The sequence below is a fragment of the Acomys russatus genome, chromosome 25, assembly GCF_903995435.1.
Source record: "Acomys russatus chromosome 25, mAcoRus1.1, whole genome shotgun sequence".
NCBI classification, from domain to species: domain Eukaryota; kingdom Metazoa; phylum Chordata; class Mammalia; order Rodentia; family Muridae; genus Acomys; species Acomys russatus.
Window position 1 is genome coordinate 9,115,819 of NC_067161.1, and position 69,960 is coordinate 9,185,778.

At 48.9% G+C, this 69,960-nt stretch overlaps 4 protein-coding genes across 5 annotated transcripts in view; 3 read left to right on the plus strand and 1 right to left on the minus strand.

The window, feature by feature from the left end:
* The first annotated feature begins 20,692 nt into the window (after positions 1–20,692).
* Positions 20,693–29,892, plus strand: Eef2kmt (eukaryotic elongation factor 2 lysine methyltransferase). 2 transcript variants are annotated; one of them, XM_051167895.1, is made up of 8 exons: positions 20,693–20,841; positions 22,884–22,946; positions 24,906–24,986; positions 26,236–26,337; positions 26,651–26,784; positions 26,867–27,132; positions 28,168–28,314; positions 29,693–29,892. In XM_051167895.1, exons 1-8 carry the CDS (start codon positions 20,746–20,748, stop codon positions 29,827–29,829), a joined length of 1,026 nt encoding a protein of 341 aa, XP_051023852.1. In that variant the 5' UTR covers positions 20,693–20,745; the 3' UTR covers positions 29,830–29,892. The 2 variants fall into 2 exon arrangements, with proteins under 2 accessions (XP_051023852.1, XP_051023853.1); XM_051167896.1 differs by lacking the exon at positions 24,906–24,986.
* Positions 29,893–31,211: 1,319 nt separating this feature from the next.
* On the minus strand, positions 31,212–41,935 carry Alg1 (ALG1 chitobiosyldiphosphodolichol beta-mannosyltransferase). The gene is made up of 12 exons (XM_051168102.1): positions 41,712–41,935; positions 40,367–40,444; positions 40,127–40,230; positions 38,925–39,073; positions 36,917–37,006; positions 36,496–36,606; positions 35,690–35,811; positions 35,512–35,550; positions 35,222–35,281; positions 34,318–34,428; positions 32,338–32,452; positions 31,212–31,350 (listed from the first exon to the last, which is right to left on the minus strand). Exons 1-12 carry the CDS (start codon positions 41,917–41,919, stop codon positions 31,212–31,214), a joined length of 1,326 nt encoding a protein of 441 aa, XP_051024059.1. The 5' UTR covers positions 41,920–41,935.
* A 5,447-nt stretch (positions 41,936–47,382) lies between these two features.
* Positions 47,383–57,554, plus strand: C25H16orf89 (chromosome 25 C16orf89 homolog). The gene is made up of 8 exons (XM_051168103.1): positions 47,383–47,578; positions 49,465–49,614; positions 51,876–52,026; positions 52,961–53,078; positions 53,737–53,872; positions 54,938–55,042; positions 56,917–56,997; positions 57,397–57,554. The coding sequence occupies exons 1-8, from the start codon at positions 47,383–47,385 to the stop codon at positions 57,552–57,554; spliced, it is 1,095 nt and encodes a 364-aa protein (XP_051024060.1).
* An 11,673-nt stretch (positions 57,555–69,227) lies between these two features.
* Positions 69,228–69,960, plus strand: part of Nagpa (N-acetylglucosamine-1-phosphodiester alpha-N-acetylglucosaminidase) — an 8,530-nt gene continuing 7,797 nt past the window's right edge. Inside the window, exons 1-2 of the mRNA XM_051167860.1 lie at positions 69,228–69,338; positions 69,436–69,894. Of these exons, the coding sequence (XP_051023817.1) occupies positions 69,253–69,338; positions 69,436–69,894 (545 nt within the window). The 5' untranslated portion in view covers positions 69,228–69,252. The remainder of the gene's footprint in view (positions 69,339–69,435; positions 69,895–69,960) is intronic.

Here is a 69,960-nt window from a genome sequence, read left to right on the forward strand (position 1 = left end):
ACCTAAAAAAAGGCCCATGCCTCTGCTTCTCAGGGTCTGCAACTTAAGATCTGGACAGACCCCATCATGATGGCTCAATAAATTCCTATGCATTTGCATCAACAACGGACTCTGTCTCTTAGTGGGGACTCTGGGAATAGACTAGGGATCTCTCTAGAGGTCTCAGTCTTACAAACCATCATACACTTTTAAGTAACACACTGATTGGTGGCTTCCCTAGGCAAATTCATAATAAGAGCCCTGCTGGAAAGGCCTTCGTGGAAAGGTGTGGTGCTAGAGTGAAGCTCACTGGCAGAGTATTTGCCTAGCATGGGCGGAGCTACATTCAGTTTCTAGCACCACATTAAGTAAACAAACAAACACACAATAAACAAGATGATGTCGTCTGGGTCTGTAACTCAGGCAACCCAAGAGTGAGTGTCTAGCGTTCAGGGATGTTTGGCTTTGGTCCTCAAGCTCTGCACAAAGCAGGAATGGTGGTACATGCCTATAATCTCAGCACTTCTGAAACAGGAGGATCAAAGATTCAAGGCCAGAGACAGGTGGATCTCCGTGAGTTTGAGGCCAGCCTGGTCTACAAAGGGAGTCCAGGACAGCCAAGGTTACACAGAGAAACCCTGTCTCGGGTTAAAAAAAAAAAAAAAAAAAGAGTTCAAAGCCACCTTCAAGCACATAGCAAACAAGGGTATCCTGGGTTGCCTGAGATGCTGTCTCTAAAGAAAACACCCAGAGAATGGGATCTGGGGAGATTGCTGCACAGGTGAGATCACTTGCTACCAACATGAGGATCTGTGTGGGGAGCTGAGGAAGCCCTGAGTGAAGGTGACATGGGTACACATGGGTACACATGGGTGTCAAAGACCTCAGACCGTGGAAATGGCAAAGCCTTACCCAGGGCAAGGCTCAGATGAACATCAAAGCCTTCCTGGTCCAAGTAACAGTGAGTATAAAAGCAGCAGCTCAGCTTCCTCCTCCGGATGTCTGCAACCCGAGACTGCTCACCTATGGAGACTGCCCACGGAGACAAGCTAACTTCCTACTCCTCTCCCCAGACCCAGTCCATGCTGTACAAAATAAACCATCTGCAGTTCTGAGTAGTTCTTGTAGATGCTGCTCCAGATAGATTATGGCCCACCTGATGCCAGCTTTTCTGTGTGTGAGTGTGTGTGTCTGTGTGTGTGTCTCTGTGTGTGTGTCTGTCTATGTGTCTGTGTCTGTGTGTCTGTGTCTGTGTGTCTGTGTCTGTGTGTTTCTCTGTGTGTGTGTCTGCGTCTGTGTGTGTCCCTGTATATCTATGTGTGTGTCTCTGCATGTCTATGTGTGTATGTCTGTGTCTGTGTGTGTATGTGTCTGTGTATCTATGTGTGGGTCTGTGTGTGTCCCTGGATGTCTGTGTGTGTATGTCTGTGTCTGTATGTGTCTGTGTATCTGTGTGTGTGTCTGTTTGTCTCTGTGTATGTGTCTGTGTGTGTGTGTGTTCTGAGTGTGTGTGTGTATGTTCTGTGTGTCTGTGTATGTGTCTGTTTGTGTTTCTGTGTATCTGTGTGTCTGTGTGTGTGTCTGTGTGTCTGTTTGTGTATGTGTAGCTGTGTGTGTGTGTCTGTGTGTCTGTGTCTGTGTGTCTGTGTATGTGTAGCTGTGTGTGTGTGTCTGTGTGTCTGTTTGTGTATGTGTAGCTGTGTGTGTGTGTCTGTGTGTCTGTTTGTGTATGTGTAGCTGTGTGTGTGTCTTTGTGTATGTTTCTGTGTGTGTGTATTCTGAGTGTTTGTGTGTGTGTCTGCGTGTGCCTGTGTATCTGTATGTCTGTGTGTGTATGTCTGTGTCTGTGTGTCTGTATGTGTCTGTGTATCTGTGTGTGTGTCTGTGTGTCTCTGTGTGTGTGTCTGTGTGTGAGTGTTCTGAGTGTCTGTGTGTATGTCTGTGTGTGTGTGTTCTGTGTGTCTCTATATGTGTCTGTTTGTATCTCTGTGTGTCTATGTGTGTGCCTGTGTGTCTATGTGTGTCTGAGTGTGCCTGTGTATCTGTGTGTCTGTGTGTGTATCTGTGTTTCTGTCTGTGTGTGTGTATGTCTGTGTATTTGTCTGTGTGTGTCTGTGTGTGTGTATCTGTGTGTGTCTATGTTTGCCTGTCTGTGTCTGTCTGTGTATATGTGTGTGTGTGTCTGTGTGTCTGTCTGTCTGTCTGTGTCTGTTTGTCTGTCTGTCTGTCTATGTCTGTGTCTGTCCTTTCTTAAATCCTTCATCACCTCAGTTAGATTTCCAGGACCAAGCCCTACAAGCTAAAGTGGATCTGAGTTTGAATCTAGTGGCCACATAAAAAAATTTAAAAAGTAAAAAATATTTTAAAAACAGCCAGGCATGGCCAAGAGTGCCTGTAACCCCAGGCCTAGTGACAGGTAGAGACATGTATATTCTGGGAAATCACTGGTCAGCCAGCCTAGCAAAATTGCTCGTTCTAGGCTCAATGAAGACTACATCCCAAGGGAATAAATCAGAGTGTGACATAGTCACCTGCTATTCTCTGGCCTCTGTGCATGTGTGTATGCACACAAGCATACAACACAACACACACACACACACACACACACACACACACACACACACACACTTTAAAAAAATAAAAGTAGATCTTTTTTTAAATGACAGGAGGAGCCTCATCCCAAACCAATTACTTTGCTGATTCTTTGTTAATGGAACTGAATAGGCAAATCTGTTTGTGGAGCCAGGGTTTCACAGGCCACCAACAATAAAGGTTCTCATAAGTGGATTATTTTTATGATTCTGCCTCTAGGTCTCTGATGAGGAACTTGGCTCCTTTAATTACGCGGAAGGCCAATTACCACAGTATAGCCACACTGCTCTCTAGATTAACTCTCACTGTGTCATCTCCACAGCTCCATTCTGGAGAGCACACAGGCCCCTGGAAGACACTTGAGGCACATAATGCAGGAAATAAAGATGTTTTAGCGAATTCAATTTAAGCTACGACATGAAAGTTATTTTGTTGAATAAAACATAATGCAATAATGAGCTTGTGTGTGTCAACCCTCCGGTGGAAGCAATAATAGCTGGAGAGAGCACCCTCCCCCCTCCCCATCTCTTGGACTCATTAGAGTAATAGATAATGCCTAGAGAGAGTCACTCTAGTTAAGGGCCTTCCCTGCCCCTGCGCAGCCTGGGAGAGTGGAAGAGAAGGAAAGGAGCTGGTTTGAGCCAGAGGCCAAAGTGCTGCTGCGGGATGGTTGAGCCTCTGAGAACTCTTGCTCCCAGAAAGGGCTTTTCTGAGAATCTGGGATTAATCATTCTCTTAAAAACGTCACAATGGAAGGCTTGAAGACAGTTACTGTAGTACTTGCTCCATCCTGCCCACACAGATTTAATTAATGCCCCTCTCCATGAGGCAATTGGTTTGTTTTTGTTGTTGTTTGGGACTTGGTTGGGGCTTTTTGTTTGTTTTGTTTTGTTTTGTTTTGTTTTGAGATAAGGTTTCAATATGTAACCTAGCTGGCTTAGAATTTGCTACTATGTAGACCAGGCTGACCTGGAATGCACAGAGATCCGTAAACCTGTTGCTGCCCCCCACTCTCCAGCACTGGGATTAGAGGTGTACACCAGTGACTCGGTTGCTCTTATCCATGAGGAGGAGGAGAGCTAAAAAGAAAGCTCACATGGTAACATGCTTGCCTCACAAGCTCAGACCTAAATTCACTCCCAACAACTGGTGTTTTAAAAAAAAAAAATTAAAAATAGTTATGATGGTACAAGCCTATAATGCCAGTGCCAGGGAAGCAGAGACAGGTAGATCTCTTGGCTTGCAGGCTGGATACCAATATATCTGGCCACTGAGGAACTACACCTAAGATTTACCACTGGCCTCCAAATAACCATTCACATAAATGCAAACACATTCACATGTGCACACACTGACAAAAGAAAAGGAGGAAGAGAAGCTGGGTTTGTCCGCACCTCTGCAATCCCATCCTGTAAGAGGCTGAGACAGGGCTGTCATGAGTTCAAGGCCAGGCTAGGCTAGTGTTAGACCCTGTCTCAGGGGTAGGAAGATGGCTGGGTCAAGATGTGCCTGACAAGCACACATGGGGTCCTGAGTTTAGATCCCAAACACGCATGTAAAAACCAGGCACGGCAGCACATGTCTGTAGTCTAAGTGTGGGGGAGGCAGACAGATGGACCCCTGGAGCTCATTGGTCAAATATTCTAGCCTAGTTGATGAACTCTAGGTTCAGTGAGGAATTCTGCCTCAAAAAATACCATGGAGAACAATCTAAGTAGACTTTAACATATCTGGCTCCACAGAAACATGCACACCATCATGAACATGTACATATACCACTCATGTGCACATTTTTTTTTAATTTAAAAAGAACAAGAAATGTTTGCCTGCTCTCAGTGCATCTGTGGCAATGCTGTCTACCACCCCATTCAGCTGCCTGGACATGCAGGACAAATATAATTCCCAGACTCCTTTGTGGCTAGGATGCAGCAATGACTACATTTCCACCAACAAGGAGGTTAAGACATCACTTCTCAGCAGTCAGGGAAAGATGCCCATAGACCTGCCCTCCAAGCACGGCATGGGCAGGCAGTGGACACACAGGGTGCCGCCTATCACCACCAAATGTGGTACAGGAAGGGGAAGATGTCCACAGAACCACCCACTGCCACCCCACCCGGGTGGGCTATAAACACCTAGAGGCCTGCTGGCCACACGCCACACATCGTGGACAGACGAGGTCACCCACAGGCCCATTGGCCACGTACCCCCATGCAGTGGGAGCCACTGCAATGTGCAAGTATGTGGTGGACAGATGAGAGAGAAAGAGAAGTGAAACACCTTGAGCATTATGAAGAGAGATGGAACTGGAGACGTAAGGATGGAAAGGGATATATAGAGAGAGAATGGTTGCATCACCTGGAATCCTAGCTCTGGGGAGATCCAGCCAGGTAGATCCTTGGAGGCTCACAGCCAGACATCTAGATAAAGCAGAGAGCTCCAGGTTCAGTGACAGACCACACTTTTAAAAAAAAAAAAAAAAAGGTGGAGGGGGCTGGAGAGATGGCTCAGTGGTTAAGAGCACTTGCTACTCTTCCAGAGGTCCTGAGTTCAATTCCTGGCACCCACATGGCAGCTCACAACTGTCTGTAACTGCAACTCTAGTTCCAGAGGATGCAACACCATATCACAGACATACGTGCAGGCAAAACAATGCAAATAAATAAATAATTTTTTTTAAAGTGAAGGGAACTGAGGCAGACACCTCAAATCAACCTACACACACACACACACACACACACACACACACACACACAGACACACACAGCTAGTTCACGCAACCCTGCCATGCCAGACATCTTTTCTCTCCCTAGCAGATCACCCAGAAATATGCACCATGCGCCGCACTGCAGATGTGTGCAAATGTTGTTCTTGAAGGTTGGGTGGTTCGTGAGCTGACTCAGCTGCTCTGAAGCATAATCCCCAAAGCAATAATACAAAGGACATGGGGACCTGCTGTAACTATGAGTTATCAGTATGCTAGCACCGGCTCAAACTCAGTAAGCCAGCACCGGCTCAGCAATCTGCCAGAACTTTGATATCTTGTCTTATCAAATTTTCACACCACTTTGTTGAGAGTAATAAGAAAGAAGCCTGAAGAAGGCTGTCCCAGCTGTCTCGGGGAGAGGGTTTCTCCCTTCTTGATGAAGGAGTCACTCTCTGCACATGGACTTTGAGGCACGGCATCTATGACAATAGGAACGTCACACTCCTAAGACAGATCACCACAGGTGTTGAGGTTAGCTCTTCCTGCTCCTGTTTTGTCAGCCTGTTTAGCTGCAGAATGTGACAGACCATCCCAGATGATCAGGGCGTGCACTTTTGACTATGGGTCCAGCTTCAAGGTGGGGCTAGGGAGATAGGAAAATCTGAATTTGGATCCACCCAGCACCTATGTAAAAATGTGTGGCGTGGGGGTGTGCCTTTTATAACCTGAGTTCTGGGGAGGTAGAAACAAAAGGATTTTGTTTGTTTGTTTGTTTGTTAGCTTTCTGGCAACTAGTCTAGCCTAATTGCTGAGCTCCAGGTTCAGTGACAAACCCCGTCTCAAAAAATAGAGTGTAGAGTGATAAGGGAATGTGCACACACAGAGAGAGGGGAGGGAGAGAGAGGGGGAGAGGATGAGGAGGAGGGAGAGAGAGAGAGAGAGAGAGAGAGAGAGAGAGAGAGAGAGAGATCCATGCAAACACACACAGAGAGATGGGAAGGAAGCAGAAACACCAAAGTGTACAAAGGCATAGAAACAAATCACTCCTAAGTTCAACAGCCCAGGTATCCATCCTGCTGTGGGTCTCTAGTGATTCCCAAGGATTCTCCCACAATGCCTCCAGCATCCAACTATTCACTCAGCCTTTGCTTCCATGATGCACCCAGCACTGAACTACAGTGACCATCACAAACAGGAAATTGATGTTCTGGTGACAAACAGTAGTCACACAGGCAAGTTCCTGTAGGTTGAAACTCAGGAAAGCAAATGGCATCAGTGAAGGAAAGAATCTGGGGCGGGGAGGAAGGAAGGCCCTGGTTAGAAAGGCGCAAAGGCTTCTATACTCCCAGGTATGGTGGTATCTTAAGTAGGGTTTTTATTGCTATGAAAAGACCCCATGACCACAGAAATTCTTTTAAAAGGAAACACTTAATTGGGTCTGGCTTACAGTTTCAGAGGTTTAGAGCATTATCGTCATGCCAGGAAACATGGCAGCATGCAGACAGACATGGTGCTGCTGGAGACAGAGCTGAGAGGTCCCCAGCAATGAGGCCCTGCTGTCAGTTAGAAGAGAGCAGCCTTCTGTCCTAGCATCATTCCTGGGTTGTTCTGAGATTCCAGTAGACCCATCTCAACAATTCAACTGATATAACCCACTCCTGCCACTAGGAGTCTTGTCTGGCTACAAGAGATGGCCAGTTCAGACTCCGTATCTCCATCACCAGGAGTCCTCACTAAGCTCACCCTCATAGATTCCAGGAAGTTTCTGCAGGACTAGGTTTCCACACCACCCTCCAAAGACCCTCAATTCCAACCATCTCTCCACACTTTCTCCCTCCATTCTATTCCCCCATACATACCTGATCCCTCCTGTTCCTGTCCCCACCAGCCATCCCCGGGTCCACCCACAAAATCTATTCTATTTCCCCCTTCCCCAGGAGATCCACGTGTCTCTCCTAGAGCCCTCTCTTTGCCTAGCCTGGTTATCATTTATTTAACAGCTAATGTCCACTCATAAGTAAATAGGTACCATATTTGTCTTTCTGGATCTGTGTTACCTCACTCAGATTGGTTTTTTTTTACTAGTTCCATCCACTAGCCTGAATTTTTCATGATTTCGTTGTTTTTAACACCTGAGTAATACTCCATTGTGTAAATGTACCACATTTTCTTAATCCATTCTTCAGTTGAGGAACATCTAGGTTGCTTCCTGCTTCCGGCATTATAAATAAAGCCTCAGTGAACATAGTTGAGCAAGTGTCTTTGTGGTGTCATAGAGCATCCTTTGGGTATATGTTCAACAGTAGTATAACTGGGTCTTGAGGTAGATTGCCAATTTTCTGAGGAACTGATTTTGCATATTGATTTGCATAGTGGCTGTACAAATTTGCACTCCCACCAGCAATGGAGGGGTGTTTCCCTTGCTCCACATCCTCCCAGGCATGGGCATTCGCTTGTGTTATTGATCTTAGCCATTCTGACAAGTATAAGATAGAATATAAAAGTAGTTTTGATTTGCATTTCCTTGACGAATAAGGATGTTGAACATTTCTTTAATTTTTCTCAGCCATTTGAGATTCCTCTATTGAGAATTCTCTATTTAAATCAGTACCCCATTTTTAAATTGAATTGTTTTGGGATGTTTTTATACCTAGTTTCTTGAGATTTTTATAATTTTTGGATATTAATCCTCTATCAGATATGAAGTTGTTAAAAAAATCTTTTCCCATTCTGTAAGCTGCTACTCTGTCCTACTGAAGTGTTCTTTGCTTTACAGAAGTTTTAAAATCAATTGTTGATCTTAATGCCTGTGCTGTCAATGAAGTTGTCTCCTGTGCTATTTAAGGCGATTTCCCACATTCTCTTCTATCGGGCTCAGTGTATATGGCTTTGTGCTGAGGTCTTTGCTTCATTTGAAGTTGGTTTTGTGCAGAGTGACAAGTATGAATCTATTTGCATCTTTCTACATGCAGACATTCAATTTTAACAGCACCATTTCTTGAAGATGCTTCCTTTTTTTTTCATTGCGTAATTTTGGCTTCTTTCCTGAAAATCAAGTAGGTGTCCATAGGTGTGTGGATTTAAATCTGAGTCTACAATTCAATTCCATTGATCAACATATCTGTTCTATGCCCATATCATTCAGTGTTTATAAGTATAGTTCTCTAGTACAATTGAAATCAGGGATGGAGATATCTACAGAAGTTCTTTTATTGTTCAAGATTATTTTAGCTATCCTGAGGGTTTTTTGCTTTTTTGGTTTGGGTTTTTATGTTTTGGTTTTTTTGTTGTCGTTTGTATTTTTGTTGTTGTTTTGTTTTGCTTTGCTTTCCATATGAAGTCCAGCACTGTTTTGTCAAGATCTATAAAGAATTGTGTTAAAATTTTGTGGGAATTACATCAAATCTGTAGATTGCTTTTGGTAAGATGGCCATTTTTTCTATGTTGATCCTACTGATCCACAAGCATGAGAGATCTTTCCATCTTCTGATATCTTCGTCAATTTCTTTCTCCAAAGACTTGAGGTTTTTGTCACACAAGTCTTTCACTTGCTTGGTTAAATTTACCCCAAGATATTTATATTATTTGAGGCTATTATGAAGGGTGTTGTTTCCATGTTTTCTTTCTCAGTCCATTGTCATTTGTATATAGGAAGGCTACTGATTTTTTAAGTCAATCTTGTATCTAGCACTTCAGCAAAAGTGTTTATCATCTGTAGGAGTTCTCTGGTGTAATTTTTAGGGTCATTTTTATACTGTCATATCATCTGCAAATAATGATGCTCTAACTTATTTCTTTCCAATTTGTATTCCCTTGATCTCTTTCTTGTTGCTCTAGCTAGAACTTTAAGTGCTGTATTGAATAGATATGGAAAGAGTGGTCAACCTTGTCTTGTTCCTGCTTTTAGTGGAATTGCTTTGAGTTTCTCTTCATTTAATTTGATGTGGGCTATAGGCTTTCTATACATTGCCTTTATTATGGTTAGATGTGTCCTTGTATCCCTAATCTCTCTAGGACTTTCATCATGAAAGGGTACTGGATTTTGTCAAAGGCCTTTTCTGCATTTAATGAAATGACCATTTTTTTCTTTATGTTGGTTTATATGGTAGATTAAATTTATTGATTCTCATATATTGAACCCTCTATAATGAGATCTGGTGCCCTCTTCTGGCGGGCAGGCAGACATGTATACATAATAAATAAGTACTTTTTAAAGATTTATTATTTATTATTATGTATACAGAGTATTTATTTATTATTATGTAACATATTGCTATGTATTATATATGTATATCTGCAGGCCAGAGGAGGGCATCAGATCACATTATAGATGGTTGTGAACCACCATGTGGTTGCTGGGAATTGAACTCATGATCTCTGGAAGAACAGTCAGTGCTCTTAACCGCTGAGCCATCTCTCCAGCAATAAGTACTTAAAAAAAAAAAAAAAACTAACAAAAGAAAGAAAGAAACTAAAAATACAACTACCACCTGATCCAGACATACCCCTCCTGGATACTCAAATAAATCTTAGTCAGCACACCAAAGAGATACTTACCCACCCCGACTGCCACACATGCACACACCTGTCAGCCATACCAAAAACTAGGGCTTAGAAAGTCCTCTGTTTGCTCAACAAAACCTATAACTCTGCTCTAATGGACTCAAGAAATCACCAAAGAATACTAAATAAGCTTTGACATCACCACAGGCCCCTCCCCTCAGTCTCCTGAGAATGAACAGAGGTTAATGAGGCTGGTGGTATCTGCTGAGTAAGTGCTGGCCATGCAAGTTCAGTGCCTTGAGGTGGATTCCACAGATGGACCCAATTTGTCCTGGAATGCTAAGAAATGAGTTTACAGAAGAGAAGCCAAAGCTGCAGGCCTGTGTGAGTGGAAAGGCATTCAGGTTTCCAGGGGCCTCTTATCTTTCCAAAGTATCACACCACAGTTTTAAGATCTCTCTTTCTCTCTCTCTCTCTCTATCTATCTATCTCTATCTGTGTGTGTGTGTGTCTGTCTGTCTGTCTCTGTCTCTGTCTCTCTGTATCTATGTGTGTGTCTCTGTCTGAGTATCTATCTATCTATCTCTGTGTGTGTGTCTGTCTGTCTGTGTCTGTTTGTGTCTCTGTGTGTGTGTGTGTCTGTCTGTCTGTCTGTATCTGTCTGTCTATCTATGTGTGTGTGTGTCTCTGTCTATCTATCTATCTATCTCTGTGTGTGTCTGTGTCTCTCTGTCTCTCTGTGTCTCTGTCTCTCTCTGTATCTCTCTGTCTCTGTCTCTGTGTGTGTATGTGTGTCTGTCTGTCTCTGTCTCTCTGTCTCCCTATCTATGTGTGTATGTGTCTCTGTCTGTCTATCTCTCTGTGTGTGTCTGTCTCTCTGTCTCTCTGTCTCTCTGTCTCTCTCTCTCTCTCTCTCTCTCTCTCTCTCTCTCTCTCTCTCTCTCTCTCTCTGTGTGTGTGTGTGTGTGTGTGTGTGTGTGTGTGTGTGTAGGTGCCCATGGAGGCCAGAAGAGGATGTCAGATCCCCAGAGATAGAGTTATAGACAGGTGTGAGCTGACCAGCATAGGTGCTGAGACCCAAACTCAGGTCCTCTGTAAGAGCAAGAGGTGCTCTTAATCACTGAGCCATCTCTCCAGCCCTTATTTCCCATATTTTGAAATAGCCCTTTTTAATTTTTTATTTACATTTTTCCCATACATTTATTTTTATTATGTTTTCCCTCCCCCAACTCCTCCAAGATCTTCTCCACCTTCCTGCCCACCCAATTTCATGTACTCTTTCTCTCTCCGTCTCTGCTTCTGTCACTCCCTCTGTTTTCCTTTGTCTCTCTCTGTCTCTCTGTCTCTCTGTCTCTGTCTCTGTCTCCCTCTCTCTCTCTCTCTCTGTGTGTGTGTGTGTGTGTGTGTGTGTGTCTGTCTGTCTGTCTGTCTGTCTGTCTGTCTTTGCCCCTCTTGGCTTTTTAAACCCCATAAAACATAAACTCCAAGAATAAAATGTCTATGTTTGTACCCCATTTTATTTGCACACCCAGTTATGTATGGATATATCTACCATATGCATTCATATGTTATGAAGTGAATGAGAAAAAGAAAAGGTGCACTGAAGAGAGGGGAATAAATGACCACAAAGTCCACAGTGCTCCTCGCCTTTGGAAATCACATTAATCCCAAACCTCCATTATGCAATGTAGTGCAGTATCTAACTCCATCAGGCTACCAAGTAACACATGGTCCTTCATACATCAAACAAGCAGCCAACATCCCTTTACAGGATGACATTAACATATGCTGAGACAACATCACCCCACAAAGTTGAGCTTCACTCTGGAGAACATGGCCTCCTTGGTTGGATACCTCCTTCCTCTGATGTCCCCTCAGGACACCTATGAGCACCTTAAAGGAACATCAGGGTGACCTTGGGCAGGCATAGTCGATGCTCACAGTTTTACTGAAAGGAACTCCAAAGACCTCAAGGTCATGTCTTCTTGTCACTGCCTGACCTTGACATCACCTACCCTGTTAGCAAGTGGGGCCTGCAGCCCTGTAAACAAGAATAAACCATTTGCCATCCCAGGGATTAGTAGCCAACTTTGGGCACATCACTCTCTCTTCCATGGGCCACTGTAACTATCTGGGGGTTGTTGTTACTACATATACCAAGTGATGGCAACCAGAGTTTCTTATCAAGCACAAAGGTCCTCTTCAAGATCATGCCAATGTAGGTACCCATCGGCCAAAACTTAAAAGAAACAAAACAGGGTTGTGGGTTTAACTCAGTGGTAGAGCACTTGCCTAGCAAGCACAAGGCCCTGGCTTCAGTCCTCAGCTCTGAAAAAAAAAAAAAAAAAAAGAAAGGAAGGAAGGAAGAAAGAAAGAAAGAAGAAGCATCCACAGTAATAAAGAAAGAGGATTGGGGGATGGCTCCTTGGGTGAAGCACCAGAGGTGCAAACATGTGGATCTGAATTTACATCCCTGACATTCATTTCAAGAAGTCAGGCATGGTGCTCTGCTCCTGTAACCCCAGCCCTCAGGCGGTGAGGTATCCGCAGATCTTTAGGCTTCACTGGTCAGCTAGCCAGCCAAGCCAAAATAGCCAGCCCTGTGTTCAACGAGAGTCACTGTGTGATCCATGAAGACACCCAAGGTCCACCTCTGGCCTCCGCATATACTCATGGGATAGAAGAGAATTTACTTCTGTACATTGTAATAATATACACATATGCACACTAGGGACATTTTAAAAAATAATTTGAAGGGGCTGAACATATAGCTCAGGAGTTAAGAATATATACTGCTCTGGCCAGCAACAGTGTCACATGCCTTTAATCACAGCACTTGGGAGTCAGGAGCAGGTGGATCTCTGAGTTTGAGGCCAGCCTGGTCTACAAAGTGAGCTCTAAGACAGCCAGGGCTACATAGAAAAACCCTGTCTCAGTGGATTGTTGTTGTTGTTTGTTTACTTGTTGGTAGCCTGTCTTCCTGATTGGGTGTAAAGGTGTCAAGGAAACACAACTCCTGAGGGCTGTGAAGGTGTGCCAACTCTGTCCCAAGGGTATCCTGAGACATGGGAACCCAGGATCCTCACAGCACTGGGGTGGGACAGCATCCAAAGTATATCCTGAGGCACAGGAGCCCAGGGACCACACAGCTCTGAGAGGCCTCTTCAACAGAGATGATGCAGCCACCAGGAGAGGGTTACCCTAACCCCTGAGGAGCCGAGCAGCTATGGAGCCTGAGCCCTGCTCCTTCTTTGCTTCTCCTTTCTTCTCTTCTTCTTCATTGCTTCTCCTGATGAAGGAGTCACACCAGGCAGTAAATCTCTTTAAAGAGATTTATTGGAGGGACAAATCCAGGAGTGGCTGCCCTCTGGAGAAGGCAGCAGGGAACTGGGCAAACACAGCCTTTTATAGGATTTCTTAGGAGGCAGAGCTTTCTAGGGCAGGGATTTCCAGAGTGTGGATTGGTGAGATTTCACGTCCTGAGGTTGAGGAGCTTGGGGATTGGTGGGTTTTCCTGTGGATTGGGGGTTTCATCCAGACTTTCCACCTCAAATTAGCATAATCTGGCATGAGTCCCACTGAGGGGCTGGAGATGACACTTATAGAGGTCTGGGGGTTGTGGGGAGCTGGGCTGCTGGAGGTTTCTCAGGCAGAGGTCTGGCCACGTTTTTGTTTTGAGGGGTTATACACAGAGTCCACTGTGAAGGCATAGGCTGAAGCAGGAAAGATTGTCGTCACTATGGACAGCTCCCGTGGTAGTAGTGGCAGGCATTCTGAGGCAGGGAAGGTGTGGGTTCCCATAGCAGATTGGCTGAGGCAGAAATAGTCACCATGGACAGCTCCCACGGAGGCGCACCCATTTCGGCTCCTGTCTCCACGGTCCCAGGACTTGGTAGGGACTGGCTGCCCTAAGGCAGAAAGACAAGCCACCAGGGCTAATGGTGGCAGTATATCACTGCAGCTTGGGGGAAGCAGTGGGCCACCACAGGTTGGGAGCAAGCTGCTTTGATTGCTGACACTGGCCACTGCAGCAATGAAAGTCCTACACAAGGCCTAGGCCACAGCGAGGGGCTGCTGCATCGAGGCCAGGGACCCAGCAACCGACCACCCCTACCCCACCACCACAAACACACACCCCCACACCCACACCCACCAGGAGGCTGTGAGTGCTGGGAGAGAGAGGGTGGAGCCACGTGGCACCCTACAGGACCTTACCTAGTTTGGTTCCCAGCATCCACACTGGGCAGCTCACAACTGCCTATTAATTCCTCTCCAAGGGATCTGATTTCCTCTTTGGGATTCCAGCATATACTGAAGAGCAGCTGAGACATCCAGCCTTGTAGACTGAGCAACTGCTAGATTCTTAGACCTTCTATTCACAGCCAGCCATTGTTGGATTACCTAAACTGCAGCCTGTAAATCATCCCAATAAATCTACATATGTATACTTTTATATTATATATAATTTTAATACCATAATTGTATAATACTTATATTTATAGTCATTCTCTAAGTTGTTACTTTAGAGAACTCTAACACATTCACATGTACATATAATTTAAAATAAAAAATAAATGTCTTAGCCAGGTGTGTATGCCTTTAATCCCAGCACTCGGGAGACAGAGGCATGTGGATCACTGTGAGTTCAAGGCCAACCTGGTCTACAAAGTGAGTCTAGGACAGTCAAGTCTACACAGAGAAACCCTGTCTTGAAAAGCAAAAAAAAAAAAAAAAAAAAAAAAAAAGTCTTAAATTACTTCTTGTAAGTATTTGTTGAAAATAGCACTTTGGGGCTGGAGAAATAACTCAGAGTTTAAGAGCACTGGTTGTTCTTCCAAAGGTCTTGAGTTCAATGCTCAGCAAGCACATGGTGGCCCACAACCATCTATAATGAGATCTGGTGCCCTCTTCTGGCGAGTAGGCAGGCATGCAGGCATAATACTGTATAGTTTTTTTTTAAAAGAAGAGGAGGAGGAGGAGGAAGAAGAAGAAGAAAGAGAAGAGAAGAGAAGAGAAGAGAAGAGAAGAGAAGAGAAGAGAAAAAGGAGCACTTAGAGTATTTTGGCCCCTGAAGAGAATAATTATTTTCACTGTGTGTGCAGATCCGCCCAGGAGCTTGGCCTACAGAGCCATACAGTTCCCAAGTCCCCATGAGACAAAATAAGGAAAAGGACAGTTGAGCCAGCAAGAAACAGTAACAGAGTGGTTTGCATTTTTATGGTACCAACTGATCATTGTTCAGCAACAACAAAGTCTAGACTATGTCAAAAAGTAACCATGTGGCATCTGTATGTCACTGCAGCCCCCAGTATGATGTGACGGACACGCGCTGTCAACAGGAGCCATATACAGTCACCACTTGAACAAGCTACTTCCTCTGGGCTTGTCACCATGCCAGAATTTAACAAGGGTTAGAAAACTCAAAGGGTAGTGTTCAATGTCAGCAGAGAGGTACCCAGTAAAATGCAGCTGTTTATCCTCTAAGGCACTTTTCTTGTTTTGAGGCAGGATTTGGCTTTGTAGCCCAGGCTAGCTTTGAACTTTCAGTCCTCCATAGACCCCTGGGTACTAGGATTACAGGCATGGGCCACCCCATTGAATGACTGTAGGAATATGACTCAATCTTTGACAAGCAGAACATCCCTCAAGCTGGTTTTTTTTTTTTTTTTTCCAGAAAATTGGCTTTTAGCAAATGAGTCCTTATGCAGAATGGTCATTAGGCAAATTCGCCATTTAGCCGAGGTCATTTAGTGAATCAGCTTTCAATGACTTGCCCTCTGAAAGTTCGCTACAGTGAGCATCTTCTTGGACTAAATGTCCATTTGATTTCCATAATTAATATTCACTGGAGCATGTGTGGGAAACTTCCCAGGGGTTCAGGAGCAACCAGGACAGACTCCTAATATAGTCAGACTATTAAAAATGCTCTCAATAAAATAAAAGTGTACCAAAGGTACAGGGGTCACTGGGCTTCCTGAAATACAGCTATCTGCTTAGTGTTGCGATGAGAGCCCCCCTGGTTCTGTTTGCTGTATGACACATTCGGCTTTTCACTGGAAAAAGAAATGAGTGGTCTTCAGGTTTGGGATGGTCTGACATCGTGTTGCTATAAGCCACTGCAACCATACCCTACACACCACTGGGGGTCCAGCAACCTGACCTCAAACCCCAAGGTGCCCATGACAATGCCCACTTTGTTTTATCCTGAGACTGGCCTTGAACTTTAGATCCTTGTGCCTCAGCTTCCTGAGTTCCAGAATTATAGCTGTGTACCACCATGGCCAGCACCATTTTGAAATTCTTGATTCTTTATCAAATCCCCATATGTCCTTGCTTTGCAAAGAAGTCCCCAAAGTAATGTGGCCAGTAGCCAAGAGCCACACCGGGTGACTTAAAGCAAGAGGTGCCTAGTGTCTTACAAACCTGGAGGGTAGAAATCCAAAACGAAGGTGTTGGCAGCACCACCCGCTCCGCCATCTTTGCTTCTTCTGGCAGTCCTCAGTGGTGTTGGCTTGTGGCTGCATCACTCTGAGCTCTAAAGCAATGTGGCCATTTTCTTCTGTGCCTTTGATTTGTGTGTGTGTGTGTGTGCCTTTGATTTTTATGTGGTATCTTCTTCCTCTCCTATGAGGAGTGTCAATGGTATTTTTCTCTTAAGTTGATTACATCTACAGCCACTCCACTTCCCCCCCCCCCAAAAAAAATAGTCACACTCCTGGGAACCAGGGGTTAGAAGATGCCATTCAACCCTTAACACTGGTGACATCACAAACCTGGAGCTAACAGCGTGGCTCAGTAGGTAGAGAGCTTCCCTACCATGCCTGAAGCCTCGGGTTCAGCCTCCAACACTGCTTCAAAAGGGTATGGTGACCCATGATGGTAATCCTAGCACTTGAAAGGCAGACACACGTCATCCTCAGCGACATAGGAAGGTAGAAGGCAGCCTGAGCTGCATGAGGTCTTGCCTCAAAAGCAAACGAAAGACAACAAAACCATCATGCGATCCTGGTGTTTCCCTTTGTGTGTCCCAGTAGTGTTAGGTCATTACACCGAGCTTCCTATATGGATTACACCTGACCCTGCCGAGACTTTAACGTAGCACCTGTCTCCAACACTGCGGGGCTTCTTGGATGCTGGAAACAGCCTGAGGAAGGTTGAAACTTTATTTAACCTTAAATTCCATTACAGAGTCTGCATTTGGTGCAATTTATATTTGAACTATAAAATTTTTCTATAAGTTGAAACATGACCTATAAAAGGTCACTGCACCCTGAAGCAACATTCTAGAAAGAAATCAATTGGTCTTTTTTTTTTTCCTTATGAAAACCATTAGCCAGAGGAGAGATAGAGGGAAAACCTCCTCATGCTGATTGAACTCCCAAACCCAAAGCATAATTTCTAAAAGGCAATGGCTTCATACAGCTAAAACGCATTAGGCTATTATTAGATTATAGGAAGTATTAATACAGCTCACGCACCTAGTACCTCTCACAATGAAGGTGCAGGACACTCAGATGTGTGCCCAAGCCTTGCTCCAGACATCAGCATCTGGAATCACCACTCAACATGACAAGAGGGGTCTCAGCCTCCCCTGACACCTGAACACATTACCCCTGTGAGCTTCCTGGGTCCTCAAAAGTCCTTCAGCAAGTTAGGGTAATAGTTCAGTTGGTAAAGGGCTTGCCTTACAAGCATGAGGATTGGAATTTACTCTCCTAGATGCACCCACACTTGTAACACCACTGTTAGGTTAGGGGGAGTGGGTACATCCCTGGAGCTCACTAGCCAGCCAGACTAGCAGTGGGATCCAGGACAATGAGAGGCCATCTCAGGAAAAAAAAACAAAACAAAACAAACAAACAAAAAAACAAGATGAACAGGAACAACAGTGGAAACACACTGCACAGGCGAGGGGGGCGGATGCAGTGGGGGGAACAGACAGATAGAAACACACACACACACCATCTACACAGACATACACACACCCCATCCACACAGACACACACACACACACGCCATCCATACAGACACACACACACACACACGCCATCCACACAGACACACACACACACACACACACACACGCCATCCACACACACACACACACACACACACACACCATCCACACACACACACACACACGCCATCCACACAGACACACACACACACACACACACACGCCATCCACACAGACACACACACACACACACACACACGCCATCCACACACACACACACACACACACGCCATCCACACAGACACACACACACACACACACACGCCATCCACACAGACACACACACACACACATGCCATCCACACAGACACACACACACGCCATCCACACAGACACACACACACACACAGACACACACACGCCATCCACACAGACACACACACACACACACACACACACACACACGCCATCCACACAGACACACACACACACACACACACACACACGCCGTCCACACAGACACACACACACACACACACACACACACGCCATCCACACAGACACACACACACACACACGCCATCCACACAGACACACACAGACACACCATCCTTCTGCAACTGGTTTCTCCTACCTTCAGATCTAATTGAGATGCATAGGCTTTGTCACACTCCAAGATACGATGGCTTGTGTAGGCCATGTAGAGTCTTTTCTCAGTCTGTTCCTGTCTGTGGAATCAGGAAAGGCTAGACCAGCCTCACTTTACTAACACCTTGGGAATACATTATGTAGTATTACCATGATGCCACCTGTTGCTTGTCTGTTCTATAGCAACAGTGATGAACAGGAAATGCAGGTGATGTGCAAGTATAGCTCTTTTTTTTTTTTTTTTTTTTCATCACCAATTGCAGGCAGAGAACTAATCAAAATGGCACAGAAAGCCAGTGCCTCTGAGGCCACCTCTGAAGTCAGCCTCCCTCAGTCACTGAGACCAATCTACTTGTGAGGCCTCAGAATCTGTCTCTGTCTCTGTCTCTGTCTCTGTCTCTCTCTGTCTCTCTTTCTCTCTCGCTCTCTCTCTCTCTCACTCTCTCTCTGTCTCTCTTTCTCTCTCTCTCTCTCTCTCTCTGTCTCTCTCTCTCTCTGTCTCTCTTTCTCTCTCGCTCTCTCTCTCTCTCTCTCTCACACACACACATGCAAGCAAACAACGTAAAACAATTAAAAGACGAAACAATCACAGCTCACTTTATTTAAATCAACTCAGTTCTGGAAACAAAAGGCCATGATGCCCTTCTTGGTCGCCCCCATCCAGGTCCCTGGCCCCGTCCTGTCCCCACCCCCACCCTGTCCTCCCTGCTGCCGGCTGGCCTGGTTTCTTGGAGGGTCACAGGCCTAACTGCAATTAATTCCCCTTTGCTGCCTTCCTAAACAGGCCTCAGGGGTTCTCATCTGAAGGTGATGGGATGTAATCTGTCCTCGTCTTTATGTTCTGCAAGCATACTTAACAAGCTAGCTCAAAAAGCTTCCAAATGGAGTTTTTTGAGACATTTGCCAAAGTGAACTGTTATGCCTTGAACGACAGTGCAGACTCGGGGCAGCAGGGGTGGCTTGCCAGCACTGTGTCTTTCAACTCTAGAGAGGCACGCTAACTTTGAACAGAAAACTGCCACCCGCTGCAGCCAACTCCCACTCTTGGTTCAAATTCTTTTCCTTGCAAGATCAAACGAAACTCTCACTGGAAGCCACTGCAATTCTGTGCATTCATCTTCAGCACAGACATTGTTACTGTTATGTAATATATGTAATTATATATGCATACACACACACACATACACACACCATCCACACAGACACACACAAACACACACACACATCACTCTTCGTGACTGGTTTCTCCTACATTCAGATCTAATTGAGATGCATAGGTTTTGTCACACTCCAAGATACGATGGCTTTGTAGGCCATGTAGAGTCCGTGTGTGAGTGTGTATGTGTGTGTGTGTGTGTGTGTGTGTGTGTGTGTGTGTGTGTGTACGCGCGCGTGCGCGCGATTATTTCAATGCCCCATTTGAGGCCCCAGGCCCTGAAAGGCAGAGACTAAACCGGCTTTATCCCATTGCTGCAGCCCCTGGTCTTGTCAGTGCCAATCACACAGGAGGTGCTTATTAAGAATTAGGTGATGTTGGGTTGCAGCCCCAAAGGCTGGAGTAGACTGAGAACGCCCTTCCTGGAGGGCCCTAGAGTGTGGTGCTGATGGAGAGGGTGTTGATAAGGCCGTCCACCCGGACTGCACAGCCGCTGGCCTAGGTGGACACGAACCCCACTCCGCCTGGAGGACCAAAACTCCCGGCGTGAGACCCGCTCTGGGTGCAGCCTGCAATGCCCCGCCTTGGCCCACCCGACCCCGCCTCGCACTAGGCCACAACCTTGCCATCAGCTGTGGTGAAGGGTCCCAGGACTGAGCATCTCGTCCTAACACCTGGTTCAGGTTAGGACCCTCCTATCTCAGCCACGAGGCAGGTAGGAAGACCCACCTTAGCCCCGCCTCCGGCAGAGCTGAGCCCGCCCCCAGATCAGCCAAAGGACCTCCCTCTAAGCTCCACCCCATCTCAGCCTCAGCCCCGCCCACGCGCACCTCGAGCCCGCCTTCCAGCCTCTAAACTCCACCCCCAGTTCCGGTCCAGGACCGCCTTCTGGGCCCCGCCCCCAGACCAGTCTAGGTCCCGCCTCCAGACTGCCAGCTCCAGCTCCACCAACCTTAGAACGCGTCCCCGGAGCCCGACACCGGCTCTTCCTAAGCCTCGTCTCTCAGGACGCTTTACCGGGCAGTTTACACTCCGCCTTTGCCCCTGCCCACCGTTCTCTCGGCCCCCGGGGCGCCTCCTTGCCCCGCCTCCTGGGCCGGAACATTGACTAGCCCCGCCCACAGCTTGCCGCCTATTTGCTCCGCCTCCTCAGTCTCAGGCAGCGCTTCCGCCCGTTTCCATGAATTCTGGCCCCGCCCCGCGATGGCGCCTGAGGACCACGAGGGGGCCACGTCTCTGCTGCAGAGTTTCGAGCGCCGCTTCCTGGCGGCTCGCGCGCTGCCCTCCTTTCCCTGGCAGGTGGGCGGCGGGCGCGTGGCGGGTTTCGGGGTCTAGCACCGCGGGCGGCGGGGCCGGGCGGCTCAGGCCGCCTTTGCTCACCGCTCGACCCGGGGAGGCAGGCGGGACCCTTCTCTGGCAGGAGTTGGCGGGGTCGCTAACAGGGCTGGATTATTTTAGCGACTTTTAAACCAGCGATCGGTCATTTTGGCGACTGCAAAACAGCTTTGAAAACTAAACGTCTTCAGACGGCAGAAGCCGCGCTCTCCTGAAAGCGAGGCCAAGTCCGCATCCGAAGGGCAGGCAGCCTTCAGAACGGTCTTGGAGGGAGTTCAGACCGAAAAGGGGATATAGGTACCCACTCAGTGTCAAGTGTAATAGTTCACTTGCCGTGCCAAGTACTTTCCCAGGGTTGCCCACCGTGCAGGGCTCTGGGCTCTGCTGTCACGCCATTTGACCAGGAGTTTAAGAAGGAAAGGATCAACTCTGGCCAGGTAGACGAGCTTCCTGTTTAGAATCCTAGTTCAAACCCGTATGTGCTGCGGGAACTTACGCGGGTGGCTACATTTCCGTGTTATCATTTCTAATTAGTACAGCGAAGGATACAAAGATACCGGTCTCTTGCTACCCAACAGCTGGGCTGCTTTTCCTTTGCCCAGCTAGAGTACATAGGTACACGAGAAGTTCCGGTAGCGCTGATCTCTGGTACAAAGTGTTTCAAATAGCCCTGGCTGAAGCGGCACCTTCAGGAGCCATGACAATCAGCTGTGGTTGTCTAAAGGTGTTTATGGAGTGTTCAGACAGCCAGGGTTGACATAAGCTGTCTGATGGACTAAAGGCTAAAGGCAGCCAGGACAGGAAGAGAGAGTCCAACAGCTCCAAATTAGGGAGTCTCATTGCCCCACCCCCAAACTATTGCTTATGTGTAGGAAAGTGAACATAAGAGCGCTCACACCAAGAACCTAAAGACTTTTTGATGAACACCTATGTGGATTGAACAGCCTTAGTACTGCTGCTCCTTGAGAGACAGTCCCTCCTGTATCTCACTTTGTGGGAAAACTTGAATACAAACCCTGACTCCCACCTGACTGTGGAAGTGCACTGAGTGTTGCCTAGCAGTTACTGGCAACTAAATATTTACTGAATGCAGTCCATGAGCCACACACCAGGGCACATTTGAGACCAGCCCTGCTCAAGCGTGAGGCAATAAACAACCCCAAAAACACCAGGCAAAACCATGTGTGGGAGTTCATGCCTGTAGTCTCTGCTTGGCGTGCTGAAGCAGGAAGATCTGGGTTAGAGGCTGGCCCCAGCTACAGGGCGAGTCCCGGGTAAAAGAACAAACAAGAAAACCGCAGTAAAGTCATCAAAGGCCTCCCTAAAGAGATGGCGTATGAACTGCTGCCTGAGCCCTAAAGCAGTTGCCCATAGGATGATGGTGTTGGAGAACAGGAAGCAAAGGTCTTGTGATAGAGACATGGCTGCCGTGATTAAGGGCAGCGGAGGAGCTGGTGTGGCCATAGTGGGATGGGGAGAAATGAGACAGAGTAGCTGAGGTCAGAAAGGGTCAAGGCAGGTCTCAGAGGACCTGTTAGGACATACTGAGGTGCTCTGAAGACATGAAGTTCCATACCTGCCCTGACAGGAGCTGGAGCTGTAGTCCCTGTGAGAAAGCTGGCGTGGCCCGGCTTGGTACTACTTTAGGTGACAGGTCCCAGGCCTTTATGCTGTACCTGATTCTTAGCTTACCAGCTCAGTCCCAAAGTCACTGTGACCCTGTGACTGCCAGGCAGCCACATCTGATGTGAATTGAGAATTAGTGTTCTCATACTCAGCCACGCATGGCCTGTGACATCAGACTGAGTTCCTCCCTGGTGGCTTCCACCTCAGATTGGTTCCAAGTCCTTGGGTAGAGATCACTGATGCTCTCGACCAGAATATTCCACAGCAGTGTAATGTTGATGAGGAAATGCCCCTAGGATTTATCTCTCTCTCTCTCTCTCTCTCTCTCTCTCTCTCTCTCTCTCTCTCTCTCTCTCTCTCTCTCTCTCTCCTTGGAGCAGAGCCTAGAAGAGAAACTAAGGGAGCCCTCGGGTTCTGAGCTGCTGCTGGCTATTCTTCAGAAGGTAAGGGCCCCAGCATCCTCAGTGAGCAGAGCCAAGGCTCACCTGTATCTTTTCCAAACACCAGCATCCAGAGAACAAAAATACAGCACTTGTGCTGGCACTGCACATGCACGTCATCGCCTCAGACAGCTCTGGCTGTTTGTTTTCTAATGGAGGAAGATGATATTCGAATAGACAGTTGCACAAGATGAGGGAAACTAGGGGAGGTCTTTTTTTGGTTTTTTTGTTTGTTTGTTTGTTTGTTTGTTTGTTTGTTTTTTAAGACTATATCTCTGTGGAGAGCTACTGTGCTATTTTTTTTCTAGATGACTTTAATTTTTGGTTTCTTTGGGTTTTGTTTTGTTTTAATATGTGTGTGGGTGTTTTGCCTGCATGTGTGTCTGTGAAACACATGCATACAGTGTCCTTGGAGACCAGAAAAAGGGTGTCAGATACCCTGCGGCTAGAGTTCTAGATAGTTGTGAGCCACCACATGGGTCCCCTGGAAGAGCAGCCAGTGCTCTTAACCACCCGCCATCTCTCCTGCCTACCTGCCCTGGGAAGTCCTGAACCACAGACACACTAACAGGTGACAGATAACTGCTTCTAGCCTTTGTTGGTTGCATTGACATGTTCTTCTTTGCATGTAAGGTAAAAGTAAGGAATTCCATCTTGCCTGCTCAGAGCTGGAGGCAGCGGTGGGGTTTGGTCTCAGTGGTGAATGAGCCTGTGGGAAGAGGCCTCCTGAATCTAGGGCAGACACACCACCTTGTCCTGTGGTGGTCCGAGAAAACTGTAGTCTTCCTCCCCAGAAGGAATCACCAGAGGAGCGTGTTTGCATACAAATTCAGGGGAGACACGGTTGCCTCCAGCTTCCCAGCCCACTCTAGGAGCCCAGACCAGGAATTCTTTCTAAAACAGAGCCAATTTAAAGTCAGCGTGAGCAATACTGGGAGACCTTGTATCAGAAAGGTAGATAAAGGGGGAAGGAAGAGGCAGGCAGGCTTTGTCTTACAGCCAGGCCTCCATGGGTAATTAGAGCCCTTATGAAGAGCCCAGGAGGGACTAGAGCTTTGATTCTCAACATGGGACACCCAAGACCATTGCATGATACAGATATTTACATTACTGTCCACAACAGTCACAAAAGGAGTTACGAAATAGCAACAAGAATAATTTTATGTTCAGGGGTCACCACAACATGAGGAACTATATTAAGGGGTTGCAGCATTAGGGAGGTGGAGAACCCTCACTGCCTTAAGGGGGTCCTGTGGCCTCCCAAGGCAGCGAGCTACACGTCCTTCCAGACTCATTCCCACCACCTGCTTCCTGCTGGTCCTGACCTCCTTTCAGAACTGCCAGGCCAGAGCCACCTGGGAACTACCCATGGTTTCTCCCTCACTGGAGACCCTGCTCCTCACTTCTAGAGGCTTCCACAGAGGCATTAGGCAGAGCCTTTGCTCTTCCGTAATTTGCCTGTTCAACCTCATCTCCAACCCACCTCACCACCTAGGCCCATTAGCCAGGACAGTCCTCTCTGGTAGGTCTGGTTCCCGCCACTGGGCCCCCACCTCCTCCATGAAGCCAGATACCCCAATTTCATCCTCACAGCAGACTGGTATCCTTCCCACCTGCCACCCTGGGTGGGCAGGAAAGGGCCCAGGTTCCTGTGAGCTCAGGTTCCTACCCAGAGCTATGCACTACGTGGAAATGTTTTAGGGAAAGATCTTAAAACTTGAACTGGCAGTGGCAGCACATACCCATAATCCTAAGACAGGATGATTGCAAATTTGAGGCCCATCTGGGCTATCTAGCAAGACCATCTCAAGAAGACGCCATCTTGCAAATGCCCAGGGCACACACCCTGTTGCCCTTGCACATCTTTGTGGGAACATCATTTCCCCCTTGCGTCGTGTGAAGCTTCCAGGACAGTAAAGGCAGTTCTGTGTAGCAGCCTCCTTCCTGTCTTCCGATGTCTAGACTGTGAAGCATCCTGTGTGTGTGCAGCACCTGCCGTCTGTGAGGTACGCCCGCTGCTTCCTCTCGAAGCTCATCAAAAAGGTCAGTGATGGGCAGTGGCTGCGGGGCCAGGCCACAGAAGGGGACGCAGTTCCAGAGTTCTGCCAGGCTCCAACAGCCCCACTGCCCTGCCATTTGCTTACTTTGTAAGGCCTAGGTCAGCACTTCCTTGCAGGGGGCTATTGGTACAATATGACAGGAGGGCAGGGCAGGGGAGAGGGGCCAGGGGAGAGAGGCCAGGGCTCTCAGCAGCAGCCTCTCCTCCTAAACTCAGGCTGTCCTTCTCACCAGACATCCCTACCACTAAATGAAGAATACTTCTTCCTCCTCTTCCTCCTCCTCCTCCTCTCCCATCCTAACACCCGTTTCATAGCTGGCCCACACACCCCTGCTGGAAGTCTGAGTTTTCAGTCCCTTCCCAACTAGTTCCTTGTTATTCTCCCCACTGGGCTGCTGACCAGGACCTGCCCAACCGCTGCAAGACACCTCTGGAGGGCAGGTCCAGACCTGCTCCATGCCGCTGTAGGCAGCCATGGAGAACAGAAGCTGGCCGGCTGCCGTCAGCCCCTGAAGCCAGCAGCTGCGCACCAGGCTCAGCACAGCTGTGACCCTTGCTTCTGGCCCCAGGCTCAGCACCCCGGTGCCTCTGCAGGCACTGGCAGCACCAAAAGAAACAGCTGTGAGGCCTGCTGAAGCCATGCCTCCAGGAGGCAGCTCATACGAGCATATCACCTAAGGTCAGCAGCACCTCTGAGGCAGTGTGACTCTCCTGGACTCTGTCTGCCACCCTAGGCTTTGCCTGCTTTAACCCTCTCCACACCTCTTCTTGAGGCACTCTACCAGTGCACTTTTAATTTGGTTCGTTTTAATTCTAAATTGTTCGTATGCTAGCTTACCTCCCACTCCAAAGTTTCCCCTCCAAATCCTGTAAAAGTCAGGCTGGGCCGGGCGTGGTGGCGCGCGCCTTTAATCCCAGCACTCGGGAGGCAGAGGCAGGTGGATCAATGTGAGTTCAAGGCCAGCCTGATCTACAAAGCAAGTCCAGGACAGCCAAGGCTACACAGAGAGACCCTGTCTCGAAAAGCCAAAAAAAAAAAAAAAAGTCAGGCTGGATCACAGCTCATCAGTACAGTGCCGGCCTAGCATGCACAAGGTCCTGCCTCCATCCCCAGCACCGTGAGTGGTGAGAAAGCCACCCAGTCCTGTTCACAGCAGACAGAAGCAAAGGACAGAGTGGTTACATACGAGGGTCAGTGTGACCTCTCACTTGTGGCTCACTATCTCTTCCCAGCATGAGGCTGTGCCCACGGAGCCTTTGGATGCACTGTACGAGGCGCTGGCAGAGGTCCTGATGGCCAAAGAGTCCACGCAGTGCCACCGGAGCTATTTGCTGGTATGAGACATGCATGTTGTGTGGTGCCTACCCTCACCCCACCACACACACTCTCATCTCTGTGATTGGGTCATTTTAAAAGTATTAGATGAAGGGGACCACACAGCACGGGACTCAAGGTTGGCTCTCTTCACTCAGCACAGTATCCTTGAGATCTCCCATATTGCTGGGCATACCAAGTTTGTTCCTTCCCATTGTTGAGTGCTTTCCAGTGTAGACACGCCACGTTCTGCTCAGCCACTCGCTTGCTGTGGCTTAGGTCCCACCAGTCACACTCTGATCGCTCTGTTCATTCTCCTCCCTGTTCCTGCAGCCTTCAGGAGACTCAGTCACACTCTCCGAGAGCACAGCCATCGTGTCCCATGGCACCACAGGCTTGCTTACATGGGACGCTGCTCTCTACCTGGCGGAGTGGGCCATCGGGAACCCAGCAGCCTTCGCTGGCAGGTGATCTTGGGGCACAGGGCAGGGCACTAAGGCAGGTTGGCGCTGGTGCAGTTGTGAACACAGGTCCCCGCCTCCCACTCAGGACTGTCCTGGAGCTAGGCAGTGGAGCTGGCCTCACAGGCCTGGCCATCTGCAAGGCGTGCCACCCCAGAGCGTTCGTCTTCAGCGACTGTCACGGCCGAGTGCTTGAGCAGCTCCGTGGAAATGTGCTCCTCAATGGCTTCTCCTTAGAGCTGCATACTCCCACTCACCCGGGCAGCCCGAAGGTGACAGTGGCCGAGCTGGACTGGGACAAGGTGACAGCCTCTCAGCTCTCCTCCTTCCAGGCAGACGTTGTCATTGCAGCAGGTAATGCCCCAGCAGCAGCGTTCACTCAGGCAGCAAGACGCAGTGGGCGCTGCAGGCAGGGACCAGCAGGGCTCCAAAGAGACACCCAGCGATGCCACAGCCCACACTCCAGAGCCTCAGGTCCTCTGTGGAGACAGCTGCTCTCACTGTTGCTGCTGTCCATAAACAACCAGTTGTCCCCAGAAGACTCAGGATAAGCAGGACAGGTGCCAGTGTGGCGTACTAGCCTGGCGTGGAATACCTTGCCTCAGCCACCCTGAGGCCGCTCATTCCCTCTGTTCCTATAATGAACCCTAGAAGAGCCCCACCCACCACTAGGACTGTTCCCTCCGTTGCTGGGACCTGTGTCTATAGGTGAGGTAGATTGGCCGTGCAGCCTGTGCTCCTCCCAGGGCCACATTCAGCTTCTTGACCATCTTGGGTCATGTTTATATGGGGTGGCAGGGCTTTGAGTGGCCCCACCACACTGCCCATGCTGGCTCCATGCAGATGTGTTCATTATGCCATGTGGCCTTGGCTATCCCCACCAGTACATCTGGGCCAGAGGTCCCTGTCCTGTGTCCTTCAGAGATGACAACAACAACAAACAAACAAACAACAACAAAAACTAGCCTCTTATGATATAGAACGGAGTCTTTGAGAGAAAGCAGTGTCTCCCTGGGCCACCAAAGAGCTTTCCCCCCTAGCACAACAGAGGTCACCTGACCATAGCATATCCCACACTGCAGCTGACACATAAGTCCTCCCCAAAAAGCCCAAAGCTAGGCTAGGATCTGCTCTACTAAGCAGCTTCTAAGTGAGGACCGGGCACAGAACTGATGCTACCACGGGGGTGGGGGGGGGGGGGTGTTGAGGCCGGGGGGGATCCACTGTAGAGGTCTTTAGACATCCTTCCTCTGGGGCCTCCCTTCAACCTAGGGCATCTTACTGGGGGACAGCACATATCCTAACAGTACCACCGCTCCCAGGCCCTCACCCTTGCTCTGGTTGCAGATCTGATACGAGGCCCTTTCAGTAACAGCCTTTCCATCATAGATGTGCTGTACTGCGGGGAGGTGACGCTGTCACTGGTCAGAGTGCTGAAGATGCTCACCGACTGCCAGAGGAGGACCACTCCTGACGTCTATGTGGCCTATACGATCCGCAGCCACGACACGGGCAAGCTGTTTGTCACAGAGCTGGGTCAGTTCCCGACCTGTGGGCCACCATTCTGTCCCTTGGAGGGCTTAAAAACTGGGCTGACACTGGCCTTGCCCCTCAGCATCCTTCTCTGTTCTGTGGTGACATTCACCTGAGACACAGCCTAGTCTGCCGAGACAGAGCAGCCATTGTTTAAGCACTCTGCAACTAGAAGCGAAGCTAGGGGGATTTTAGAAAAGGGATAAGGACCCCACCATGTGGAGAGCACCACTGTGAGCCTTGCCTTCCTCCAGTCTGATACTCACCAGCACCTGGGATGGGTGTCCTGTCAGCCTGCTTCCCCTATGAAGACACTAAACACTCAGACTGAGTGGCCCAGGCTCCCATGGGTCACAGCCAAACCACACCCCACCCACCCAAACGCATCTCCATAGCCCCTGCACGCCAGCCAAGGCACTCATACCACTGCAGTGTGACACTATCCTGGCCAAAGCCTCTCCAGCAGCTGTGCACTCGCCTGCCAGTGTCTAAGGACAGACAGACACACCGATTTCCCCCAATCAGAAGCCACTGAACAGAGCAGAGGGCCTTGCCTGTCGTTTGGATGCGCATGCACAACCCTCTCTAAGAGGCAGAATACCAGAGCAGCCAGCCTGTGCCTGATCTCAGTAATTACCTTTATGGGGACCAGGGCACTTAGTAGTAGAATACTGCCCTACTATGTGCAAGGCTGGATTCCATCCATAAGATTTTTTAAAAGTTACAGCTAGGAGGAATTTGTAGACTGCGTGCCAGCTTGTCTTTGTTATGCTCAGGTCGTGGGTTATAGAGCCTTGCGTACTTTTTTTCCCTCTGTGCTACTGTTCTTTAAACTACTAGCTTTATTTGTAACATAAGTGTGATAAAGAAATCATCTTGGCTCACATTACTTGCAAACCCCATGAAGCCAAGCAGCTGTAGCTGGATCATAGCTCCTCTTACTTGTGCCAACTGACAGCGTAGACAGATGCAGAGTGGCAGGGCACCCCAGTGGGCTTGGTAGGACAGGCGGCCACTCCTGTTGCTGCCTTGCCCTCAGGATGGACAGAGATCAGTACGCAGAAGTGCTTACTGAACAAACGTGAAGACCCAAGTTTGAATCCTTAGTATCTGTGGCCACGAGCACCTGTAATTCTAGTGCCGCTGTGGGAAGACACAGGAGTATTACTGGGGCCTAAGGGAATAAAATGGTAGAACAGAACCTCTGCTGTCCTTTAGACTGAGCATGGCCACACACACACCCACGTAGGGCATCTACATGGCCTGGAAAGCTGTGGTCCAAGCGAATCAGCTTGGATGCAGACCGGTCAACAGCCCTGCACTGACAGACTGACTTCCTGTCCTCGCCACTGCCCTCCTGAGATCTCTGTATTCTGTCTAGACCGCGCCGGGATCTCCTGGGAAGAGGTGCCCCCTCACGCCAGCAAACTGTTCCCTTATGAAGAGCACTCAGCCGTCGTAATCCTGAAGCTTGTGCTGAACGTTCACCACGGTGTTCGAAGGCGACTGGAAAAATGAGACCACTGTCGTGGGAAGAGTCCGTGGGGAAAAGCTTTGTTGAGCAGGAATGTGAAGGAACAAACCACAAGTGTGCAGTCAGCACAGGCTTTGCATGCTGGGGCCTGTCCTCAGCAGCTCGTCTGTGGTGGACACAGGCTCGGGGCAAGGATTTCCACTGTACAAATAAAAACATAAATCTACCAAGTATGACTGTCCTGCCAGGCAGCTCAGGCCTTGCTCAGCCAAGCCCAGCGAACAGAACATCCTAGAGCTCACAGCCGACCAGCAGAGCCAGAACACAAGGAATGTGAGAGTCCAGAGACAAACACCCAGAGACTGAGACGTTGACAGGGTCACCAGAAATGACAACAGTGTTCAGTATAGAAGAGAAGAGCTTCTCAGGCACGGGAGGAAGCAGCTGCCAGGTCACTCATTTCCCAGATGTTGCCCACTGCTGTCCTTAGGCTTCTGACCACTAGGGGGCACTCAAAAGCCCTGGCTAGAAAGAGTGGGCACAGGATGGATGGAGCCTGTGGCAGCACTCCCTGAGGATGGGGCCTCTGAGTCTAGAGGTCATCTGTGAGCGAGCAAAGGGAGCACAGTCCGCCTCCAGCTCTCATCCCACCGCAGCTGCTCCGAGTCCTGGAGTTTCTTCCGGAACTGGCTTAGCTTTCCAGTAGGGTCAGGAAACTTTGAAAAGAGCATCTACAGGAAAAAGAAAGCTGAAACTTAGGTCCCTGTTCATGTCCAGCAGCGCCCTTCCCTTCACTAGACACTTGAGGGATGGTCTCCACAGCCCTGCCCTGGAGAATGGCCAGCCTCCACCTGCTGTCCTCTTCCCTTCCCCACCACCCCCCACTACCCCCCCCCCACCCTCCATCCTCAACACACTCCTGCAAATGCAGTTAAAGATGGAAGCCATGGCAGCTTTGCCTTTAATGTATCTGTTAGAGACCAGCAAGCTGCAGCCTTCAGTCTGAGTCTTACCCACCTGGCCTTGTAAATAAAGTTTTATTGGAACTTAGCCTATCCTCACATTTCCACGATTGCATTCCTATCTATACCAGGATAGAGTTGCAGAGTTCTCACAAGGACTTAGGGACAGGGACCAGTACAGAACAAGCCCCTTGTCAGAAATGAGAGGACATAAGTTTTAGAGACACACCCTCTGCAGAAGCCCCCTTGCCCCCCATCCTCCCTAAAGGGCAGCACAGCTCCCATCTTTGCTGGAGTATGGGCTCAGCAGGTAGCAGAGGTATGTCTATTTGTGCTGATTCTCCCAGCCCCTGGCAGTGAGAGTGACTGGCTCAGAGGCTACCTTGCAGACCTCTGCTCCCTCCCCCCACCTTTCCTCTACACCCCAGAGTCCCACCACAGCTATCCCCACATGGGAACAGGGGTCAGGGGGCTGGCTCAATGGCAGGCTTCAGACTCCCAATCCCCACAGGGAGGAGGCCCCCTACCTGCAGGTGAGCTGCCAGCTCTTCGGCATCCTTGAAGACCAGGCCATTCTCCCCATGTCGTACGAGCTCATGCAGACTGCAGAGAGAACAAGGGACTTCAGACCCCCCCCTCAGGTGACACTGCCATCAAGAATGGCAGGTTGGCCTCAGTGTCCTGAGATGGGGTATTTGGATAGAAAAGCCTACAAGAGCTCATGTCAAAACCATCCCTGTGCCAAGGTGGCTGCTGTGGTTTCTCCACTCCAGCCTGAGAGCCAGGGTCCCAACAAGCCTGTATTTGGTGCCACACATTAAGCATAGCTTTTCAGAGTCACTGGGAGGTTGGACCCTAACAAGCCCTTAACTTGACTCACACAAGTTTCACATCCTGAACTTCCCAGCCAGAGGCTGCAGCTTCCATGCTCACATCCGCTCTGGCCAGGGAAAGTTGAGCCCAGAACTGCACTGGTGTGGACAACCCCATCCAATTATGAGAGCTCAGCCACAGAATAGAGATGTAAACGGGGCAACTGCAGGTGACTGGCCCCTTCCCTTCTCACAGCATGGGCCTGAGGAGAATGCTAACCTGAGCCAGCTCCAGCCATACCGTCCCTCTCTCTGTGCAGGACTCACTCCGTGAACCCCTTGTATATCCACAGATGCCCAAGTCCCGTATGTAAACTGCTGTATTTGCATATGACCCACATGAACCCTACGCTAGGCTTCACATCCTCTCTAGATCACATCTAATACCCATCAGTGGCACAGGGATAAGAAGAAAGCCATGTGTTGATACAGACACATTGACACACTCTTGCTAGATTGTTCCCCTAGACAGGAACTCGTGTAGTACAGGCTGGTTTCAAGCTCAGGGAAGCTCTCGCTTCTGCCTCTCGACTGCAGACATGTACTGCTATCTGCAACACCCTAACTACGTTTTGCATCCTAACTACGTGTGGCATGGCGTGGACACACTATGGTGTGGATGCATCAAGCTGACTGAAGTTCACTAGGGCTCAGTGGAACCACAGGCCCCGGCTGCCCATCTAGAATATGCCCCCTAAGGCTTGGTGTCCGCTCCTACCACTTGAAGTTCACGGCACACACGGGCAAGCAGCACCCAAACATGTCCACCACCTTCATGGGCAGGTCCAGACCACTGGAAGACGTGTGCAGACAGACACCCAGGTCCGCTGACCCTGCAGAGACAGGCATATCAGGACACTAAGACATGTTCTTCCAGGCCTGTGCAGCGAGCCCTAGGCAAGGAGTGGAAACCCTAAGACTGTCCCCAAACACAAATGGCATAAGCTGATCAAGGAGCCAGGCAGTCTAACCAGAGGCAAAAACATGGCTGACCACTGTGTCCTCTCTCACAGTGCCTAATGATTAAAGTTTGTTTTAACTTTTATTGATTCATTGTTTCCACTTAGCCATAACTCATTTTCTTTTCTTTTTAATTTAGTCACTTTACAGCTTGATCCCAGCCCCCCTTCCCCTCCTCCCAGTCCCATCCCCATCCCTCCAACTCCTTCTCAGAAAAGTGGGAGGCCCCCAAGGGGTACCAACCCACCGTGGCACCTCAAATCACAGCAGGACTAAGTGCATCCTCTCCCAGACAGCTAGGGAAAAGGGGTCCAAAGGCAGGCAACATAGAGCCTCTATTCCCGTTGTTAGGGAACCCACATGACCACCAAGCTGAACATCTGCTGCTACATATGTGTAGGGGGTCTAAGTCCCCATAATTCATTTTCAAAGAGAAAATTCCCAGGCAGTCACTGTGATCAGTGGTTTCTGGCTATGCCTGTGGTTCCTGGCTTTGTCAAGAACACTACCCAGTGACCACTTAAAAATGACCCACACCTTTAATCCCAGCACTTGGGAGGCAGAGGACGTAGATCTCTGAGTTCGAAGCCAGCCTGGTATAGAGTGAGTTTCAGGACAGCCAGGGCTACACAGAGAAACCCTGTCTCCAAAAAACCAAACAAATGGCTAGTGAAGGGCTGACAAGATTGGCTTAGCAGGTGAAGGTGCTTGCTGCCGAGCCTGACAACCTGAGGTCCGCTTCTGCACCCATAGTGGAAGCAAGAGCCAACTCCTCTTTGTCCTCTGATGGCCACATACTTGCTATGGCACAAATGTGTCATCCCCCATCTACGCCCTCCATCCCCACACACAGTAAGTGAATGAATGACTAGATAAAGTGGCAATTTTTGTTATATGTATTTACTGGATTAATCTTTGTTTGTTTGTTTGTTTGAGACAGGGTCTCTCTGTGTAGCCTTGACTGTCCTGGACTCGCTTTGTAAACCAGACTGCCTTGAACTCACATAGATCCTTCTGCCTCTGTCTCCCTGAGTGCTGAGATTATAGGCATGTGCCACCCAGAATAACTTTTAAAAGAACTCAAGATTTAAAATGTAGAGTGGGAGGCTGGAGAGATGGCTCAGAGGTTAAGAGCACTGACTGTTCTTCCAGAGGTCCTGAGTTCAATTCCCAGCTACCACATGGTGGCTCACAACCATCTATAATGAGGTCTGGTGACCTCTGCTGGCCTACCGGTGTATATGCAGACAGAGCACTGTATACATAATCAATCAATCTAAAAAAATGTGGGGTGGGCAACCACGCGGTAGTGGTGCAGGCCTTTAACCCCAGCACTCAGGAGGCAGGTAGACCTCATCTACAGAGTCTCTGTCTCAGAAAATAAAGACCTGAAACAAGGGGAAAAAAATCAAACCAAATCTACAATAAATCCAGCAAAAATCAGGTATCAGCTGGATGGAGTGGCACACTCATGCAAGCCCAGCAGTGTGGAGGCTGAGACAGGAGGATTGTACAAGCTGGAGGCCAGCTTGAACTGTATAGTGAAACCTTACTCAAAGAGAGAAAAGAAGGGAACGCCAGACATGGTGGCCCATGCCTGTGATCCCAGCACTCTGGGCTGAGGCAGGAGACTGCTGCGAACACAAGGCTACGCTGGATCCTGTCTCAAAGATTAGGGAAAAACAGTAACATCCTCTCTGTCTGTCTTCTGTCCTCCCCATGGAGCCTGCCCTCTCACCTAGAAGCAGCGGGTAGTCCTCGGCCTCGAGCCATGGGGTGCAGAACTGGACATGACGAAAGTGCTTCTGGCTGATGAGGTGACGGTAGTGTTCTCTTAGAGGCCCCTTCCCTTCACAGAGAAGAAAAGTCACTCTCCCATCACTGCTGGTAACCAGGTCCTGCTACTCCAACTAGCACTTGACAACCTTTTCCCAGGACCACACCCACCAGTGGCCCCATCAGGCCCTGGCATGCCATGGTCAGGACACTGAGCACACCCCTGCCAGCTATCACAGGGCTGCAGACTGTAAAAGGGTCTAGTAAAAATGCTAAGGTGCCAGCAAAATGGACACAGCATCTCCACATGCAGCACATGTCAGACACTATTCTTAGCATGCCAGGGACCCCACAGGGTCCCATGGAAACCTGGCTGCAAGGGAGCAGAGGAGGTGGCTGCCTAGCCCTGTGACTGAACAGAGGACACACTACTTCTAAACTACAGAAGCTGGAAATCCACTGGCAAAGGGGAGAGTTCAGTCTAAATCACACTCTTGAGTCCTTTCTGGGCCTCAGGCTCCCTGTCTATCAGGGGGATGTAGAAACACTACCCTGAGGGCCTGGTGGCACAGGCCTGTCCCAACTCAAGGCCTGTGTGGATACAGAGTGGGCTCGAGGCCAGTCTGGACAACACGTAAGACCCTGTCTCTACCCATAGAAAAATAAAAAGACAAATGGAGGTACAGCTGGGTGGGAGACCACTTGCCCAACATGGGCAAGACCTTGGGAGGAAGAGAGAAACTTCCTGGAGAATTGAGGTTATGATTAACAAGACAGTGTCCTGCAGAGGTCCTGCAAGGCCACGTGCCCGGTCTTCCACCACCCTCCACCCATCTAAAAGGAGGACACGGGGCTCCCAACAGCACCTGTTATCACACAGACTAGGGAAGGAAGGCTGTCTTCACCGAGTGTTAGCTGCTCAAACTCTGTGTTTAAAAAAGACATAAAAACAAGGAAAAATAAGACGGTAAGTGAAATGGGGAGGCTGCTCACCAGGGGGGCTGCTAGTCTCAAAATACTGTGACCGTGCCCTCCCTTACTAGCCCACCCTTGACACCAGGGGCAGGACCACATGACAGGACTGCGACAAAAGGCCAGGTGAGTGCCTAACAGCAGCCCCCTCACAAGCTGAGCTGCTAATGCACCACACACCTACTTTCTAGTGCCCCCAGCAGGATGGAGAAGTCCTCGTCCTCTAGAGGGAGAGAAGAGAGAGGAGGGGTCATGGGCTGCCTCCCATCCTCCCACCCTCCTCATACAGCCATTCCTGGATCCCAGAGCAAGCTAGGCACACAGGCTGGGCACACACCCCAGGTGCTGGGGGGCAGGCAGACCTGTCCAGCTAGTACTGCTCACAAGCAGTGCTGGCCGCCCATGCAGATGTCTCACCACCCCGCTCTGACAGTCCTTCTCAGTGAAGGCCGACCTCTCTATGTTGGGGTCTGAGGGCTCTGAGCTGAAAAAAAAAAAAAAAAAAAAACCAAAGAGAGGAAATACTAGACATCGTGCACAGGCTCCCAGCCATGTTGGCACCCTACTGACCTCATAGATCCTGGTTATTGGCACAGAGTTACAGGAACAACACCCACTCCACCACTCAGTGTCACCTCCACAGGCTCCCCACTCCAGTGGAGGTGTACTGACCCACCTCCTAGCAGCCATGCTCAGTACCCAAGAGCATACAGCAGGCATGGGCAAAGCTGTAACAGGTACCTTCTCTGCCCACTGAGACATCCAGGGGACACCTAGGTGCCATGCTCCACAAGAACCCACTGGCAGCTGGACAAGGTAGTACAGAGCTCAGCAGGCAGTATCTTAAATGACCAGAGAGTAGATACCTCAGGCTTTGTGGACCACAGCCTGTAGTGAAACCCAGGTCCACTCCTGCAACTTGGGAGCAGCACTGCTTTTAAGGTAAGATAAGGGCTTGCTATGTAGCCCAGGCTGGCCTCAGACTTAACAATCCTCCTGCCTCAGCCTCTCAAGTGCAAGGGGCTTCCAGCAGCTACCAACAATACAGAGGCGAATGTGTGGGCTGTATTCCAGCACTAGGTGGCAGGCCACAGCCTTAGTCTGCTGCCTCAGAAGGAGACCCACCAGACTGCAGGAGACCAGCACAGCAGACAGAAGGAAGACATACCAGCTCTGGAAAGGAGAGTACGTGCGGCTCAGCCTCAGGAAGAGCTCGTGCTGCAGGGTCAGGGGCGTCTCCTTAAAGAAAGATGCTGGCTTGTCGTAGACAGTCACAGCCCTGATGTAAGACGGCAGTGGGCAGAGAAAAAAAACAAAAACCTAAGCAAGAGGACACAGCAAGATCCTAAAAAGCAAGGGGGCTTGAGGAAATCCAAGAGACAAGAAACTTAAGAATTCCTTAGAGTGGTGCAGATATTTAGCCCAAAATGCCGTAGGCCACACAGCCGTGAGGGAAAGAGGCGGGCTGCCTCCTCCTTAGCTTCTTTACACCAGTAACCATCTCCCAGGGCCTGAGGACTTCAACACAGCAGAGCAGGTGCTGCAGCTCTCATCCCACATGGGCTGAGGGCATCCCGGGCCCTGCATACCTGACACGCCAGTTCTCGGCCAGGTCCTCCCGCATCGCACTGGTCACACACAGGTTCAGGTGGGACAGGCGCCCGAAGAACTTCTCATACCTACAAAATGTCCTGGGGAATCAGCACAGAACCTGGGAGAAGCCTAGATGCCACCCCCAACCTCTATATGGTGGAAAGGAGCTGGGACCCCCTTGAACCTGTCAGAATGGGGCCCTGAGCTCCCTGAAAGTTACCCTTTCAACCTTTCCTTTCCTCTCACTGTTCAGCTTACACACAGTTACTGTAAAAGGAAACAATCCCCACAAACCTAGTCTCATGCAACAGAAGAGAAACCCAGTGAGGGCCCCTTAACCAAGTCTCAGCCATCCTGGACCTTCGGGCTGCAGCTCTCTCTCACTGTAGTTAGTGGTAAGGCTTCATCCCAAGAGGGCAAGCAAAAGGGAGAGCAAGTCAGGGTTCCTAAGCTACAGGCTGGAGTATGGCTCAGCTGGGAGAGTGCTTGCCCGGCAAGCTCAAGGCCCAGGTTCCACCTCTAGGACTAAAAAATGGGGCATAGTTGCGTATGTCTATACCAAATGCTCAGGAGGAAAAGGCAAGTTCAAGGTCATCCTGTGATAATCAGGGAGTTTGAGGCCAGCCTATGATAGATACTGTCTCGTGTGTGTGTGTCTGTGTGTGTGTGTGTGTGTGTGTGTGTGTGTGTGTGTGTGTGTGTACGTACACAAGCAGGAATGTAGCTCAGCACTTGCCTATAATGCATCAAAGTCCTGGGTTCCATCCCCCAGCACATCAGAAAACAAGTGTGGCAGTGCACACCTGTAATCCCAGAACATCAGAAAAGAAGTGTGGCAGTGCACACCTGTAATCCCAGGACTTGGGAGGTAGATAAAAACCAGCCTACAATAAGTAAGACTCAAAAAACAAATTTAGGGCCTGAGAAATAGCTCAGCACTGGCTGCTCTTCCATAGGACCAGGGCTCAATTCCCTACACCCACAAGGCTGCTCACAACCACCTATAAATCTAACCCCAGGGGATCTGATGCCATCTTTTGTCCTCCACAGGTACCAGACAAACACATGGTACACAAACATGCAAAGCATCCATATACAAAATAATGTTTGTTTGTTTGTTTGTTTGTTGAGACAGGGTTTCTCTGTGTAGCCAGGCTGGCCTTGAAACTCAAGAGATTTACCTGCCTCTCCCTCCCAAGCACTGGAATTAAAGGCATGCACCACCACTACCACCCAGCTGTTTTAAGTAATTTTTAAAAAGAAAAATAAACCAGAAAAAAAGTAATTACAGAAAATACATAAAAGTAGGGCAGGGTGTAGTAGCACACACCTTAAGTCCCAGCACTCAGGAGGCAGAGGCAGGTAGATCTCTGTGAGTTCGAGGCCAACCTGGTCTTCAGAGAGAGTTCCAGAACAGCTCAAGGTTTCCCAGAGAAACCTTGTCTCAAGAAGAAAAAAAAAGTAGGATTGCTAAACTGAGTGTGGTGTATTGTGCCTGTGATTCCAAAGTGTAAGCAGCTGAGGCTGGAGGGTAGCCATAAGTTCAAAGCCAGCGTAGGCAACAGAGTGAGAAAGAGCATAGCTACCACCACAGTACCGCAGCCTCTTCTTCCCTCCAGGTATGGAGAAGGCTCTGAGATGGAACCCCTGGGATGGGCTGAGTCCTGACCTGCGGCCTGACCTGCGTCCTGTGCAGCCAGAGGCGGCATCACTCTCAGTCCATTCTCCTAATTTGTACAGTGGACCATAACTAGGGATGATGGAGACAGAGTGGGAGACACAGGGCCTGGCCTGGAGCCTGGCACGAAGCTGCTCCTCTGTGAGTCAGAGGCTGCCTGATGTGCTGGTCCCACAAACAACGAATTCCAGCAGGGAGAGGTCGCAGCCAGCTGACCCCAGAGCAGCCAGGGTCAGAGTGGAGCCAAGGGGCCTGCTTCCCCGTGCCCTTCTCTCCCCACCCCCCACCCTAATGAGGACTCAGGGGAAGCGCCCAGACCCTCTCACCACTTGGCCAGCAGCACAATGGGGTGCCGGGGCCCATGTACCAAGCCCATGATGGAGTAGCCGTAGTTGTGCCAGTCGATGACCAGTTTGCTCCCGCAAACACAGCACACAAACCAGCAGACAGCAATGGCAGGCAGAGCTGGGGGGTTCTAGGAAAGAGAGACTTGGAGGCAGTGGAGGAAGCAGAGACCAGGGCCCACACAGCAAAGAGACCATGATCTACAAGGCTCTCATCAGCCAATGGGCAGAAGGAAGACACCCCATCATCAGAACAAAACAAAAAAGAGAGTAAGAAGTTAAAAAGAAGCCAAACTACCAAAAAGAAAGAAAGAAACCAAACTACCTAAGCTGGAAACCCCAAAATCATCAACACCGGAGAGCACTTGAGTTAAGGCGATTTGCCACACAAGCCTGAGGACCAGAGGAAGGTGCTGGCTGGGTCCCCTGGAACTTGAGTTACAGACAGTCGTAAGTGCCCATTGTAGATGCTGGGAACTGAACCCGGGTCCTCTGCAAGAACAGCCAGCAAGTACTGAGCCATTCTCCCACAACCTCTACACTCATAATTATTTGTTTTTCCAGTATCATTGCATTTATCATTTGTGAGTCCCATGATTGTATATGGTGTATTTTGATCCCTCCCCCACTACCCTTTCTTGCCTCCTCCCAACCTTTCAATAATTCCCGTTTCCCTTTTTCTTCCCAGCTGCTGCTCCCTTTCCTATTTCCATCCCCCCCCCCTTAGTGACTAAGTTTAATTAGAGTTGCTTTTGCTTATATGAACATAGGTGTGGGTTTGTTTGTTTTTTTACTGGAGAATGGACAATTTATTAGTGGATACACTGGGGAAGAAAAGTGACCCCCACCCCCAACAACCATCAACAGCTCCTCAGCTGAGGATGGCATCCTCATGAATTCCTCCCCTACCCAGGCTAAAATGTTGACAGACTAGACCTTGTGTTGGTCTTGGACAGGTAGCCACAGATGTTGCAAAGTTCATGAGGGCAACAGCCCTCATGTTTTTTATACTTTAGGCACACAGAAGTATTCAATATCGTTAATAATGTGTACATTATGTGTATGGACCAGAAATCAAACCCAGGACCTCATTGAGCCATAACCCAATGTGTGCGTTTTTAAAAAGCCCGTAAGTGAAGTGCTACCAGGTGTTCTCACAGAAGGAGGCAGCAGCTAACACATACCTGGAGGAAGATGTAGGCCGCAGGGTCTGTGCACACCAACTTCCACAGCAAGTACACTGCCTGAAATACAACTTTGACTCCATACTGGAAAATCCGGGGCCCGGCTGCAAGTCAGAAAACACCCATCTCTACAAGGAGATCTTGGCAGTCTGCTAGTCCCCTCGTCTCCCCAAAACACAAACACCTCTCCGGCCCACCGACCGACCCCCCAGTCGGGAACCTGGATTTGCCTGGTCCTACCTCCCAGACTCTGCAGCTCTGTCAACTTCACAACCTGAATCCTATCACTCTGCAAGAGCTCATCCCGAGGCTTGGAGTCTGCAAATGCAAATGTGCAGGCATCAGGTATCAGAAGCAGCCATCAAAGTTACAGCCAGCTGGGCGTGTACCTTCACATCTGTAATTCCAGTGCGTGGAAGGATAAGACAGGACAAGGTGTTCGACATCGGCACGTGCTACAAAGCAAACCCCTGTCTCAAATAAGCAAGGTGGAAAGAGATAACACTTATCAAACCCTCTCTGGTCCCCAGTGCCCTCCAAAGGCATTCATCATATCCACTTTTTTTTTTTTTAAGATTTATTTATTATTATGTATACAGTGCTCTGCCTGCATGTACACCTGAAGGCCAGAAGAGGGCACCAGATCACATTATAGACGGTTGTGAGCCACCATGTGGGTGCTGGGAATTGAACTCAAGACCTCTGGGAGAGCAGTAAATGCTCTTAACCATTGAGCCATCTCTCCAGTCCCTATATCCACTTTCTTTAACTTGATGACCGGCATGCAAATAGGGACTCAATTCAATTGATGACAAGTAGACTCCTGGATGGCAGAGACAGCGTCAATGCTGGGATAGCACTCCTCACAGGGACCAATAAAAGCTATCCCACTTTCCCTTAGATGGAGCTGGGCCACCCCCTAAATTAGCAGATACAATCTGAGATGCCCAGCATGTGTCCGAGATAGTTACGAATGCCCCCTGACGAATAATGGTAGATTTCATATCGCCCTGTCAAAAGGCTGGTCACCTGCGGAGCTTAGTGGTGCACACCTTTAATCCCAGCACTCTAAAGGCAAAGGCTAGTGGATCTCTGTGAGTTCAAGGCACTCTGGTCTACATAGTGCGGTCCAGACCGGCTAGAAGCTGCATAGCGAGAGGGAACGCCTGCAAAAATCATCAACATGGGTCATAGTGAGGGAGTGGACACCTTGGGGAACAAGAGAGATAGCCCCAGCTAGAAAAGCTCTGCAGCCGGATAGAGAAGCATATTGCCTGTCATGACACTCAGTGACAAAGGCAGCATGACAGGAAGTAGTGACCAGCACTGAGGTCTCACACACCTGGGTTCCAGCACCAGTCTCTCTGCACAACCTAAGAGAATTAAGTGAGACCTTACAACCGATCTCTTTGTAGTCCTCACGTCTGGCAAACTGCGGCCGACGCAGTCCGCTGTCAGACACCAAAAAGCAGCGGTGCAGACCAGGACAGGCAGGAGAGAGGCACAGCCGCTGCCGCCTCTGGCCTCAGAGCCGGGAGAGCCAAAGCTCCCGGGTAAGCCTCCCTCCCAGGTCCCGGCCACTCACTGTAGAACCCCAGCAGCGTCACGGAGAAGCCGCTCTGGGCCAGTGACAGCGCGTGGTACTGCATGCGGGGGCTGCGGCCCACGTCTCCCAGCACCACGACGACTACGTGCCGGGCCCTAGCCGCCTGCCGCCCACGCTTCCACAAGCCCAGCAGCAGCACCGGCAGCAGCAGCGACAGAGCCAGCAGCGCCACGTAGCACGCCGCCATCTTGGCCCGCGGGGGCCGGGCATGTGACCCGCAAGCCTCACAGTGCGCAGCCGCAGACCCTAGGGTGGTGAAGGGCTACAGTAAAATAGGAGGCGGGGCCTTGGATAAGGCGGGGTCGAGAAGATGGGGGCGGGGTCTGAACAGAGGGGCGGGGCCTGGAAAGGATCGGAGCCCTTGAGGAGTCGCTTAAGGAGTCTAAAAATTAGTAGGACATAGCTATGTCAAGTTACCTGAACTGTGTTTTTCCCTTATGAAAGTGAACTCGCACTTTTATTGGAGTCTAAGAACTTCTTTTTCGGAGCTCTAAGATAAATTTCAAGCTATTGTGATGATAGTTTCCACACTTCCCAGCTTCCCTTGCGGACTTAAAAGTCATTTTTACCCCTATAAGAGGCCGTATCCTTTCTTCAGTGGGGCATCTTGGCCATTCACACATGGAGGTAACAAAAATGCCTCCTCACCATGAATAAACATGGCCCTGGCTAAGATCAGACCAAGCCTCTCTTTCTGCCTTCTGTCTCTCTAACAAGTGAGAAAAATTTTTGGATGAGAGGCTGATGAAAACCCTCTATAGGAAAAGGTGCTTGCTGCCAAGATGGAGCTCAATCTCAGGGCCCCACACAATGGAAGGAGAGAACTGACTCTGTATGTTCTCACCTCCACACTCACACTGTGACACACAGACATCCCCCGACCCCCGACACACACACACACACACACACACACACACACACACACACATACACACACACTAAATAAATAAAAATTATTTGACTGAATTTCCTAGTTATGTTGAGGAAAGTGGCTATTCCCTGAGGACTGTATACAGGAGATCAAGGCTACACGTGAAAACTGATCTTTGTTGGTAGAAGGAAACAGCCCACAGGGCTTCTGGCTGGTGATGCTCCATTTATCAGGAGTGTGCCTCCCAGTGAGAAAATTTCTTTAAGCAAAATGCTTATCTCTTCATTTGTCAAGCCGCATGCATATTGAGCACAGCATCTCAAATATAAAAGAGAGGAGCCAGGTATGAGGGCAAATGCCTGGAATCCTAGCACTGTGGAGGGGGAGCAGACAGATCGGGAGCACATTAACATTCTCAACTCCGTAGGGAGTTCAAGGCCAGCCTGCACAGCTTAAGACCAGATCTCAAAAAATAAACAAGGGGCTGGAGAAATGGCTCAGCAGTTAAGAGCTCTTGCTTGCAATCACCAGGACAGAAATTCAGATCCTAATACCCATGTGACGAGCAAGGCGGCACCACCACCACTACCACCCCAAGCCTATAATCTCAGCTGTGAGGGGGCAGGGATGGGAAGATCACTAAGGCTTGTTGGCTTCCTGCTTATCAGGACAAACAGAAGCCTCAGATGTAGGGAGAGGAAAAAAAATAGGCAGCCAAGTTACAGAGGAAGGCACTCAGTGCCCTCTTCGCCTGGACACCTGTGAGCTCAGCCATGCACACCCACATGTGGACATACACAAATACAGAAATACCCCCTTTTAAAACTAACTGCGTAAGTGAAATGAAAAACAAAGAAATAAACTTTAAAAAGATAGTAAAACCCGTAGATTTATATTGCTTTGTATTGGTTACACAAAGTCAAGGGTTCACTAAATTTTATTATGACATTTTAAAAATTTTTGTGTGTGTGTGAGTGTGCTTGCCTGTATGTACATATGTGCATTGTGTGCCTGCAGAGGCCAGAAGAGGGTGCTGCATCCTCTAGAACTGGAGTTACGGGTGGTTATGAACTGCTATGTAGATGCTGTAGGTGCTTGCACTCAAGACATTATCTATAGAAACTCATGTACCCTCTCCATTTCTATGCACATGTGCATGCTTGCACTCAAGACATTATCTATAGTCACTTCACAATTTAAAATCAGAAAGCCTTATCAGGCTTAACTGAGTGGTGGCAGTTATCAAAGCATAGATGGCTGTAATGTTACAAGTCATTCGGAAAAAGGAAATTAACCTAATTTAAATTTTGAGTGTTGGCCAAGGAAGTACCCCATCTTAGCCAAGTTAAATCTGTGCCCAAAGCACACTTCACCGTGCAGCAAGTCTGGCCCGTGAGAAAACAAGTCACGCTTTATGTAGAAACAGGACCCCAGGTCACACACTGGTTCCCCTGCAGACCAAAGCTTTTTAGTTTTTGTTGTTGTTGTTTGTTTTTTTTAAAGCTAATCAAATGTATACCTACCTGTATCTTGAAAAGTAAACCTGACCACTCCTCAATGAAGCAATTTGGGATAAACTATAAAGAACCAAATTCACGCAAAAATCAAAGTAAAATTTCCCCAAAAGCTCATTGTTAGCTTCCAGCTATGAACTGGCAACAAAAACAAATTAAAGTTTCCCTTTAAGTGGCCTGTATATATACATTCACATATGTATTTAAGTTGTACCGAAAGCTGCTTACAGGGCTGGAGAGATGGCTCAGAGGTTAAGAGCACTGACTGCTCCTCCGGAGGTCCTGAGTTCAATTCCCAGCAACTACATGGTGGCTCACAACCATCTATAATGTGACCTAATGCCCTCTTCTGGCATGCATTAATATGTATATGCATTAATAAATGTTTCCTAATGCGCTGGTGCTGGAGTCTGGACCGTCCGAAAGGGTTGGCCTTGTCTTCGGGGGCATCTAAACTCACTGGATTAGAAAAGGACAGCAGACAATTTCTTCTAGATAGTTCACAAGTCTGATCCATACTGTGCCCGCATCAACCTTGGTCCCTAGAGTGTTAGGCGCATGCTTGTTGTTGAGAGAGCCATATTCGGAGATTTTTCTTTCTGTCTAGTGCCCTTAAAACTACACATGATTCTTAAAAGTTGGGCTATGGGGTTGATGCAGGAAAAATGGCTGTAAAAGATAAGTCTGTTCTGTCACGGGTTATCAATGATGACTAAACTTATGACCAAGAGGAAGTTAAAACACGTGTCTGAGAGCAAAAACGATACGATCTATGTTTTGGAACAATGTGCATTTAACCCTGCCTGTTCTGTATAAAGAAAGAAGTTCTCTGACTGCCAGTCAATCACTCCCTCCATGCCAGTGCTCGACTCATTCCTCCCTTTCCGATCTTGAATTCACCCTGCTTCAGGCCTTGTCCTCATGCAGGCCTGGACCCCATCACAAAATGCTGGTGATGCCAGAGTCATAGGACAATGAACTAAACCTCTGAACAGAAAGCAAGCCCCAATTAAATGCTTTCTTTTTTAAGAGCGGCACCGCCATGGTGTCCACTCACAGCAGTAGAGCAGGGACTAAGACACTCCCTGCCCTTATTGGTTGCATGATCAGGAGGGTACAATCTGCATCTTGTCTCTCCCTCTGCCACTTGCTTTTTGGGGGCATTGTTGTTGTTGTTTGAGACAGCTGTTCTCTGTGTAACAGCTCTGGCTGTCCTGGAACTTACTCTGTAGTCCAGGAAGGGCTTGAACTCATGGAGATCCATCTGCCTCTGCCTCCCAAGTGCTGGGATTAAAGGCATGCACCACCACGGTCTGGCACATTTCTCTTTTTATCATTGCATTTTCTTCAACAAAAACCGTGAGTGGGCTCATCTATGGTTTACATCCTGTTTTGGGGTTAAAGCTTATCAGGTACATGACCTTCTCATGTCTGCAGATCACTTGGCAACCTTGGCTATTGGTAATTTTCCACTCCAAACGTTTAGTTGGGGGAGGCGGGGGTGGTAGTTAGATTAACGGTCTGGATGGTAGTAGCAAGTAGCCTGCCAGCAGGGGTCCGGTGTTCTCTGGTCATAGTTGGACCTAAGCTCACCCGTGCTGCTTTTATTTTGAAAATGAACCATTCAATTGTTTTGTTTTTTTTTTTAGACTCTGAACCACTGATCTACATCTTAGCACTCTTCTTATGTTTTTAAATTTTAAGTCAGGGTCATTAAGTCACTCTGGCTAACACCAAACTCACTGTGTATTCCGAGCTGATCCTCCTTCCTCACCCTCCCAAGTACTGTGATTACAAGCATGCTCCACCAGCTCCACCACCCCTAGCTTGGTAGCTTACCTTCTGTCTTAGTTAAAGTTTCCATTGCTATGAAGAGACACCATGGCCACAGAAACTCTTATGAAGGAGACCATTTCATTGTAGCTGGTTTACAATTCAGAGGTTTAGTCCACTATGTTCATGGCAGGAAGCTATGGCAGCACCCAGGCAGACATGGTGCCGGAGAAGGAGCTGAGAGTAGCCACACCTTGATCTGAGGGTAGCAGAAGGCGACCACCACACTAGGTCCAGCTTGAGCGTATAAGACCTCAGAGACCACCTCCACAGTGACACACTACCTTCAACAAGGCCACACCTCTTTTTTTTTTTTTTTTTGGTTTTTCGAGACAGGGTTTCTCTGTGTAGCCTTGGCCATCCTGGACTCACTTTGTAGACCAGGCTGGCCTCAAACTCACAGCGATCCACCTGCCTCTGCCTCCCGAGTGCTGGGATTAAAGGCGTGCGCCACCACGCCCGGCTAAGGCCACACCTCTTAAGAGTGCCGCTCCCTATGGGCCAAGCATTCAAACACATGAGCTCACTGGAGCCATTTCCCTATTCAAACCACTGCATCTTTGTAGCCTTGGATTCTGGCTCTACTGATTAAGTGTCACTCTGAGAAAGCTTGTGAGAACAAGTGTGCCTGCCAATGAACCAACTCCAAACGTATTTAACACAAGCAAACCTGTGGGGCATAGCGACATATGCCTTTATCCTAGAACTGGGGAGGCAGAGGCAGGCAGATCTCTGAGTTCAAGGCCAGCCTGGTCTACAGAGTGGATAGCCAGGGCTACATAGTAAGGCCCTGGTGGGGGTGGGGGACAAACTTTGGATTTTTTTAAGCTTCAGTCACCATGGCTTAGATCAGCAGTGGGGAGACACATCAGTCAGTGAAGTGCTTGCTGAACAAGCTTGACCTTCATAAAAAGCCATGCACGATGACACAGCTTATAGTCCCAGCACCAGGAGGTGGAGACAGGAGGACCTGACCTGGGGCTCACTGGTCTATCAGTCTTGACTACATCACAAATCCCAGGCCAATGAGAGGCTCTGCCTCCAAAATCAAGGATGACTCCTATAGAGTGAAACCAGAGGTTGGCCTCTGGCTTCCACAAGCACACACGCACTTGAACATGCACATGCACACACACACACACACACACACATGCACACATGCACCCACACAAACTCACATCCATATACACCCATACACAAAGACAGGGGTAGATTCCTTGCCCCAGGATGGCAACCAGCAAACCCCATATTTTAAAATGTCCTGACTATGCCCATGGCCCTGTGGCTGGCCCCTGAAGCCCTGCCCTGGCATTTGTCTCTAACTCTTCCTAGGGGATAGGGGTGGAGGAAGAGGCGGGAACAAGGTATTTAAAGGATCTAGGAAAGTGCCTGCCACTTCAGGGTGTGACCATCCACCAACAAAAAGCTGTTCATGGCGAAGTTCCGGCTGCTTCTACTCCTGCTGCTGGCCCTGCCACCACAGGCCTCCTCAATGCCGTGGCCAGACACTGCACAGGGCACCATGGCAAGCCTAATCCTGACTGCGCTAGAGAAAGCCACCTTGTTCCTGGAAGACAGGCTGCCCACAATCAACCTAGACGGCGCAGTGGGGTTCCAAGTGCTGGAAGGTGAGCCTCGTCCCCAGGTAGATGCTAGGAAAACCAGTTCCCCCAGGACCTGAGACCTGGGTAAGATGAAAACCCAGGGCTCTTCCTGAGTGTGTGGTTCTCAGCCAGCTCTTATAAAACTTTATAGAATGAGGAAGGACTTAAAAGCAACATGAGAAAGATTTGGAAATGCTATTGTCAGATGGAAAAGATTCCTATGGCAGCCCTTCCTCACAGGCTGTGAGTATGGTGAGTAGAGAGCCGCTTTTAATGGGTCCTTAAAGGAAAGTCACTCCCCTAAGTGTGGCTGCAGAAACCCTCCCCCAGATATTGCCCCAACCTGGCTTCCTCCCCTTCTGCCAAAAGGAAGTTAAAGGTCCTGAGAAAAGTCAAGTGTTTGTTAGCTTTGGGAGGCCTAAGATACGTAAGGAGTGGCCTGGAAACTGGCAAGACACTGGAGACACAATGGTGTGCGTGCACACACGTACACACCTGGGTTGCAGTGAGCAGGGATCAACTGCCCAAAGTGACAAAGATTCATGCCTGGTGTCTGCCTGGATGGGCAGTGGGCATCTCCAGGGAGACTCATATCTCCTCCAGGATGAGACTGAGACAGTCATACACAGCAGGGCCAAGTTCCTCTAGAAATTAAGAAGTATGGGCTGGAGAGATGGCTCAGTGGTTAAGGGCACCGCCTGCTCTTCCAGAGGTCCTGAGTTCAATTCCCAGCAACCACACGGTGGCTGACAACCATCTATAATGTTATCTGATGCCCTCTTCTGCAGATAAAGCACTCATATACAATAAAAAAAAAAAAGAAGTATAAGCCGGGTGTGGTGATGTATGCTTGTAATCCCAGTGCTTGGGTGGCCAAGGCAGGTGGATCATTGTGAATTTGAAGCCAGCCTGGTATATATAGTGAGTTCCAGGACAGCCAGGGTTATCTAAAGAGATCTTGTCTGAATTTAAAAAAAAAAAAAAAAAAAAAAAAAAGACAACACAGAAACAAAAAAGGGAGAAAGAGGAGAGAGACTAAATAATTTACTTTCTTTCTTTCTTTTTTGTTTTTTTGAGACAGGGTTTCTCTGTGTAGCCTTGGCTGTCCTAGACCCACTTTGTAGATCAGTCTGGCCTGGAACTCACAGAGATCCACCTGCCTCTGCCTCCCGAGTGCTGGGATTAAAGGCGCACGCCACCATGCCCGGCTAGTCATAATTTTCTTAGGGCTGGTTTTTCTGTTAGGCATAGCAGGTACAGTGCCAACCCAACCCCATATTTTTAGGGGCCTGTGAAGATATCTTGGTTTTGGTTTTGTTTGTTTTTCAAGTCAGGGTTTTTCTGTGTAGCCCTGGCTGTCCTGAAACTCTCCCCGTAGACCAGGTTGGCATCAAATTCAGAGTCGCCTTCCTCTGCCTCCCAAGTGTTGGGAGTCAAGGTGGGTGCCACCACTACCCAGCAAGATATCTTAAATGGTAAGTGAATAGACACTAGCCCGAAGAACAAATCCATGCCACCACATGCCTCCACCAGTCCACATGCCTCCCTACTTATGTCCCACAGACTGCAGTCTGCCAAACTAATACAAAAATTTTATCAAGTACAACAGAAAATGCCAAGTCTCTACACATTAGCTCATTTAATCCACAAAAAAAAAAAAAAAACAAAACCAAGAAGTAATAACGGATGATGACAAAGGAAAAGAAATTAAGTTGATGAAAAAGCAGAGAGAATCAAGACTTGAACCCAAGTCCAATTCTAGAATCCAAGCTTTTAGCCACACCCACAGTCCAGCTCAGCTTCACAAACGCCTCATTTCCACTCAGGGCCATAAGTATACCCACGGTGTTTTCCCTGCACACGTGCTTGGTCAGATGTTAGAATGAACAGCTTCTGACCTCCCCTTTCAGTGCAACTCCGAGGAGTCCAGGAACAATGGGCTCCCAACCCTTTGCTGCAGCCTCTTGGCTCGCGCGCTGGACGGCTGGCCAACACGCTATCTGCTCTCCTCCAAAGATCCATCTTCTACCTTGAGCAGAGTGACCCCACATACCTAAGAGGTGAGAGCGGGGCGGGCAGCATCCTGGGTGCTCGCTAGAATACCTAGTCAGGGGCATCTCCTGAAGCAAGGCAGGGTCAGGAGAGGCCACACCAGTCATTGGGAAGCCACAGGTGACCCGGTTGCTTCCTGATTTCAATCCGGGTTGCCCATCCTGGAGCAGAGAGGCAGGTCTGCCTCCAGGGCTGGGATGTTGAAAAGACATTCATCACTTTGCACAGAGGACCTTCGCACCCACCCCTCTGTATCTTGTATCAAAGTCCCTCACCTTTTCCCCCTTAAAGATCCTACAGAGGCTTCCAGACTCTAAGCCCAATTTATCTGTTCCTGGTGGGGGATGGGGACATGTGTAACACCAGAGCCTGCTGTGTGACACTCTTCCTGGGGACACATGAATGTCTGTTTACCCCATATAGGGATAAACAAACCAAAATAGTAAGAGTGAACCAGTGAGTCTACCGAGGTTACTCACAGGAGTACAGAGGACTCCAAGACAGCTGCGTCGCTGAAAGCCCGCCCAGCATGGATGATGACTTTTACAAGCTGGAACCGTTCTCAACCTGGTCTAGATCAGGTTCACTTTCTCTGCTAATTAAAGAATTAAAAGGCAGGGAAACTCTGGAACACAACAAGTAGCTGCAAGGAAAAATCTCAGACACCAGAATCAACAGGTTAAGAGTGAGTGGGTGTGCACACAGAAAAGGGACACAGAGAGATGGTCTCTTTGCAAGGCAGGGGGTGATCTCCTGAAAGGCTGGGGGCTTCCTAAGGGTCCTTGATGAGCTAGAATGAGTGTCCTTCCCTTAATTTAAGATTGGTCGATTTAGATGAAAAAAGTGAAGCTGAGAGGCTTTGGGTAAACATATCCTGGTCCAGCCTTGAGCAGCCTGGGCCAATGGGCCAGGAGGGGGGTCCTACGGGCAAGAGAAAAGTTTGTCCCCTTGAACATCCATCTGTGGCCCCTTTCCCTGTCTTCCTGTCAGAACTGCCTGATTTCTGGTCCCTGGGAACCATTGAGCTCACTGAATGACTTGTAGTTGACTCAACAGGTCACATTCTCTTCCAGACACCTTGGATGGTTTCAGCTTCTTTTGCCGCACAGATTGAGCTGTGTGGTGGTGAGACCAGGCCTTACCACTGTGCCAACCTCCTCAGAATCCCCTGGCTGGCCATTGACATCATACGAATTCCACCGTACACCCCTAGCCAGAAGTCTGGGGCTTTGTATCAGCACCTCATACTTCCAGGGGATGCTGTGGTCTAGGCAAAGCCTGTCCATAAATCTGTGCTATTGATTAGGGAAATGTTGCTTCCCTGGGAAGTGAGAGGCTTTGTGCATTTCAGGGTCATAATAGCCTCCCTTTAAATATTTTTAAAAATTATTTATGTGTATAAGTGTTTCACCTGCATATATGTCTGAATACCGCATGCATTCCTAGTGTCCAGGGGGCTGTGTGTGTAGGCAAATACTATACTCTATTGATTATGTTCCGGTTTTGTTGTTTTAGAAAAAAAGCACCAAGGACCAGAGATAAAGCTCAGTTGTAGAGTGCTTGCCTAACACATACAAAGCCCTGCGTTCCCACCCAGCACTGTATAAGCCAGCTGTGGTGGCACATGCCCACAGTCCCAGCACTCACTGAGATGGGTCAGGAGTTCAAGGTCATTTTCAGCTATATAGTGAGTTCGAGGCCAGTCTGGGCTACATGAGACCTGACAGAAAAAGGGTAACTGCTGTGATTCAAACTTTGTGCTCAGTCAGGGAAAGCTCAGGCAGAGCTGCCACCAAAGCTAGAGTCATTTGGGAGGAGGGTCTCAACTCTGAGAAATGCCTCCATAAAATTTGCCTATAGGAGAGTCTGTAGTGTTGGTTTTTTATTTTTTGGTTTTTGGTTTTTTTTTTCTTGGTTGATGATTGTTGTGGGAAGGCACAGCTCACTGTGGGTGGGGTCACTCCTGGGAAAGTGGTCCTGGGTGCTAGAAAGCAGGCTGAGCAAGCATTCCTTCACAGGCTCAGCCTCAGCTCCTGCCTCCAGTGACCTGACCTGCCCTGACTTCCCTCAGTGATGGAAAGTGACCTGAGGGTTTTAAGGTGAAACAAACCCTTTCCTCCCCAAGTTGCTCTCGGTCATGGTGTTTTGTCGCAGCAGAAGAAACTCCAACCATGACTGGGCATGCACTTTCTGGCTGGGAATAACCGGCAGTGTTGTAGCCCTTGGTTCCTGGTCATCCAGCACACTTCCTACCTCTCCTTCACTGCAGAGTTCCAGCCAAGCATTCAGCCTGGGTTTTGGAAGTTGCCCCAGGCCTGGACACGCACCAATGCCTCCCTGGTCTACCGCTGGCTGGAGCCCCTGGACTCATACTCAGAGGAAAGAAGTGATGTGTGCCTCGTGCAACTGCTAGGAACGGGGTGGGTCCCCCATCTCACCAATACCTTAAAACCCCAGTGGGGCCCCCTTGGCCACAACCAGAACTTTAAGCAAATGCAGGTGCATGTGCAGACATGCAGCAGCCATCTCCCATCCTGCTCCACAAAATCCAGAGCTCATCTCCCCTGGACCATAGCATTTGACCTCCTCCCCAGAGTGCCTCTCTCTGAGTCCCTCTGCACACAGGACAAAGCCTTGGTCCCTGAAAATCACTTCAGGGTCCCAAGCACCTCCTACACAGGCTCTGGGTGCTCTTTACAGATTCGGTGGGTTTGGGCAAGCAGTACTGAACATAGTCTTCCTCCCCATTTCTTCCTGAAGTGGATGGGCTTGCACCAAGGCCTAGGGCACTTTAGTGCAGGGGGCAGGGCAACATGGGGGGGGCACTATCTTCTCAGCCTCCTTCAGAGAAGGTGCCAAGCCCCAGGTGACCCACAGAGGGGCTGCACTCTAGATAGTGACCTGTATTGTCACAAAGGGTGTGAGCAAGTGTGTTGAGCCCAGACCATACTCCGCCAAGTTGTTGGGTTTGACAACTTAGGAGACTGATAGGAGAGGTATTTGCAGACGCCATGAAGGAATAGGAAGTCCCACACTGGTTGCTGTCCAAGCTCAAGACAGGTCAGTACTGTGTCCTCTGAGCTAGATCAAGATGAGGACAGAGCCAGCCATGGTGTCATATACCTCTAGTCCCAGCACTCAAAGAGGCTGAGACAGGAGGACCGACCGGGCTACAGAATGAGACCTTGTCTCAAAACAAAGTAAGACCCAGGACACCTGTGTTTTATTTGGCAACCCTGCGCCCAGCCCACAACATTCACCTTAACAATCACGGAGGAAAACACAGAGTGGGCAGACCCCGGGTGGGATGGACAGGGAGCCTTGTCCTCATCAGCCTGGGTTGTCTCCTCCCAGGACAGACAGCAGCCAGCCTTGCAGGCTTTCCGACTTCTGCAGAACCCTTATGACCAAGGCCAGCTGCTCAGGCTACAGCCTGTCCCACCAGCTGCTCTTCTTCCTCTGGGCCAGAATGGTAAGTGCTGAGCAGAGAAAGAAAGCCTGTTCTCAGCTCCCCTTCTCCACCCACAGAGTGGTGTGGTGACCCCGAGGGGCTTCCTGGCCCCCCTTCTCCTCCCACAGCGTGGTATGGTGACCCTGTATGGCTCCCTGGCCCACGCTTTCTAGCAGTACTTGGAGCTGCCTTCTGAGCCCTCAGTAAAGAGGATAAAATTTGCAGAGCACCACCCAGTGTTTGCTCCCATGTCAGGCATTACCTCACTATTGCCCACCAAAGCCAAATCCCCTCCAGTCTAAGCTCTGACACTAGTGTCCAACCTATGAAAGCAACGCAACACAAACCCATAATCCTGCTTGAAACACTACAAAGTGTTCTGAGATTCTTTTGTAAGTCTACCGCGAAGATGAGAGAGCTCAGAATAGCAAAAGCTTGGGCACACATGCAGGCCCTTCCCTTTCCGGAAAAACGCTCTGAGGCTCTTGACAATCTAGTGACCATGCCTGATTGTGCTGACTCCAGGGACCTGCAGAGTGGGGAGTGTGGCTGGGGAAGGAGGAGAGAGCATCCTCCAAACACAGCCCCTGTAAGGCCAGCTCTGAGATGCAGGCCTTCCCTGACTGCACATGTGTCTCCCACATACCTACTTTCTCATCTGCTGCTGTCTGTCCCTCAGCAAGGGTGCACAGAGGGACTGTTCCACCAGAGCCAGCACTACATGGACATTTTCTGTGCCAATATGATGGACCTGAACCGGAGAGCTGAAGCCATCGGCTACACCTACCCCATCCAAGACCTCTTCATGGAAAACAGTGAGCCTGCCCTTCTGCCCTCAGGGTAGAGTAGAGGGGTGTTCACAAAGGGCATGCACAAACATAGTTGGGACTGCTAAGTTAAGCAAGTAAACACAGAGGGCACGGGCCTGGGGAGATAGCTTAGTCAGCGAAGAAGGGCTTGCTTTGCATGCATGAGGGCCTGACTTTGATCCTCAGCACTCCTGTGGGAAAAGCCAGATATGGTGACATACTTGTAATCCTAGAGCAAAGAAGGCAGAGACAAGCAGATCCCTGGGGTTGCTGGGGAGGCAGAGACAGGCAGATCCCCTGGACTTGGTGGCCAGCCAGCTTAAGTAAGGAGTAAGTCACAGGTCCCACCAAGAGACCTTGTCTTGAAAAATAAAGGTGGGGATGTCTAGATGACTCAGGGTGGGTGAAAAAAATCCTGCTCCCCTTTACACCCAAAGACATGAGTTCAGTCCCTGAGATCCACATGGTGGAAGGAAAGAATCAACCTCCACACGTTGTCCTCTGATCTCTATACATGTGCCACGGCACGCAAACATGCCCACACACAACATGAAAATAAAGTACTAAAAAAAAATAAATAAGGTGGACAGCTCCTTAGGGATGATGCCATAGTTAACCTCTGGCCTCCATGTGTACTTGTACACATGTTGCTTATTTGGGACTTAAATGTAACTGACCATCATGTGTCTACTTGTCACAGTGACTGCTCTTTGTCCACCAAGTCTGATCTACTTGGAAAGTTCTGGTCAGACTGATCAACGGGCACAAAGACCCCACTCACACCAAGGTCTTGGAGATAAAGAGAAAGGGATCTCTGAATGTCTGCTTCTTTGGTGGGGTATCCAAACACCCCCCCACCTGACTCCCATTGGCCTGTGATGGCACAGGAAAGGCAGGACTAGGGCCTTGGAGCCTCTGGTGGCCAAGGCAGAACATCCTTCCTGCACCTGTAACCCTAGAGCAGTGCCAGGAGAGACAGGCAGGTCGCTTTAGAACCCCCTTCTGTGGTGGCCCCAGGAACATGGGAGGAGGTGGAAACAGGCATGCAGAGAGACATTGATGTGTTCGCAGTTATGTTCTGTGGCATGGCCGGCTTCTCCGACTTCTACAAGCTGCGTTGGCTGGAAGCCATCCTCAGCTGGCAGAACCCCGAGGTTGGGTGCTTTGGGAAGCCTGGTGAGTTGCCTCAGCTGGGAGCAGTGGTGGTGGGTGGGGTCCCAGTTTCTGGGTCACTCGAGGAAAGGATGCACTGGCACTGAGAACTGATGGTGATTTAGAACAAGCAAGCACACACACAAGGATGTGGATGGGTTTGGCATTCTGAGGGCCCAGTTCAGCGAGCGGGAAGGCAGCCCTGTGGGGCAGCCTGGCCCGCTGCACCTTCCACATTCCCTGAACATCTGTGGATTTTCCAGATGTTATCCAATGCTGGGGAAATTAAAGCAGAAGGAAAGGGGTAGAAACCCCCTCAAGACACCAATAGATATGGTCATGCCAACTTCTGCCAAGAGATGAGAGAGCACCAAACACTGGGAAAGGCTCTTTGATGGGAGCTGTCAGGGAAGACCCCCAGAAGGGGGTACATAGTTAAGAAGCCCCAAATGAGCCTTACCAATTTTGTGGCATGTGACCTCAGGATATCTTTGAGCTAGGTTGATTTACTCTCTGGGACTCATTTTCCCCAGCTGTAAAAAAAATGGGCACAAGCATCACCCACCACCTTCCATGAACCCCTGGCTTGTCCCTGCCATAGGGCAGATTCCCAGGAAATCCCAGAATCTCTATGGAGAAGCCTGGGGTCCTTGAAGCAGCCGCTAAGATGTGGTGATGAGCGAAGACATGGTGATGCTCTAAGAAGTGGCGATGTGTCTCTGTCATCCTAGCCACTGAAGAGGTTGAAGCCAGAGGACCAGAAGTCCAAGGCCTGCTTGGCCTTAGAGTGAGCTTTAGGCTGGCCTGAACAACTCAGTGAGACCCTGCCTCAAAAGAACATTTTAACAAATGAGCCCAGCTTCAAGAAGGCTTAAGGTGTAAAAGCCCTTGCCACCAAATCAATCTGATGACCTGGACCCACATGGGAGAAGAGAACTGACACCCACAAGTTGTCTTCTGACTTCTACACACACACACACACTTAAATGTAATAGTAACTTTATTTTTAATTTATTTTTATGTGTATGAGTGTTTTTTCCACATATATTATGTCTGCGCACCATATGTAAGCAGTGCACACAGAGGCCAGAAGAGGTCTCAGATCCCCTAGGACTGCAGTTACAGACGGTTGTGAGTTGCCGCATTGGACCTGGGACTCAAACTTAGATCCTCTGGGAGAGAAGCCAGGGCTTTTGACTGCTGAGCCATCTCTTCATCACTAATAATCATTTTTAAAAGGGCTAAGTGGGTGGAGTGCAGGCCCACATGTACAAGAACCCAGATTCAATCCTAAGTACCACAAAACTAAATAAATAAAATAAATACTTAAAAGAAGTTTCCAAAAACAGCTTACAGTGGCTTATATCTATAACACAACGCTTGGGGGCTGCAGCAGGGGGACTGCTACAAGTTCAAGGCCAGCCTGGCCTATATAGAGAGTGAGAGAACTGATCTCAAAACAACAATCTGGCATGGTGGTGCACACCCTTAATCCCAGCTCTCAGGAAGCAAAGGCAAGTGGATCTCTGTGAGTTCAAGGTCAGCCTGGTCTATAGAGTGAGTTCCAGGACAGTCAGAGCTACATAGACTCATATCCCAATAAAACAAAAACAATATTATATCCTGTAAACAGGATGCAGAGTCCTAGGCCCAGCACTTAGAGTGAGGGGTCAAGCAGGGCAGACCTTTGCATTTCTTAGGACCCTCTCCGGGGATTCTGATATTAAGGGGTGGGGGGTGGAGTGTGGTGAGGACAAGAGTGACCCTGAGGTGAGCTCTACGGATAGACACAGCAGAAACCTAGAACCACTGAGTCCTTTGAGGGTCAGGAGGGGGAAATATTTATTGAATGAATGCTAAAGTTTACCCTGAGAACTTCATCTTTGGCTCTTCTCCAGCCCCAAAGGGTAAATTTCCGGAAGTTCCACATCAGCAAGGCGTTCTGAGAAGAGTGAGAAGACGGGAAAAACTGTTCACAGGTGACAAATACCCAGAGGGTCACTTACCCTTCACCCAAGCTATTAAGGCTTTCTCTTGTTTAGCGGTGGTGGTCTCCCCCAGAACCAGGGGAAAAAACCAGGGGCCTTGGCATCCTAGATGCGTGCTCTACTACTGAGCTACTCTCACTTCTGTTTTCTCCCTTCTGACACTGTTTGCCTTCAGTGGAAAAAGGCCCAAGCCACTGATGAGCCCTTCTTCTTGTAGGGGCAAAGGAAAAGGTCAGTATCTATGATGGGCAGCTTAGTTCTGTACAGGATGTCAATATGCCTACAGATTGGCTGATGGAGGTGGGGGGGTGGGAACTCGTAAAGCATTTATGATGGAGTGTATTGAACAAAGGGCCAAGTTGGTCCCAGGACTTCTCTTCCTCCCCACAGATGGCTGCTCTTGCCACAACACAGCCACCGCAGTCGCAGCCTTGGGTGGCTTTCTCTACATCCTGGCAGAATACCACCCAGACGACGGAGAGCCACATCCACCCACACAGCCACCAGCAAGCAACTACCAAGACGGTGCTGCCATGCCTGGTGTCTAGCATTGCTTCTTGGGTCCTGGAGTCAGGGGTCACATGCTGATGGGGCATTTGAGGAAAGTGACCCATTACCACATCTCTGTGTTTAAAAGTCTGGAGAAAGCAGGGCCAGGGGAGGCAGGGTTGGAGAGTGGGGTGGACCAGATGTCAGCAGGATACATAAAGCACAGTCCATTGGAACTGAGTCTTCTGTCTTTTGTACATGTGTCAGATTGTCTGTTTGTCCAGACAGGCTCTCGCCATGTATTCCTGGCTGGACTGGAACTCACAAAGACCTGCCTGCTTCTGCCTTCCAAGTGCCTCCAGCTGTGTGTCAGGTGTTGCTGCTTAGTCCAGACTGGGATCAAGAGTCTCCTGCCTCCACTTCCTCAGTACTAGGATCGCAGGTGTGTGCCACCATACCCTGTTGGGAGTTGAGCCTTGTTTTCTCAGGCATAAGGACAATCGTGGATGACTTCAGATCTCTGTGTCTTCCTAACACCGCTAGAGTGGTAATGACATCAGTGTGAGGGCTGGAGTATGTTAGTGAGTGGGGCGCTCACCCAGCACGTATACACCAAGCACTGGTGCACGCCTGCAAGCCCAGCACTCAGGAGTGCAGCAAAACCATCGCAGGTTCAAAGGCATCCTTGGTTCCATAGGGAATTTGAGGACAGCCCAGGCTACGAGACCCTTCCTCAAAAAATAAAGTCCTGCTCAAACTATGGCACCTGGCAAGGACAGTACATGCAGTAAACTTCGAACCCCTACCCAGATCTAACCAATGGACAGGACATTCTCCACAGTTGAGTGGAGAGTGGGGACTGACTTTCACACGAACTCTGGTGAGCCATAGAGGCACTCAGAGGAAGGATAGCAGGCTACCAAGAAGAGACTTGATACCCTATGAGCATATACAAGGGGAGGAGGTCCCTCTCAGTCACAGTCATAGGGGAGGGGAGTAGGGGGAAAATGGGAGAGAGGGAGGAATGGGAGGATACAAGGGATGGGATAACAATTGAGATGTAATATGAATAAATTAATAAAATAAAATAAAGAAAGGAGCTGACTAAGCAGTTGAGAGCCCTTGTTCTTGAGGTTCGGTTCCTAGCACCTACATGACACCTTGCAACTGCTTGTAATTCCAATTCCAGGAGATCCAGCATCCTTTTCTGAACCCTACAGGTACTGCACACATATACATGCGAAACTATGTATATCTAGATAGATAGATAGATAGATAGAACAAATAAATAACTTTTAATAAAATAGAGCCAACAGGAATGTTCAGTGATGCCTATTGTCAAGTCTGATGGTCTGAGTTTCAACACTGGGACTCAATTCTTCAAGTTGTCCTCTGAGTTCATGCACTGGTGTGGGCATGCATACACATTCCAGGGCATACAAACACACACACAAATGTAATTTAACTTTGTTTGTTTGTTTGTTGTTTTTTCGAGACAGGTTTCTCTGTGTAGCCTTTGCTGTCCTGGACTTGTTTTGTAGACTAGACTGGCCTTGAATTCACAGCGATCTGCCTGCCTCTGCCTCCCGAGTACTGGGATTAAAGGTGTGCGCCACCACATCCAGCATAATTTAAACTTTTAAAATAAAGAATAATAAAAGATAAATTACAAGGTGAGTTCTATGGAAAACCTTCCAACTGTGGCAACTCCTTGTTCTTGTACCCTGCTGAAAGCCAGTGGTGGAGGTGTGGGGCTAATCTTTTACGTCTCTCTTTCACCTAATCTTTCCCCACCCCCACCCCACTGTCCCCAGTACACTTTGCCACAATCCCTCTTAAGTTGTCAGGCCAAGGAACTGTGCCTGGAATTGACTGGCAAGTTTGACGTGCTTCTGAGTCTGCTGTCTTCTTGGGGAGCCAGGAAGCAGAATTTAATACTTACTAGCCTTTAAGGATTTCCTTCACATTACTTTATCAACACAAAGTTACCAAGACAGGCTCTCAAGGTTGAGAGATGTCGGCTTCACATAAACAGATTAGAGAATTCTGCCCCGCCCCATCCTTCCTGAATCTGAGCTGGGTTAGTGACGGAGATGGACAGTGATATGGTTCCAAAGCTTAAGTTACTAAACCAGGGCTGGAAGAAGGTAGGAGGACCTGTGTGGATGGGTTAACTTTAAGATAAAGGCATCCTCTCGGAGGAATGCCAGAACCGCACTGAGAAGTGGGAATGCAGCTCAGCTGATAGGCACTGAGTGAAATCTGCAGCATCGTGTTAGCAGCAGGCATGGCATCACATGCCTGTATCCCAGCAGGCTACAGGATACAAAAACACGGAGATGCTGTCTCACCTGGGTCAGAATGTCTGTCATCCAGAAATGCCAACAATGCTGGTGAGGTGAGAGAAAGAAGCCTATCCATTCTGTTGGGAGAATGTGAGCTGGCACAGCCACCATGAAAACCAGCATACAGAAACCTCCAAAAACTAAAGACAGGAGCTGGCAAGATGGCTCAGTGGGTAAAAGTGCTTGCTGCCACCAAGCCTAATGGCCTGAGTTCTAGTCCCAGGACCCACATGAAGGAAGGAGTGAACCGACACTTGAAAGATGCCCTTTGATCTCCATAATTTTATTAAAAAAAAACTAAAACTAGGCATGTGCCAGGGTACAGCCCCAGATGAGGACAAGGCCTGAAGAAGGGTGGAAGCAGGCGAGATGAGGGAGGGATGAGACAGGCACGGGGATGGGGTGCGTTTTGCAGCCTGACTGACTGGAAGTCATACAGAACTCATGTGGTTCTGAAACATAGATCATATCATATTTGTCCCCGGACACGTTTCAACTTCCTCTGGGTTATACGTTTAGTCAGCATCGATAAACTGTGACAGAACAGAGTTACAACCATTTCCCCTATGAACCCCGCAACCCAACTTTGAACAGTCTAGTAGTTTCAAGGGCCTATTTCGTCAAACATGGCAGCCTGTTCTCAGACTGGTAGTCTTTGCAGTTTCAAGGGCAGCAGACTGAAAGAGAATCTCCAAGCCAGCATGGGCAGCCATGTCCCAAGCAGTGTATTATCAACTTTTAATACTCAAGAGTGATAACTGTCATTAGGCCTGGGAAAAGTCTTCAAGTCAAAGCCGTTGCAGCCACTATCCCATTTCTGCCACAATACAACCTTTATATCTTATATGTTTGTAGAATTTATTCATATGTCTAATCTTGGTATTCTTTTGCTCCTTGGTCATACACCACCATAGTGGCCCTATATGAGTTGACTTTTCCTATGAAAGGGAGGTCTTAATACCTTATTCTTTTATCATTTATTCACATTATTATTTGTCCATCAGTAGTGAGAAGAGGCTGTTTATTTGATCTACTGGCAACTCCTCTAGCCCACTGAATACATATTAATAAATAAATAAATCTTAAAAAAAAAAAAAAAGAAAGAAAAAAGGTTTCTGGCATATTTGAGTCACAACCTCCAGGGCATAAGGAAGACCTTCAAGTAGGGCCAGATAAAGATATCTTCCTAAAAGCAGGAGGGGTGTTAAGGTCAGGACATTCCTGGGGAAGCTTAGAAGCAGTAATCCTGGGAGATGGAGTAAGTTATTCATAAGAAAATTTCCAGGTCAGGCGTGGTGGCGCACACCTTTAATCCCAGCAGAGGCAGGCGGATCGCTGTGAGTTCGAGGCCAGCCTGGTCTACAGAGAGAGTCCAGGACAGCCAAGGCTACACAGAGAAACCCTATCTCGAAAAAAAAAAAAAAAAATTCCATCAATCCAATATTCTCAAGTTGTACAAATAATAAAAGCCCCCCAAGCATGCAACATATGGCGATCAAGGCCAAAAAGTGGGAGACCCCACCACAGCGATTGCATCACTCGGCTCAGCTTTGCTGGAGCTTTGTCAAGCAGCTGTGTTGGCTTTATGACCTTCAATGTTTCCGTTAGATGTGGCTGTGTCTTTAATCTTAGCGCTCAGAAGGCAGAGGCAGAAGAATCTTTGTGAGTTCAAGGACAATCAAAATTATATAGTGATTTACAGGCTGGCCGGAGCCAAATAGCTAGACCAAGTCTCCAAAAACAAAATTTTAATAACGTAAAATTAAAATGGATCTACTATATGACTCAACACTCCTGGGTATTTGCCCAAAAAGGATCTATAAATCATCACACCACAGAGATATCAGAATATCCATGTTTACTACAGCACTGTCTACAGCAGCGAAGACAGAGCATCCGTCTTGATGCCTATCAGCAGATGAAAGAAGAAAATGTGGTAAATATTCACAATGGAATCCTCTTGAGCCACGAAGGAGGATGAACTATGTCCTTTGTGGGAAAATGCCCAGTACAGGAGATCATGACATTAAGTGAAATAAGCCAGACTCAGAAAGACAAGCACTGCATATTTTCATGTGTGGAATCTTTATTATGTCACACACACACACACACACACACACACACACACACACACACGACACACAGAACATTAAGTTAGTTTGGCAGAGGAAGGACAAGCACGAGGCCCTGAGTTCTATCCTGTGCATCCTAAAACAAGCATGGTGGTACAAGCCTACAATTCCAGCACCTGGAAAGTGGAAGCAGAAGGATCAAGGTTCATCCTTGGCTACACACACCTTCAAGACCAGCCCAGGCTACATGAGACCTTAAAAAGGCTAATTCTGGAGTTCACTCAATTGAGCCATACGTGATGGGCTGTTCTGCCTCAATGTGGTGTAGACCCCACGGTTGCCTAGGTAACTGTGGGAGTTTGAGGTTGCCTTTGCTAGTAACAGACTCTTTACTGGACCCCACAGATACCTAAGGGATGACTAACATGAGATAAATATCCCAGCATCTCTGTCTTCCTATTCCTATGTCCCGTTCACTGCCTTGTCTTTGAATGGAGCTACAGATGCTGATCAACGAAGAAATGTTTTATCCAAAGCTATAACAGGGGTGGGACTGCCTACTGCCCACTGCAACTGGTAATCTCTTCCACCCTTCCTGTGATTTCTCACCAGCTCACACATCGACCATCCCCCGGCTTTATCAGAAGGCCCAGACGGAACCACAAGGCCAGAATGTTACACCAGAGGAGGAAGGGCAGCAGCAGCAGGAGGAGCTCTGCGGTTCTTGGGCTCACCAGCCTGCAAAGCTCAAGGGCAGAATGTGTGCACAGGTGGGAAACTGTGCCTGATTGTAACAGGTAGATTACAGACTTTGGTCAATCCCCAGAAATCTAAAGAAAAGAAAAGAAAAACAAAACCAAACTACCTGATACTTTTCCTTTATCTAAAGAAAAGAAAAGAAAAACAAAACCAAACTACCTGATACTTTTCCTTTATTTAGCGTCAGTTTTGTCCTGCCTCAAGCACCACCACGGCCTGCTGAATCATGGGTGCAGGGAGACATGCTAACAGAAGATGAGATGAGGCTTGCTGCTTGTGTATGCTTTGCTCTTAGTTTTTTGTTTCTTTTGTTTGTTTGTTTGTTTGTTTTTCCAAACAGGGTTTCTCTCTGTAGCCTTGGCTGCCCTGGACTCACTTTGTAGACCCGGCTGGCCTCGAACTCACAGAAATTCTCCTATCTCTGTTTCCCAGAGTGCTGAGATTACAGGCATATGCCTCCAAGCCCGGTTCCTAGATTTTTTTTTTTTAACCTGTTATATATATTTTTTTAAAAAATAAGCCTTAATACACTTGGGTCTAGCAGACATTCACCCTGTAAGCCATCTTGTCTATCCCCCAGGCAAAAGCCCCATAAGTACTTGTATGTGCTCCGTGTGGGCTGTTTCTCTCCATCATGTTTGAGGTGTCTGCCCAGCTTGAATAGGATAGTACCTGTGAGGAAGAAGCAGACTTAAAATAGAGAACATCAAAGTCAGAACTTGCCCGGTCAGTGGCCTGCTCCCGGCAGTTGGAGAAGAAAGAACCTTCGGAGGCAGAGAGGATGCCAGCAGGCCTGGCTTGCTGCTAACCACGTTTAGCAAAGAGCAGAGAGACATGGTCTCTCCACATCACCACAGTGGTTCAAACCAGAGCATTTAATACCCCCCGCCCCCAACCCAAGAGCAGCCTCTCTGAACACGGGTCACAGAAGCGAGCTATGGTTACTTCAGGCCTCACAGTTGTTTGTGTGGAGCCATTTGCTGGCCCTGACTGTATTAGCGTCTACGATTTAGCACATCAGCCATCCAGGCTTCCTCTGAAATCTCAGGAGCAGAATCTGCTCAGTCCACAGCACAGTCTGCACCATGCCTGAGTATCTGTGGCTGTTGAAAATCTAAGGCAGCATTAAGCTTGTGGCTGGTTCACAAGAGCAGCTGCAGTGTCTCCATGCGGCCTTATTTCTTCCTCGGTGGCGCACGCCTGTAATCTCAGCACGCAGAGAGACACAGGCAGACAGACCAGCCTGGTCTACAGAGCAAGTCCAGGACACTCAAGGCTACACAGAGAAATTCTGTCTCAACAAAACAAAAACAAACAAACAATGAGGCCGGGCGTGGTGCTACATGCCTTTAATCCCAGCACTCGGGAGGCAGAGGCAGGCGGATCACTGTGAGTTCAAGGCCAGCCTAGTCTACAAAGTGAGTCCAGGACAACCAAGGCTACACAGAGAAACCCTGTCTCAAAAAACACAAACAAAAAATGAATTTTGGGAGGACAGATGACTGAGTCTGACCCACACAGGCCTCAAGAAGCATGGCTCAGGAAGGCCAGGGTTCAAGCACACACATTGTTGCTCACGGTAGACAGAAAGAGGTTAGACCCAGCGAACCCCTGTGACACTAGATTTTCAGTGTCTTCTAAGGAAGTCAGGCCTTGGACCTTGCCTTGGGCACTGCTCTGAGAAATGCAGCATCTGAGAGAACGCGTGAAGGCAGCGCCACAGGACAAACTGTGCTTCAAGGTGACTTTAGGTCTTGGCCGGGAGAGTCCCAGGCTTGGGACTTGCTTTAAGAGTCCAGTCCCAGGAGCTTCAGGATCCTTGGGTTACCATGCAGACATGGTCAAGCCCAAGAACCACACCACCCACAAATGGCATCAAGAAACCCCGTCACAAAGACACGAATCTCTTAAGGGGGTTGACCCCAAGTTCCTGAGGGACATGCTCTTTGCCAAGAAGCACAAGAAGAAAGGCCTGAAGAAGATGCAGGCAATGAATTGAGTGCAGGTGCAGAGGCCATTAAGGCCCCTGTGAAGCCTAAGGCCGTTAAGCCCAAGATGCCAAAGGGCCCCAGATGCAAACTAAGCTGACTTGCTTTCACCGCTCATCCCAAGCTTGGGAAGGAAGAGGATTCAAAGCTATACGGCCAGGGATCGGAGACTCTGCCAACCAAAGCCCAAGGTGCAAAGCAAGGAAGAGGCTGCATCTCCAACTAAGGCCCAGGCTTCATCCCCAGCTCAGGCTCCCAATGGTGCCCAGGCTACTGTGAAAGCCCCATAAAAAAAGGCTTCTGCCAATGTGAAGACAGATCGACTGGTGTGACACACCCACCTACACACTATTTACAGGTGACCAGTGTCCTATGCTGTTTTCACAAATAAACCCGAAGTGAGATCTGTTTAAAAAGAAAAAAAAAATGCCCTTGACACCTGGAAATTCTGAGTTAATCAGTTGCTGCTGTATGCGTGTGATAGCAGTGGATACATAACGCCATGGCACACATGTGTAGGTCAGACTTCCTAGCGCCAACCCTCTCCTTCCTCCTTTCCATGGTTCAGGTCACACAGCCAGCACTCTCACCTGCTGAGGCGCCTCATCAGCCACCCCTACAACCAAAAGGCCACCTAAAGGAAAACTAGCTTCTTCTGGTCAAGAGGAAGAAAGAGTAAAGACCTCTCATTCCAAGGTACCTAAAACAGGGCCAGGTTGGGGACCAACCTTTAATCCCATCTCTTGGGGATTAGGCAGATACAAGAGGGTCTGTGAAATTCAAGGCAGTCTTCCTACAACAGAGACCCTGCCTCAAAAACAAAGATAAACCAAGCTACTTGAAACTGTCCAGTGAGACAGGTCAATCACCAGGCAAAGGAACTGCCCCTCAGGAAGGCCTGTGCACCATAATCCACACTAAAGAGACACAAACACATTTTTTAAAAACCTCTTTACTTAGCCGGGCGTGGTGGCGCACACCTTTAATCCCAGCACTCTGGAGGCAGAGGCAGGTGGATCGCTGTGAGTTCGAAGCCAGCCTGGTCTACAAAGCGAGTCCAGGATGGCCAAGGCTACACAGAGAAACCCTGTCTCGAAAAACAAAAACAAAACAAAACAAACAAACAAAACCTCTTTACTTTTTTTGGTTTTTAAATTTCCATATGTAAACCACGAGTTGGTGTCACAGGCCTTTAATCCCAGCATTCTGGAGGCTGGTCTCTGCTGGCCTGGCCTACAGAGTGAGTTCCAGGAGAGCTAGGACTATACAGAGAAACCCTGTCTCAAAAAATTGAAAAAGCAAACAAAACAAATTCGTGTGCATGTGCCTGCATGTATATCTGAGTACCATACGAATGCCTGAGGCTGGGGAGTCCAGAAGAGGGCATCAGATCCTCTGAAACTGGAGTTACAGACTGTTGCTGGCTCCTGGAAAAGCAGGTAGTGCCCTTAACCATTGAGCCATCTCTCCAGCCCACTTTCTCTCCCCAGAATTTCCACCCAGCACAGTCCCTACAGACTGCCTTGAGTTTCTGGTGGATCTGCCCACTTGGAAAGGTGTGATTTCTTTCCCCTCTCAGATGTTCTGACACTGAACCTAAGCATGCTTCCTCTGGTACTTTATGGTCTCTATCCTCCTCCTCTCAAGCCGGCCTGCCATGCAGCTGACCTTCATGCTGGCCTAACTCAAACTGCACAGCATTTAAAAATTTTTGTTTATATCTTTTTTTTTTAAGGATTTCTTTATTTATTATGCATACAGTGTTCTGCCTGCATGTAATGCCTGCAGGCCATAAGAGGCCACCAGATCTCATTATAAATGATTGTAATGTGATTGTGGAGAATTGAACCTTTGGAAGTACAGGCAGTGCTCTTTGTTTTTGTTTGTTTGTTTTTGAGACAGGGTTTCTCTGTGTAGCCTTAGCTGTCTTAGCCTCACTTTGTAGACTAGGCTGGCCTTGAACTCACAGTGATCCGCCTGCCTCTGCCTCCCGAGTGCTGGGATTAAAAGTGTACACCACCATGGCAGACCGAATCAGTGATCTTAACCGCTGAGCCAATGCCATTTTTTCTGTCTCCTTTCTCTTCCTCTGAACAGCAGCTGAGATATACAACTCACCCACCTAGGTTTTTGGGGGTTTGGTTTGGTTTTGCTTGGTTTGATTTTTCAAGACAGGGTTTCTTTGTGTAGCCTTGGCTGTCCTGGACTCATTTTGTAGACTAGGCTGGCCTTGCACTCACAGTGATCCACCTGCCTCTGCTTCCCAAATGCTGGGATTAAAGGTATGCAGTACCACGCCCGGCTCTTTTTTTAAAACTCTAATAAAAATTGTCCTCTTTGGATAAAGTTTGGCTTTGCTTGACTTTCAAATGTTTCTTGTCTTTTAATTCTTTAATTGGTAGAGAAAAAGAACTTGAAGGGCAGTGATGGCCCATGCCTTTAATCCCAGAGCTTGAGGTAAAGGCAGGCAGATCTCTGATTTCAAGGCCAGCCTTGTCTACAGAGTGAATCCCAGGACAGCCAGGGCTACACAGAGAAACCCTGTCTCAAAAAGAAGCTGGGTGTGGTGGCACACGCCTTAATCCCAGCACTTGGGAGGCAGAGGCAGGTGGATTTCTATGAGTTCAAGGCCAGCCTAGTCTACAAAGTGAGTCCAGGACGGCCAAGATAACACAGAGAAACCCTGTCTCTAAAAAACAAACAAACAAAACCAAAAGAGAGAGACAGAGATAGATGAGAAACAGAGGGAAGGAAGAAAGGAAGATCCCATTCTAGATGGTACCAGTTTCAGTTGTTTTGTTTGCCTGTTTACTTTAGCAAGGATCCCCATATCTTGATTTTGCATCAGGCTCTACAAAGTATGCCTGACTTCAAAATCATAAAAGCCATCAAAGGTTGAGGAATACTCTAAAGGCGACCAAAGAGACAGAACAATTAAACTGGACCTTGGACTGGAGTGTGGGGGACAGAGATAAAGGTCCTGGTAGGAATAACAGGCAAAATCTGAGGTTGGTTATGGCTTAGACACTGGAACTCAGTCAGTGTCTTTGATAGAATGTCTTGGTCACAAGACAGGGTTCCTACAAATAACCTTGCTCAGTCAGCCGGTCATAGCAGAGAGCAAGAAAAGAATGAGAGGCTGCCCTGGCACCCATGGCTTCACAGTGAACAATCACCTAGAACCTAGAACCACCATGGCACCCCAAAGGGCCCTGGCATCTGCGGCTGCATCCTAAACCCCAGAGAAAGAGAGACTTCAGAACCATCCTAGCCCCTTATGGATACAAACAATACCCTCATCCCTATAAAGGGTCCCCTCCAGCCTTTGCCACATAGGCACCCTATTCCCACAGGGAGTCTCCGTCACTGTTCCGGAATAAGCAATCCATCTATGAGATCAGGCTCTCATCTTTTTTTCTGCCCTCAGTCTCCTACCCCTGCCTAAGACATCTAATAGTCTTAATTTTACTTGCCCTGTGGTTACAGATGAAATTGGCCTTGTAGAAGAGTCTGGTGAAATACCAAAGTCTTGTCTACAATTTGGTTCCAATCGGTACAGGCAAACAAAAACATGTATCTGACCAGCCTGGCACTGTGTCCAGAATCCTAGGACTCAGAAGGTTGAGGCAGGAGGATCCAGGTCAACCTGGGATGGATACATATAGAAACTCTGCGTCCAAAACCACAAAATTACAACAGTGTATGAATAAAGTACAAATGATAAATAACTAGCTTCTTTGGGGGGCAGAGGAGGGCCAAGACAGGGTTCCTTGGTGTAACAGAGCCCTGGCCATCCTCGAACTCACTCTGTTGACCAACCACACTGGCCTTGAACTCTCAGAAATCTGCCTGCCTCTGGAATGCAGGGATTAAAGGCGTGCCCACGACCTATGGGCTGCAAGCTTCTTACAAGTTTCTCTCTGTTGTTGCTGTTGTTACAAAGACTCGTGTAGTTCAGACTGATTGCATACTGGCTATGTAGCCAAGGATGACCTAGAATTGCTGATTCTCCTGCCTCTCTCTCCTAAAGGCTGGGATTATGGTGTGGGCCACCACTTCTGGTTTGTGCAGCACAGGAGATGGAACTTAGAGCTTCGAGCATGCTACGCAAGCATTGTACTGACTCACACAACTCCTGCACCCATTCTAGCAATTTTCTTGAATTTGACATCATTTAAAAATAAAAAGTTCACAGATGTAGCCGATGGGCAGCTCGGTCCTCATATAGGTGCCCTGGGAAGGGGAATGGGGCTGACTCTGACTTGCACTCTGCTGCCTAGTTTTCGATCACTTTTCCCTGGCCGGGATACCTTGCCAAGCCACAGGGTAAGAGGATGAGCTCAGTGGAAACAGAAAGGCAAGGTGGGACCGGGAGGAGAGGAGGGAGGGGCCTATGACTGGGATGTGACGTGAATAGTTAATTAAAAAAAAAAAAAAAAGGAAATAAAAAACTTTCTTATCTCCCTTCCAGCCTGACACTTCCTAGTGGAATTCCAAGGCGTAATCTTAAAAAACGGAAGGTGTCCAGGTCCTTGGTACCTGAAAGCTGGAGTCACGTGCGGCTGGCCCACGTGACCGGAGTCCCAATCCAATATGGCGGCGCCCAGGAGGCGCGGGCTGCTCTTCCTATCCGCGCTGCTCGGCTTGCTTGGGGTGGCGTGGTGCAGCCTGGGCGTGGGGTGAGTGCAGCTGCGGAGGCCAGCCCGGCTGGGGTCCCCCTGTCCTGCGTGCTCTCGGGCACAGCCCTCTGAGCTCACGGTCGCCCCGTCCCCGCAGGGTTTCCCGCGACGATGACCTGCTGCTGCCTTACCCACCGGCGCGCAGACGTCCCTCGCGGGACTGCGCCCGGGTGCACGCCGGCAGCCCAGAGCAAGAGAGCTGGCCTCCGCCGCCCACGACCCCCGGCGCCAGCCACCGCGCGGCCGTGCGCACCTTTGTGTCGCACTTCGAGGGCCGCGCGGTGGCCGGCCACCTAACGAGGGTCGCCGAGCCCCTGCGCACTTTCTCGGTGCTGGAGCCCGGGGGGCCCGGGGGCTGCGCGCAGAGGCGCCGCGCCACCGTGGAGGACACAGCGGTCCCGGCCGGTTGCCGTGTCGCCCAGAACGGTGGCTTCTTCCGGGTGGCCACTGGCGAGTGCTTGGGGAACGTGGTGAGCGACGGACAGCTGGTGAGCAGCTCTGGGGGGCTGCAGAACGCGCAGTTCGGAATCCGCCGCGACGGGACCTTCGTCACCGGGTGAGAAGGCGGGGAGCCCCGCGGCTGTAGAGGGCAGAGGGTCTCTGATGCTTGTTTAGAGCGGCG

Excerpts from the sequence above, each read along its gene's own strand:
- Eef2kmt (XM_051167895.1), top strand. The coding sequence starts at position 20,746 with ATGGCGCCTGAGGACCACGAGGGGGCCACGTCTCTGCTGCAGAGTTTC. Across the intron at positions 26,785-26,866 it reads CCAGCAGCCTTCGCTGGCAG|GACTGTCCTGGAGCTAGGCA; the intron begins GTGATCTTGGGG and ends CCTCCCACTCAG. Across the intron at positions 28,315-29,692 it reads GCTGTTTGTCACAGAGCTGG|ACCGCGCCGGGATCTCCTGG; the intron begins GTCAGTTCCCGA and ends TATTCTGTCTAG.
- Alg1 (XM_051168102.1), bottom strand. The coding sequence starts at position 41,919 with ATGGCGGCGTGCTACGTGGCGCTGCTGGCTCTGTCGCTGCTGCTGCCG. Across the intron at positions 39,074-40,126 it reads CGGCCTACATCTTCCTCCAG|AACCCCCCAGCTCTGCCTGC; the intron begins GTATGTGTTAGC and ends TCTCTTTCCTAG. Across the intron at positions 37,007-38,924 it reads ATTGTGCTGCTGGCCAAGTG|GTATGAGAAGTTCTTCGGGC; the intron begins GTGAGAGGGTCT and ends GACATTTTGTAG.
- C25H16orf89 (XM_051168103.1), top strand. The coding sequence starts at position 47,383 with ATGGCGAAGTTCCGGCTGCTTCTACTCCTGCTGCTGGCCCTGCCACCA. Across the intron at positions 49,615-51,875 it reads TGACCCCACATACCTAAGAG|AGTTCCAGCCAAGCATTCAG; the intron begins GTGAGAGCGGGG and ends CCTTCACTGCAG. Across the intron at positions 53,079-53,736 it reads TCTTCCTCTGGGCCAGAATG|CAAGGGTGCACAGAGGGACT; the intron begins GTAAGTGCTGAG and ends TCTGTCCCTCAG.